Source organism: the organism of the source record quoted next, unplaced genomic scaffold (assembly GCF_019419815.1).
Source record: "Pyrus x bretschneideri cultivar Hongxiangsu unplaced genomic scaffold, Pyrus_bretschneideri_v1 Contig31, whole genome shotgun sequence".
Lineage (NCBI taxonomy): Eukaryota > Viridiplantae > Streptophyta > Magnoliopsida > Rosales > Rosaceae > Pyrus > Pyrus x bretschneideri.
In genome coordinates this window covers 5,268,056-5,335,176 of record NW_025999624.1, presented here as the reverse complement: position 1 = coordinate 5,335,176, position 67,121 = coordinate 5,268,056, and the positions used below count along the sequence as shown (strand labels likewise).

At 36.3% G+C, this 67,121-nt stretch overlaps 8 protein-coding genes across 13 annotated transcripts; 3 read left to right on the top strand and 5 right to left on the bottom strand.

The window, feature by feature from the left end:
- Positions 1 to 7,831: 7,831 nt before the first annotated feature.
- Positions 7,832 to 10,036, top strand: LOC103965435. The gene is made up of 3 exons (XM_009378495.3): positions 7,832 to 8,144; positions 9,371 to 9,471; positions 9,602 to 10,036. The coding sequence occupies exons 1-3, from the start codon at positions 8,090 to 8,092 to the stop codon at positions 9,881 to 9,883; spliced, it is 438 nt and encodes a 145-aa protein (XP_009376770.1). The 5' UTR covers positions 7,832 to 8,089; the 3' UTR covers positions 9,884 to 10,036.
- Positions 10,037 to 10,075: 39 nt separating this feature from the next.
- LOC103965436 (cysteine synthase 2) lies at positions 10,076 to 12,968 on the bottom strand. Of its 2 annotated transcripts, none has more exons than XM_048590299.1 (6): positions 12,713 to 12,968; positions 12,540 to 12,614; positions 11,781 to 11,924; positions 11,176 to 11,559; positions 10,850 to 11,085; positions 10,076 to 10,550 (listed from the first exon to the last, which is right to left on the bottom strand). In XM_048590299.1, exons 1-6 carry the CDS (start codon positions 12,923 to 12,925, stop codon positions 10,409 to 10,411), a joined length of 1,194 nt encoding a protein of 397 aa, XP_048446256.1. In that variant the 5' UTR covers positions 12,926 to 12,968; the 3' UTR covers positions 10,076 to 10,408. The 2 variants fall into 2 exon arrangements, with proteins under 2 accessions (XP_048446256.1, XP_009376771.1); XM_009378496.3 differs by having other exon boundaries at positions 10,076 to 10,531.
- A 744-nt stretch (positions 12,969 to 13,712) lies between these two features.
- Positions 13,713 to 23,240, bottom strand: LOC103965457 (flagellar attachment zone protein 1-like). Its single transcript, XM_048590267.1, is given in 6 exon segments — positions 13,713 to 13,910; positions 13,912 to 15,393; positions 15,395 to 16,655; positions 17,860 to 18,051; positions 22,393 to 22,466; positions 23,100 to 23,240. Coding segments are annotated over 6 exon segments (3,207 nt in total). The 3' UTR covers positions 13,713 to 13,853.
- A 7,587-nt stretch (positions 23,241 to 30,827) lies between these two features.
- On the bottom strand, positions 30,828 to 32,905 carry LOC103965433 (two-pore potassium channel 1). Of its 3 annotated transcripts, XM_048590351.1 has the most exons (4): positions 32,750 to 32,905; positions 31,365 to 32,141; positions 31,217 to 31,256; positions 30,828 to 31,128 (listed from the first exon to the last, which is right to left on the bottom strand). In XM_048590351.1, exons 2-4 carry the CDS (start codon positions 32,113 to 32,115, stop codon positions 30,966 to 30,968), a joined length of 954 nt encoding a protein of 317 aa, XP_048446308.1. In that variant the 5' UTR covers positions 32,116 to 32,141; positions 32,750 to 32,905; the 3' UTR covers positions 30,828 to 30,965. The 3 variants fall into 3 exon arrangements, with proteins under 3 accessions (XP_048446308.1, XP_009376765.2, XP_009376766.2); XM_009378490.3 differs by having other exon boundaries at positions 31,217 to 32,141; XM_009378491.3 differs by having other exon boundaries at positions 31,217 to 32,141; positions 32,636 to 32,788.
- Positions 32,906 to 36,121: 3,216 nt separating this feature from the next.
- Positions 36,122 to 38,810, bottom strand: LOC103965434 (two-pore potassium channel 1). Of its 3 annotated transcripts, XM_048590209.1 has the most exons (4): positions 38,602 to 38,810; positions 37,078 to 37,999; positions 36,775 to 36,961; positions 36,122 to 36,330 (listed from the first exon to the last, which is right to left on the bottom strand). In XM_048590209.1, exons 2-3 carry the CDS (start codon positions 37,971 to 37,973, stop codon positions 36,799 to 36,801), a joined length of 1,059 nt encoding a protein of 352 aa, XP_048446166.1. In that variant the 5' UTR covers positions 37,974 to 37,999; positions 38,602 to 38,810; the 3' UTR covers positions 36,122 to 36,330; positions 36,775 to 36,798. The 3 variants fall into 3 exon arrangements, with proteins under 3 accessions (XP_048446166.1, XP_009376768.2, XP_048446167.1); XM_009378493.3 differs by lacking the exon at positions 36,122 to 36,330 and having other exon boundaries at positions 36,661 to 36,961; XM_048590210.1 differs by lacking the exons at positions 36,122 to 36,330; positions 38,602 to 38,810 and adding an exon at positions 38,456 to 38,580 and having other exon boundaries at positions 36,661 to 36,961.
- Positions 38,811 to 44,133: 5,323 nt separating this feature from the next.
- LOC103965432 (DEK domain-containing chromatin-associated protein 4) lies at positions 44,134 to 51,087 on the top strand. Its single transcript, XM_009378488.3, is given in 13 exon segments — positions 44,134 to 44,283; positions 44,934 to 45,773; positions 45,871 to 45,904; positions 47,224 to 47,303; positions 47,618 to 47,677; positions 47,780 to 47,890; positions 48,320 to 48,400; positions 48,489 to 48,572; positions 49,216 to 49,318; positions 49,321 to 49,686; positions 49,976 to 50,088; positions 50,311 to 50,341; positions 50,650 to 51,087. Coding segments are annotated over 12 exon segments (2,016 nt in total). The 5' UTR covers positions 44,134 to 44,283; positions 44,934 to 44,987; the 3' UTR covers positions 50,817 to 51,087.
- Positions 51,088 to 57,754: 6,667 nt separating this feature from the next.
- Positions 57,755 to 58,764, top strand: LOC103965431 (nuclear transcription factor Y subunit B-3-like). Its single transcript, XM_009378487.3, has one exon. The coding sequence runs from the start codon at positions 58,025 to 58,027 to the stop codon at positions 58,586 to 58,588; it is 564 nt and encodes a 187-aa protein (XP_009376762.2). The 5' UTR covers positions 57,755 to 58,024; the 3' UTR covers positions 58,589 to 58,764.
- A 1,992-nt stretch (positions 58,765 to 60,756) lies between these two features.
- Positions 60,757 to 65,318, bottom strand: LOC103965429 (uncharacterized PE-PGRS family protein PE_PGRS54). Its single transcript, XM_048590272.1, has 3 exons — positions 65,105 to 65,318; positions 62,611 to 64,993; positions 60,757 to 61,227 (listed from the first exon to the last, which is right to left on the bottom strand). Exon 2 carries the CDS (start codon positions 64,963 to 64,965, stop codon positions 62,830 to 62,832), a length of 2,136 nt encoding a protein of 711 aa, XP_048446229.1. The 5' UTR covers positions 64,966 to 64,993; positions 65,105 to 65,318; the 3' UTR covers positions 60,757 to 61,227; positions 62,611 to 62,829.
- Positions 65,319 to 67,121: the final 1,803 nt, after the last annotated feature.

Genomic DNA, 67,121 nt, shown 5'->3' with positions numbered 1-67,121 from the left:
ATTAGATATTAAACCTTTTATTTTTGAACAAAAATAATAATTGTTAAAAAATTCAAAATATCTTATATACTGAATCACTATAAGAAATTTCTATATACTACTGCTGCTAAAATTTGACAGGACTCCAAAATTAAAGGAAAGATACATGAGTGTCAGTATGTAATTATAATGCCCCATTTTATATTGTCTGATATGAATGATGAGTCTCACAGATAAATAATGTTATTAAAACCTTGGTCCATTTGGTTAGCTTCCATGTTCATGTTGTAATGGAAACCCATTTCCTGTCTCGGGACCATTTTCTGGCTGCACTGCACTTGTCAGGTATCCATTACCTTCACGTTCACACCAGGAATACATGCATGTATATAGATTTAATACAAGTACCTACATGCAGTTGGTTTCATCCAAAGAAAGAAAAAAAAAAAAAAAAAACAAACAAACAGTTCCATGCTTTTTGGTTGCCATTTTAATCGTATATTTTACTTGTTTCTTTGTTTTCTTTTTTCCTTTCAACAATTCTTTTTTTTAATCTAATGATTGTTCGATAAATTTGAAGTAATATATCTTTTAGAGAAAATGAAATTAGAGTCCATGATCACGAAATTATTTTGAACTTTGTTTTAGAGATAGATTGGTTCAAAATTCAATCTTTAGACAGTCGTTAGAATATTTACAAACATAGGTTTAAGTGTCATTTAGTGTTACGGTTTAGTGGCATTCTTCTTCACTTTATTATGAGAGGTCTTAAGTTCGATTTTTGTCAAAAACGAATTTGAACCTACATTATTGTTAGCTCAATATGAAGTTAAGCCCACCCCCTTAGTGTAAATAATATCATTTGTTCAAAAAAAAAAAAAAAAAAAAAACATAGGTTTAAGGATGTGTAGATCTGCATAGAGACTCCGGACCCTCCTAAAGCCAAGTAAATGCATGTGAATGTCATTTGGCGACCCTTTGAATGTTTGATAAGAGACTTTCTAGTGCCTATTAAGTGTTTGATAAAATGCCTTCTATGAATATTTCGACAACATTTGGCAAGATGTGTTGCAACACATAGCACAAAGTCTCGACATCACTCGGTAGATTGCTTTGGCATTTTTTTCAACACGAACATAGATGACAATAGACTCAACCTAGTGCTCGACAAATTTTCTCACTAAAAAAATTTGCACGCTGCGTGCACAGTTTTCATTTAGATAAAACTTGGATGTTTTATACTAGCCCTTTCCTCTCCTTTTTTTGGATTTAGAGCAGCCCAAACAAGTGAAATTTTTCAAGATTAGAATTCTAGATCCGCCACTGTATTTAAATTGACCACATGTAAAATAACACACCAACAAGATCTCATCCACACTAATGGAGTTAGACACTATGGCTAAAATATGTAGTTATTATATTCAATTGAGTTGAAGTGGAAATCTCATTCAACAAAAAAGAAACAGTTACCGGTAATCAATTGCTAGTTGATTTTGGACCCAAAATAAATAAACCATTGCTAGTTGATAAATTCAGAATTTGATTGATTAGTTTAGATTATGCAGCAAGATAAGATCGTGATTCCGAATTTCAAATGGGATAACAAAATATTATCACAATTCACATCAAGTTTATTGAAATTATGAGAAGACAATTCAAACTTTCTTTTATATATAACCGTTGATTACATCTCTATGGTAATTAGGTAAATACACAAATGCTTTATAAAAAGTTTATTGCAATTAGCAATCATCCCTACTATTTCCCCCACTTTGAGTGCACTTTAATAATTTCCTCGTGCACGAATGTAATCATGTACAAAGACATTTGACATGTCTTGAATTCAAAGTGTTGTGTCGTTTTCTTATTACTTTTGATTCTGCGAATAATGAAAATAGTATAGGTGGTTGATTTTTATTAATTTAAGGTTTATTTTTTATAAAATCCTTTGAACTTGATTTTAGTTTCAACTTTTTCTCTAGAATTCAATTCGTTTCTCTTTAACGCTCTAAAACTCAACTAAATATCCCGCATTACTTGAATTTTGTTAACATGCTTATGTGGAGTCCATGTGGCAGAGAAAGGATGGGAATTATGGAAAATTTTGTCTTATTTAAGATAATTTGAGTATAACATATGATTTATTAACAATTAAAAGCGGAAGCTTGCTTACATAAACTAGAAAATCAAATCTTTAACTGCAAGCACTCCACACTTACTGCCTTCTGCAACCTTCTGAACACACTGCGTACAACTCGCATCCTAGCTTGCCTGAACACATATATATGTCTTGACGAAGTGTCGCAACTTGCCAATGAATCCAACATAGCTTGCCCTGCACCTTTCGACTGATGCTAGCATTGCTCTTTGAAGTCAACATCGCATTGTCTTCCTTCCATGTTGGCATGGTGCAAGGTCAAGCCATGCCATGATCCATGTCCAATGTCAAGACTTATGGAGTCGGTCAATCTAATGGAGAGACTAAAGACAACGTATTGACCACAATTTTGTACTTCGCTTCAAGGAGTATTGCTACAATCAGTCGTACACAATTTGGCCACTCCTAGTATTTTTCTCTTGGCTTCAATACCATTTAACAAACGTGCCATGTGTCCATATTCTAGCCAACATTATTTCTCAACAAACCTCCGCTGCTTAGGGCGCATTTTTTCTCACAACCCTCAAGAGGTGGTAATGCTTAATACCTTATTTATTACTGTTAGATAAGTTTAATTTTGAGATTTGTGTCTATCCACTATATAGATCTCGAAATTTAAACTCATCTAACGGTATTAAAGGCTTTTTAACCAAAATGATCTCTGAGATTGACATAACTCCTCACTTTGGTCCATGAGATTTAAAATCGATAAAACGGGTTGCTGAGTTTGTCCACCATCAATCATTTTGGTCATTTCGTGAAAAATCTCCGTTAAATAAGGTAAAGTGACAAAAATACCCTCATTTTTTTGTAAAATCATTTTGGCCCATTGTTTATTAAAGTGAGAGCATTTTTGTCATTTGGTTATTATTTAACAAAGATTTTTCACATAATGATCAAAATGATTGATGGTGGACAAACTAAGAGACTAGTTTTATCGATTTCAAATCTCATAAACCAAAATTATGCTAATATTAGAGATAATTTTAATTAAAAAATTGATGATAAATAGAACAATAAGTATCACTATCACTTGTAGGCCTGCCAAACGGGTCGTGTCTGTCGTGTTCGTGTCGTTTTCGTGTAACACCCGTTATCTTAACATGTCGTGTCGTGTCACACCCGTTATCTTAACGGGTCCTTAACATGTCACTTTACCCGTTTTTTTTTTTTTCTTTAAATTTGCATATACCACACATTGCCACATAAATATTACTTCAAAACATTAAAACACATTTGTCGTTTAAGTACTACATCTACACTTGAAAATAAAAGCCTAATAAACAAACATCCATACACTACTAATCTATTACAAAATATTAAATGTGCAATGATATGCAAAATGAAAGAGTTTTTGTTTTAAAGGTTGTGAAGCCTTTCTCAAAAGTTTAAACCTTGCCAATGGAACTCAAAGCTTGCATGTTATTCCTTTTACAAAATCCTCAATTTTCTTCGATCATCATGACATAAGATTTTGTGGTATCCATTAGTGTAAATATTTTAAGTTGAATATCAAATTCATCTCTGAATGTTTGTTTTTTGCGATTTTTGGCGTATGCGATCTTGAAGCATATACAAACAAGTTTGACGGTTGGATCATTGAAATTATTTTCGTAGAATGCGTATCCCATCAAAACGATAGATTCACTAACACTTGGAGTTTATTTATACTTTCATTAAGTATAACATAAGATTTGTGGTATCTACTAGGGTAAATATTTTAAATTGAAGATCGAATTCATTCATTGTATTCATATAGGGTCAATGACTGTAGCTGTAAAAAATCATCAAAATCAGAGTTAAAATAACCGTTAAATCGTGATTTTTCGTTGACAACCGTCGAAAAGTTTTGTCCATTACTTGATCTTTGAATGTTTGTTTTTTGAAATTTTTGGTGTATGCAATCTCGAAGTATATACAAACATGTTTGACGGTTGGATCGTTGAAACTAATTTCATAGAATGCGTATTCCATCAAAACAATAGATTCACTAACACTTAAGAGTTTATTCATATTTTCATTAAGTATAACATAAGATTTTGTGGTATCCACTTGTACAAATATTTTAAATTGAAGATCGAGTTCAATCATTGTATTGGTATAGGGTCAAGGAGTGTAGCTGTAAAAAAATCATCAAAATCAGAGTTAAAATAACCGTTAAATTGTGATTTTTCATTGATAACCGTTGAAAGGTTTTGTCCCTTTACTTGGTCTCTAAATGTTTCTTTTTTGCGATTTTTACCATATACGATCTTGAAGCATATACAAACGAGTTTGACGGTTGGATCGTTGAAATTAATTTCGTAGAATGCGTATCCCATCAAAATGATAGATTTACTAACACTTAAAGAGTTTATTCATACTTTCATTAAGTATAACATAAGATTTTGTAGTATCCACTAGTGTAAATATTTTAAATTGAAGATCGAGTTCATTCATTGTATTCACATAGGGTCAAGGAGTGTGGATGCAAAAAATCATCAAAATCAGAGTTAAAATAACCATTAAATCGTGATTTTTCAATGATAACCGTCGAAAACTTTTATCCCGTTACTTAGTCTCTGAATGTTTATTTTTTGCAATTTTTGGTGTATATGATCTCGAAGTATATACAATCATGTTTGACGGTTGGATCGTTGAAATTAGTTTCGTAGACTGCATATCCCATCAAAATGATAAATTCACTAACACTTAAAAGTTTATTCATACTTTTATTAAGTATAACATAAGATTTTGTGGTATCCACTAGTGCAAATATTTTAAATTGAAGATCAACTTCATTCATGATATTCATATAGGGTTAAGGAGTGTAGATGTAAAACATCATCAAAATCGGAGTTAAAATAACCGTTAAATCGTGATTTTTCGTTGATAACCGTCAAAAACTTTTGACCCGTTGCTTGATCTCTGAATGTTTTTTTTTGAAATATTTGGCGTATGCAATCTCGAAGCATATACAAATATATTTGACGGTTGGATCGTCGAAACTATTTTCGTAGAATGCGTATCCTATCCAAATAATATATTCACTAACACTTAGAGTTTATTTATACTTTCATTAAATATAACATAAAATTTTGTGGTATCCAGTTGTGTAAATATTTTAAATTGAAGATCAAATTCATTTATTGTATTCATTTAGGGTCAAGGAGTGTAGTTGTAAAAAATCATCAAAATTGGAGTTAAAATAACCGTTAAATCGTGAATTTTCTTTGATAACCGTCGAAAAGTTTTGTCCTATTACTTGATCTCTGAATGTTTGTTTTTCGAAATTTTTGACGTATGCGATCTCGAAGTATATACAAACATGTTTGACGGTTAGATCGTTGAAACTAGTTTCATAGAATGCATATCCTATCAAAACAATAGATTCACTAACACTTAGAGTTTATTTATACTTTCATTAAGTATAACATAAGATTTTGTGGTATCCACCAGTGTAAATATTTTAAATTGAAGATCAAGTTTATTCATGATATTCATATGGGGTCAAGGAGTGTAGCTGTAAAAATCATCAAAATCGAAGTTAAAATAACTGTTAAATCGTGATTTTTCGTTTATAACCGTGGAAAAGTTTTGTGTTGTTACTTGATCTCTGAATGTTTGTCTTTTGCGATTTTTTGCTGATGTGATCTCGAATCATATACAAACAAGTTTAATGGTTAGGATCGTTGAAATTAGTTCGGAGAATTTGTATCCCATCAAAACGATAGATTGACTAACACTTAGAGTTTATTTATACTTTCATTAAGTATAATATAAGATTTTGTGGTATACACTTGTGTAAATATTTTAAATTGAAGATCGAATTCATTCATTGTATTCATATAGGGTCAATGAGTGTAGTTGTAAAAAATCATCAAAATTCGAGTTAAAATAATCGTTAAATCGTGATTCTTCATTTATAACCGTCGAAAAGCTTTGTCCCGTTACTTGATCTCTGAATGTTTGTTTTTTGTGATTTTTTGCTGATGTGATCTCGAAGCATATAAAAACAAGTTTGACGGTTGGGATCATTGAAATTAGTTTCAGATAATTTCTATCCCATCAAAACGATAAATTGACTAACACTTGGAGTTTATTTATATTCATTAAGTATAATATAAGATTTTCTGGTATCCACTTGTGTAAATATTTTAAATTGAAGATCGAATTCATTCATTGTATTTATATAGGGTCAAGGAGTGTAGTTGTAAAAATCATCAAAATCGAAGTTAAAATAACCGTTAAATTGTGATTTTTCATTTATAACCGTCGAAAAGCTTTGTCCCGTTACTTGATCTCTGAATGTTTGTTTTTTGTAATTTTTTGTCGATGTGATCTCAAAGCATATACAAACAAGTTTGATGGTTGGGATCGTTGAAATTAGTTTCAGATAATTCGTATCCCATCAAAACGATAGATTGACTAACACTTAGAGTTTATTTATACTTTCATTAAGTATAACATAAGATTTTGTGGTATTCACTTGTGTAAATATTTTAAATTGAAGATCGAATTCATTCATTGTATTCATATAGGGTCAAAGAGTGTAGCTGTAAAAAATCATCAAAATCGGAGTTAAAATAACCGTTAAATCGTGATTTTTTGTTTATAACCGTCGAAAAGTTTTGTCCCGTTACTTGATCTCTGAATGTTTGTTTTTTGTGATTTTTTGCTGATGTGATCTCAAAGCATATACAAACAAATTTGACGGTTGGGATCGTTGAAATTAGTTTCGGAGAATTCGTATCCCATCAAGTTCAATGGGGTGTGTGTGTGTGTGTGTATATATATGTGTATATATATTTATTAAGTAGATTTAAATCTATTTATTTTGTACGTATAATTGATTGGTACGCAGAGTAGAACATCACGTGAGTCATTATAAAAATAATGAGATATGTTATATGTGTGATAAAAAGTTAATAACTTCAAAAAAAAAAAAAAAATTCTCACCACTTCTATTAATTTTCATTTTTCCCTCTCTTTTTTGTTTCATTTTCAAATTTTTTTATAATTTTCACTTTTCCCTCCGGCAGCTTATGGTGCCTACCCATCTTTCCCTAATTTCCTCTCTTTTTTGTTTCCTTTTTAACTTTTCTTATCATTTTCATTTTCCCTTCCTTTTTCTTCAAGAAGGGCCGCATTGCAGGGAATGGAATGAAATTATCAATTATGGAATCAAATCAATGGATGCGTATTAATTAATATTTATTATAGTTTTTATAAAATTTAATTCAAAATTTAATATATATATATATATATAATTATTATAGATAGTTGATATTTTGGGGGTATAATTATTATAGTTAATTTAATATATATATATATTATAGTTTTTAGAGGTATAAAATTGTTAAATTAATATATATAATTATTACATTATTTTTTTAGGGTTATAAAATTATAAAAATAATATTCTGCTTATCGTGTATCGTGTTATTCACGTGTACATCCGAATCAACCCGTTATCTTAACAGGTGCTTATCGGGTTACCCGATAACGACCCGATTAGTTATCGTGTCGACCCAAACACATATTAATTTCGTGTCATGTCGTGTCGAGTTATCGAGTCGTGTCAGGAATTGCCAGACTAATCACTTGAGAGATGGACAAAAATATACTCGTTGCTGAAGCCTAAGGAATAATAAAAGTCAACCAAGAATCAATTTCCCATCAAGGGACGAAAATATCATTTAGCCCAAAGCTGCCAACCAACCAAAGAAAACAATTTTACTTTTAATTTTTTTTTAAAGAATTTTGGCAAAAGAGGGTTAGGGTTTTAAAACGTTTGGGCATTGCGGATGTTTTTCTGAAAACAATAAGCTGGTTTTGCGTTTCATCAGATTTGCGGAAGGTTCTCATTTGGGTGCTGTGTTGCCGTTGGTGGTTGGATTTGAGCCGTTGGATTGATCTTGATCTGGGCTTTTGCGCCCTGTGGCTTGTCAAATCCATGATCATCAGCGTCCCATGGACCCCTCTCCATTGCGAACCACTCCACCTCTCGAAGAAGAAGATGAGTGGGGTATGTTATGTATCACTTTTCCCATCTGTAGTTTCATCTTCTTTTCATATAATCTCCTTGTTTGGTTACTGAGAAAATTTGGTGGAAAGTTTAATAGAAAGGTTGTGATATTTTTGCGTAATCTCTATGGGTTTCGTTCATATTTGGAAAAATCAGTTTATCCTCAGCCACTTATTGTGTTATGCACATTGTGCTGCATCTGGGAATTGGTTGCTTCTATTGAAATTGGGTTTTGCTTACACATTTTGGTTTCTAATTATTTGGTGTTAGATGTTGTTTCGGCATTGCAACGTCATCTTTTAGCCACATTCTTGGCTACAGGATCAGTAACTTTTGGTGTTTAGTACGTGGATTCTGCGTTGTGCGCGAGTTTTAGTGTAAATGGGCAACAAAGTTCTGAATGTGGATTCGAAACTTAGGGTCCGTCTGATAATCATTTTGTTTTTAGTTTTTGGTTGTCAGTTTTTGTTCTTGAGATATGAGGAAAACATATGAGGGTAAGGAGAGATGATGAAGAAGGGGGATCGGAGAGAGGGGAAGAAATAAAAGGTGAATGAATGAAAACAAAATCTTAGAAGTATAAACAATTTACAGTAGTTTTTGGTTTTTATTTTGTGTGCCTTTCTTTATGCATTTCTTCTACGTTACTGCGTCCATCCTTCATCCACTCTTCATCCCCTCATTTCCCTTGTATTTCCCGTCTAACACTAACACAAGGGTGAACCAAAAATGAAAAACGAAATGGTTATCGAATTGGCCCCTATACACATGTACTTTTAGGATTTTAAATCTTTTTGACTCAATTATTGTTGATTTGTATAATCAATGTATACTATTTGTACATCTGGAGAGTGTGAGCCATAAACTGATCATAGTTTCTATTATCCAGAGGCATATAGGTTAGGGAAAGTCTTTGTGGCGCAAGTTTCTCTCCCTTGTGTGTGGCACATTATGGTTGATTGGTTCAGATTTATTGATGGCAAATGATTTCCGCACACTCTTTTCTTCCCCTGCACACCTTCATTTTTTTATCTGCCCTTTATTTTGAATAGATCAATGGAGTCAACGGCACATAGAAATAAACAGAGGATTGTAGAAGGAGAAACGGGGTGTGCAGAAATCCCCTTCCTTCATTTAGTGGTTTCAGCAATATAACATATCTTCTGAATTCGTTTGATGTGCATTTAACTGGTTTGAGATTAATGTTTGACTGCTTTTTGCATTAGACACTGATGGGTTCGTGATTCCGAGCTTGGTGGTTGAAGAGCAAGATAAACAAAATCAAGATGCTCCAACAGTAGAAGCTTCAAAACCTCCATCTCCGAAGGTCAGTTGCAAGTGCTCTAGTTCCTTGTATGGAGTAAAGGGAAATATATATTTGTATCCGATGGCCCTAAAGTCTTGAATTCGGTGACCATGGAAATGGTTATTTGCTGAAAATATATGCTTTTGTGCAGGTGGAAAAAGAAGAGAAGATCTACTTAGGACCGCACGGGGCTCCTCCTTTGCAATCAAAGCAGCAAGAGGTAAACCCTGGTGGCCGTAAGCAAAAGTTCAAGCAGAAACTGAAGGAAGCGGATAGGAAAAGTACCGGGGCAGGCCGAGAGAATAAGTTGGAGAATCTGAGAGAGCTTGTGGGCGATGGGAAAGGAGGCAGCAGCATGGCAAAGGGTTCTAACAGGGATTGGTTAGACCCCCACTGTCATGAGTCTGAGTTCGAGAAGTGGAACACCCGGTGATTCGAGTATCGCATGTTATAAATTGCTCGAGACATTTGAATTTTGCATCCCGTGTAAGATTTTGATCTTTTGTATCTCCGAGACATTGGAGGCCATGTATCTTGACAATATCATTCCAGAATTTATCGCAATAGAATTTGGTCATTTAAACAAGTGATTTGTGTCGTATTAACTTACTTGGATTCCCGGAGAAACATTCAAAGAGAAGCATTCATTTCAATACAGAACTCGACGCCCTAAAATCGACAATGTAGATGAAAAACAAAGAGATGCAAACTTTTTGCCAGTACAAAATTATGTAATCTTCGGGAATTTAATCGAACAGAATTGTCATGTTAATCTCTTGAGTGTGACTGCTAAAGTGTTACTGCTCTTTGGATGGAACTGCAGAGAGAGAAATGGATCCTCTTGGCCGATGCAGAACCTCATCCAACACCCAGGAACTCTAATCCGCTAGCTGAGGGTGTCAAACCATACTGAGACAGATACTCAGCGCTGAAAAATTTGCTCAAATGTCTCATCCCACTATCGCATAAAATGGTCACAATTGTGTGACCGGGACCAAGTGCCTGTGCCGCTCGGACTGCTCCAACACAATTCATGGCTGAAGAACTCCCCAAAAAGAGCCCATCGTTCCTCATAAGAAACCTGAAAAAGTTTTAAAAACCTGAAAGAGTTTTAACCGATAAAAGCTCAAGGCCAAGAAAAACAACTAAATATTCTTGGTTTAACGTTGCCAAGTGAATGGAAGAAATTGGGAGTTTTTATCTTACATGAATGGGAATATGATTGAACATACTAAGAATACCGTTTGACCAATTTCGAAATGGCAAATATAATAGACAGCACAGGAATCATAGAGGACGTTGAGAAAAATTCAATCCCAACTGCTTCCATTTTCTCAACTTCTCAGCATATTAGAAAGCACTACGAAAAAGTGGTGACTAAGAATAACTAAACACTGACCTGGACATTTCAACAGCTTCCTTATCTGTGCCTCGGAAAGCCCCGTCAAGTTTTGCCATCATAAAGTTCTTTGTTATTCTATTGATTCCAATTCCTTCAGTTATCGTGTCAAATGGATTTTTTAGCCTTCGTCCTTCAGCCTCCTCTCTAGTGTACATCACTCCCCTTGTAACTTTATTGTATAAACCGGAACCAGGGGGATCTATCAGGAAGCACTTGACATTAGACTTCTTTTCCTGTTGAACAAATGGAAATGCGATTAACACAACTACATTTCCGCATAAGTTGAGTAAAATAAAACAATTTAAGTGGTTTCAGTAGTGGACCTGGAGAAACCTGGACACACCAGCCAGGGTACCACCTGTTCCTGCTGCCGCCACAAATGCATCTACATTTCCTCCAGTCTGTTCCCAAATTTCAGGCCCGGTACCCTCATAGTGGGCCCGGAAGTTTGCCATATTTTCAAACTGATCAGCAAAGTAACCACCTGTGTAACTTGAGACCACACTTTGTTTCTCTCCATCACATTGGAAACCATTAGTCTGCTCAAGGGCTTGGCCATTTATTTGTTCATCTTTCCTATGCTTCATTGCTAATTCATTTGCTTCCGTTGCCCGTCGCCTAGCAATATTCACAAAGTGGTCTCTGTGCGTAATTGACACTGGTCTTACCCTTTCAACAGTCGCTCCCAGAGCTTCAAGTATTTGAGACTAGAAAAAAGGGTTGGCACCACAGAAGCAAATTTCAGCACATCGCAGAACCTAATTTTTTTATTTTGAAGGAAAAATGAAACTGGGGAGAGGGAGATCATAGTTTCTGGTACCGCGGGGTTTCTGTTGTTTGCTCATATCAGATACACCCCAACAGTACCTGCAACTTGTAAACAATTCATGAATCAATGTTGCTAATCCGAAATGCATTCTCTAAATACCTTCTCAATAGCAGCGTCATCAGGTATAACCACGTGGCATTTGCAACCATAAGCAGGAGCGACCGTAGCAAGGCTTATAGCTGTGCTTCCTGCACTCCCCTCAGTGACTACTCCACCTGGAGCAAGGTCTCCAGATTCCAAAGCCTGTATAGAACCAAAAATCAGAACATTTGCGTGACTCAGTAAGCCGATCAATTACAGTCAGCCGACAACTCATTACAACTGCTTATAGTATAAATAAATTTACAAATTTCATTTAACCGAAAGAAAATTCAGAAGCTATACTCTTTAAGTCGACTTAAGCTAAACAACAATGTTCCAGTATCACTAACAACGATAAAAAGAGTAATACCGAACTTATGAGCCATTGAATATATTTAGGGGCGGTTTGATAACCACTTCATTTTCAGTTTTCTTCGTTTTCACGTTGTTTGAAAACTGATTTTGTTATCAAACCGGCGCTTAATTTTTGAACAAGTCGACAACAAAAGTAGCAGGGCAAATCCAACATACATTTCTTCAATTTCATTAGAGTAAAAATCTTCCACAATCATGGACTATTTAAGATCATAACAGCAGATTAGAGTTTGTCAAAACTTACTTTCGAGTTTCGAAAAACTCTACTTTCCAGAAAAATTACTCTAATGATCAGTGGTGCCAATTATGTTTTCCACGAGTTTTAACTTACAAATACAAGAAATGCATAATTTTAATTTCTTTTCAATCAAAATTTTCAGCCAAATAAAAGAAGCTTTTTACCTCTTCAATAATTTTGACAGCAACTCTGTCTTTCACACTCCCTCCCGGGTTCAAAAACTCGCACTTTCCAAGAATCTGAAAATACAAAAAAAACCAAAAATTCAAAACAAAAATTATTGAAGAAACAAATGAAAACCCAGAAAAAATAATTGGAGAAAACCCCAATTGCTCACTTCACAGCCGGTGGCGTCAGAGAGGCTGTTGATGCGGATCAGAGGGGTGTTGCCGATGGCACCAACGAGGCCATTCGTGTGATTTTTCTTCGAGGGCAGGGTTAGTTTGGTCTTTTTGGAGGAGAGTTTGGACTTGTAGAGGAAGAGAGAGAGCAACGCCATTGACACTGAGACTGCAGCCACAATAGCGCCTGTGCTTCTCACAGGCGCCATTTTTGGCGGTTCGAACCGTGACAGCTTTTGTTACCGAAAAAGAAGGAAAAAGAAGGAAGGTTATGGAAGGTCCCTACCACCCACGTGGGCCGGGTTGTGGTATTTCACGTTCCGGGCTAAGGCCTGCCTCATCCAATACTTAAATAGAGAACAATTTACATGACACGAGTACACCGTCACATAACATCTTATTTTAATTAAAGAAGAACATGTGGACAAAAACTTTACGTATATCTTTATTTCTTTGGTAGGAAACGTCACCATGGCGATGTATTGTTTTACGTAAGTCCTTAAGGGACCAAAGTATTTGAGTAACTTATGTGAAGATATTGGTTTAAAATATGGCTTAATTTGGGCACGAAGAATGGGACTGTAACTACATGTATATTTTTTCGAATACAGGTTGCAGATTAATCGCTCTCTCCATGCAGTATCAGAAAAGGCGACGACGTGTTGGTGTCCTTTGAGTGAAACAGTATATGCTAAAACAAAGTCAGGTAACCTCAAAGAATGTATCTGTGCAATTTCAAACTTGAGTTGAGGATTCCAAACCTTTACTCGCTTTTCACTAGACCAACCCAAGGGTTCCTAGCTAGACATTTAGGAAGAAATCAATATGTATGAGAAGGAAAGATGTGTGGAATTAGTAAATTAATTAATGAATTGGATCATTGGTATAATATTGTGAAATAATACTTGGTGCAATTCCTATAGGAAACAACAATGACTTGTATGTATAATCGCACAATGCTCATCAAGTTTTAATATTGTGTGAGAAAGAGAAAATTATGTTATATATTTTGTGTGAACAAAAACTAAATACATACGTTATAACTACAACAAAGTACATACAAATCATACAAAGTAGATGAATATGTACAGAAAATCTAACTGAAAACTAGAAGAACAATGCAAAAATACAGCTGTACTACTCTGGTGAAGGCTCCGTTTTGGTTGGTGATGTTTCTTCTTTGGTATCCGGTGACTGGTTCCTTTTTCGGATCCGGCGATGGTTCCTTTTTGGTACTGTAAGTAGTGCTTCTCTTTATAAGATCTCCGAATCTTCGTAGCAATGCTTTCTTTTTCCTTGAATTTTCACCTGGAGTTCCATCTAGATGATCATAATCATCAGATTGGAACCCTTCTCCATCGTCTGTGAACGTAGAAGAAGAATTTCTTCGGTGATCAGCTGACCCTGGAGAGTCTACCTCAAATATCGAGTCTTTCAAAGCCTCGTCTAGTTCAATCTCGTCATCGTCATGATCAACAACTTCTTCATGCGTGTTTGAAACTTTGAGCTCCTTAAGATTGAAACTGAAAACTTTGCCAAATATGCTTCCATTTTGAGATGATGTGGTATCCTTCTCATCCTTTGACGATGTTTTCTCTTTATCTTCCTTCTTTGCATCCCCTGATAATGGCGGTTTCTCTTTACCTGTATCCTCCTTTTTCACATCCTTTGGCGGTTTTTTCTCCTTAACCTCCTTCTTCAATTCCTTTGATTGTGTTTTCTCTTTAGCCTCCTTCTTCGAATCCTTTTCTTTTGATGGCGTTTTCTCTTTCTCGTCTTTCTTGCAATCATTTTCCTTTGTTGGTGTTTTCTCTTTTTCCTCATTCTTTGACGATTCAATAAGCAACCGTTTTAACTCCTTAATATTTTCATGAGCTGCTATTTCATTTACCCTATAATTTTCGTTTTCTCGAGTAAGGAAATTCAAGGCCTCTTCCTTTCCAGCCAGGGTATCTTTGAGTTGAGAATTTTCGGCTTGAGCAATGGCGGTAGCTTCTTTTGCAACATTTGCTTCATTTAAGGCCTGCTTAAGTATATCGCGCAACTTGCTATTTTCTTCCTTTGATAACATGGCTCTATTATCCGTCTCTAGAAGCAACTCGTGCAATCTAAAGTTCTCTTGTTGTGCAGCATGTCTATCCTCCTCGGCTGCTCTAATACAATTGACAAAGCCGGTTTCTTTCCCACTCCATGCCAAAACCGACTCTTCATGTTCTATTTTCAACCTGGCAGCAATGTTTTTGTGTCTTTCGGCTTCTCTTCTTGCTTCATCCAGTAGCGTTTTGTAACTTTCCTCGTTGCTCTTTAAGATTGCATTCAGACGCTCTTCTTGTGCTCTTGAGTGCTCTAACTCTGCTTGGCTCACGCAAAGTTTATCTTTCAACTGGTTGGCTTCTGTTGCAACTTCTTTCAATGCAAAAGCCAGATCATCCATTGCCCTTTCTCTATTTTCTTCAGCTTCGGTTGCCAACTTCAGTTCATGTTTAAGTACTCTAATCTCCTCAAGTAATTTCTCAACCACCGATGTAGCAAGTTGCTCCTTTTTTTGGACATCAACCAGATTCTCCTTTGTCAATTGAAGCTCAGACTTGAGACTCTCTAATTCCTCCTTCATGGAAATATTACTTTCGGGTTGATCATGATCATGAGATGCACTACTATCTTGACTACTTTCAGCAGGATTCATCTTCGTTCTCCAATTTCTTGTGAAAAGAGGCACTCTCAAACTTTGCCTCTTCAAGTAAAACCTTGGTCTGTTCAAGTTGGTTGGTTTGGGTGATCAATGAATCCAGAATTCTTGCTTCTGATTGCTTCCTTTTCTCTATTTCCATTTGCAATTCTCGAATTCTTTTGTCACTTTCAGACAATAAAGCCTTCGTTTCAGCCTCAGAGGATTCCACCTTCTCTGCCAGTTTGACCTTCAATTCCTGAATCCTTCCTTCACTTTCAAACAATAAAGACTTTGCGCGAGCCTCAGAGGTGTTAACATTCTCTGCTAGTTTAAGCTCCAAGTCTCGAATTTTTCCTTCACGTTCTGACAATAAAGCTTTTGTACGAGCCTCAGAGGTTTCCACATTCTCTGCCAGTTTGAGCTCCAATTCCTGAATTTTTTCGTCACTTTTGAGCAATAAAGTCTTCGTTTGAGCCTCGGAGGTTTCTGTGTTCTCTGCCATTTTGACCTCAAGTTCCCTAACCTTTTTTTCACTTTCGGACAGTAAAGCCTTTGTGTCTGCCTCTACGTTAGTGGACTTCATATACTCTGCCAGTTTGAACTCCAATTCCCGAATTCTTTCCTCACTTTTGAGTAATAAAGCCTTCATGTGAGGCTCGGAGATTTCCGCTTTTTCTGCCAGTTTGAGCTCCAAATCCCGAATTGTTTTTTCCTTTGTGAATAATAAAGCCTTTGTGTGAGCCTCTGCCTCAGTGGACTTCATATTCTCTGCCAGTTTCATCTCCAGTTCTCGAATTCTTCTTTTACTTTCCGACAATAAGGCCTTCGTATGAGCATCCGAGGTTTTTGCATTGTCCGCTTTGATCTCCAATTCCCGAATTCTTTCTTCGTTTTGAGACGATAAAGTCTTTGTTTGAGCTTCAAAGGTTTTTACGTTCTCAGTCAACTTGAGCTCCAAACCTTTGGCCTTTCCCAACTCAAGTTTCAAAGACTCAATATTCTCCACTTTACTCTTCAGTTCTTGCCTTGCATTCGACAACAACTCCTTCGTGAAACTTAATTCTGAGTGCATCCCGACATCATTCTGCGTTGCCAATTCTTCACTAAGCCTCACGTTGGCCTCTTCTGCCACTTTTTTCGTCTCTTGATGCTCATCGACAGCTCGATCTCTCTCTACCTCCACTGCTTGCAATTGCTCCTCCACCTTCTTCAACTCCTCTTCAGGTTGCTCCATTTTTTGTTGCTGCGTCTCTGAAAGCTCCAACGGTCTGTTTCACAAAAACATCCTTCACCAATTAAAATTAATTTCAACGAAACCAAGCAAATAAAAGTACAGAAAAATTTGCATAGGTCGACCCCTTAGAATCCTTCAAAACAGTTATCTATATGAATGTGATGTTAAAAATTTCTACTCTAAAATAGTACTTTTGATAAAAATTCAACAAAACTTTGTTCACCCTTTTTAACTACTGCACTAACGTTTTCGTTACGGTTTATTGCTGTGATGTTAAACATATTAATCCTAAAACTACTAATTAAAAGTAAAATGGATAAACAGCAGCCAATTGGCTTTGTTTTTGCAGTATAAATTATGACGCACTAGTATTGCCGTAATTGTTTTTGCAGTATTTTGACACTCCATTAACGTTGTATCTAATACCAAATAAGGCACGCCTTGAAGAGCATTGAAGAGCATTTACGGCGTATTTTGCTTAAATTATTCACGACTACTAGAATACGTCGCATTTGACAAAACATCTCTTACGACATGGGCTTTTGCCGCATGGGGGTTCACGCCATGAATAACCATTTACGGTGCTCTTTGTGCGCCGTAAAAGACCAGTTCTGTTGTAGTGCAAAAGATAACAATTCTATTTTGTTAATCAAGCTTATGTTGCTGTACTGTAAACCGGCTATCTAATGCTCTTGGACTCCTCTTTTCTGGTAAGTAGCTAGTAATCATTTTTAATCTTTGTTTCTCAATTCTTCCTTACCATTGCCCACTTTTCTTGTACAATTGAATGTATATTTGTTTGATAAATTGATCCAATATTATGGAAATATAGAATGATACATATCGTGTAAATTATGTTCCTTGTACTTTTGCATATCATACTTATCGTATTAAGTTGAATATATAATCTTTCAAATCATCTTTGTAATAGGGAAAACCAAAGTTCATAATCCATCGAAAAATTCATGCACGTGAGAGCCTCAATCTTTAAAATATCAGGGCCGGCTTTGGAGACGGTCTTAGGTATGAACAAAGACGACCAAGTTATATCTCATAGATTCAACGTCGAGAGCCATGAATTAACACACATTTTTTTTTTATAAAAAGAACTAGCAATGAAATAGTGGAGAAAAAACATAACCCAAAAACCGTAAAAGCCTAATGAATCATGAGATGAACAGAAAAGAAAACATTGAAAATGTGGAGGAGAATTCAAGAAAATTAATTAAACAAAGTACCTCAGCCTCGAATTGCCATGGTTGATGCTGGTGATGGAGGTTGTTGGAGCTATGGATTTCGATATATTCTGGAAGCTACTAAAATGCAAGTATAAAATGCTGAGAGAGAGAGAGAGAGAGAGAGAGAGAGAGAGAGAGAGAGAGATTTTTGGTGAAGAAGAAGTTGGGAGGTTGGCGGGTTTTCCAGAGAAGCTATTTGGCGGGTTTTGGAAGTGTTTTCTTAAATATAACTAATCTCATTGTAATCCTCTTCACAAGGCCGTTTTATCTCCAACATCAAACACTTGTGCGTGGCATGGCAGCCATCACTAACCCTCTCACTATTTATTCACACCGAAAAATAAGAAATACCTCTCACTGCTTCACAACTTCTGCCCCTCCCTATACCATTCGATATATCAATATCAATATGTCTCTAGCTCTAAGACTTTCGGTATATAATTATGAAAATTTTACAATGTTCCAATGTATTTCTTATATGACAGAAGTTTTAGCCGTTAAATCTTGGTGTTTATACCTTAGAACATGAATCTAACGGCTAAACTAAAATCTCAGTGTATAATATACAACTTGACTACTGATGGTAATTGATTGGACGTACAAATAATTGATTGCTAGACAAAGTGTTTTTGGTGTTTTAACTTGGGCTTTTATCACAAATAATTTTTAAAGTTTAGCTAACTCATCATTTTGATTCATTACATTTCAAATCGAAAGACGGTGTTTATGCTTATCTCCATATATACGGTTCAATTCTATCAAGTTTTCCATTATTATACATGTGTTTATACGACAAATGGTCTGTAAATTTAAGTAGCTAACTCATCATTTTTGTTTTTTGTTTTCTAGGTCAAGTTGCGTAAACAATGCAGAACGACTATGCATGCACATTAATTCTTGCCGCCCCTTCTTTTGGTGGCTATATGGCCTAGGTACGTAGTTCATGTTAAAGTTTATTGTGACAAATGACAATCGTCGTCTGTGATCCACTGTGTGTCATTAACATCGCTAATATACTTGTGAAGTATACTAATTGGCGACAACAACAAAAAAAAAAAGAGTGGATAAATTAGTGAGAATCTTGTGGTGTAAGATTGTTATTAGCATTTAGCTGATGAAATAAGACCTTAAAAAGATTGTTATTAGCATTTAGCTGATGAAATAAGACCTTAAAAATTTTCACAGAAGTCTCAAACTTTGTTACGTAAGAAGCTTAATTTGCTATCTAGGTTGTCTCCTCTCATATTTTGTCATGATCGATTGGCCACAGATAGGTTTGTCTACAAGACTCGATGCATAATACATTTGGATCTAGAATGGTATATCCACAAATCCCCTCGCACGTCTCCTTTAGAATCAAATCACCTTCTTCAGGGTCTACACATCTAATTTGTACTCGATGCATAATGCATTTTGCATCCTTCACATTTATTGAATGGCTTATCCATTTTCTGCACTCTCCTTCTCCTAGATCTACATCATGGTTGAAGAAAATTACAGTCCCTATTGTTCGATCTTAATTCAAAACATTTATTTTTATCAACTATGGATTAATATCATTAAATGGTCAGTGATCACAAATTTCTTAGATCGTGGGATCTAGAAAAACAAGAATGACATTTTCTTCTCACAACATACACTAATCCTTTTTTGTAACAAAAAATTATAATAAGAGAGAGAAGTTATGTGTAGGCTTTGAAAATGTTACCCTACACACTTGTGGAGACATAAATTAACCATATCTAAGAAGAGACGAACACATAAACTTTAAGCTCTCTATGATAATTTTACCCTTATCTTCTTGAGCAGACCACAACATACCTCAAGGGATGTGGCATTTGCCTGCCCTGGTACAAGGCCTTCGAGTCACCGTGGTGCTTATTCGGCCCATGGTGTCCATCCACCTAGGCATACCCAGCCGAAAGTGGTAGGAAGTCGACCCTTTGGAGTCTCCTATTGAGTGTGCAACGCTCCTGCGCTCCTAGAAACATGGTCTCTGGGACTACTCGTGAGCGGCATGCGAACACTAGTCTACACCATCACTAGCAGAACATAATGGTCCATCTAGTGTAGCCCGCAACCTCCCACCTCAGCTGCCTGTGAGGGCTTGGGTCTATAAATAACCAAGTCACACAAGAAAATCGGTAATCGTCACTTACTACTCAAAATTCTCTTTGTTTAGTATCTCTCAAACTACTTTTTTTTTTTTTTACTTAGGCATTGGAGGTCCTTTTCTTTTCTTTTTTTTTTCTTTTTGTTTTGATGTTCATCAACTAGGCTAATGGTATTTTTTTATAGGTAGAATTTCGCCAATTCAGCCTTAGACAAAATTTATATCCACAACAACACACATACATATTTCATGGAATGAAAAAAAAAAAAAAAAGGTTTCTTTTTTGTAAAGCATGACAAAAATAAAAAAACTAACTTTCCTTTAGCCTTTTTTGTTTGAAGCAATAAGCATGATAAGAAAGAAAAGAATGTTGTGTTGCCTTGAATTTCCTAATATTTAATCCATGCTATTAGTTAACACTATACCGGAACTACTTATATTAAGAAACAAAAATATTATTCTTACCGTATTTTTTATATTAAATGTGTTTAACCCTGTACAACTACTATTTATATTAAGAAACAAAATATTATTTTTATCATATTTTTTATACCAAATGTGTATTATCTCGCGGGTTTTTATCGTATTTTTTATACCAAATGTATATTAAGAAACAAAAATATTATTTTTATACCAAATGTTTAACCCTGTACAACACTATAACTCATATCTTTATTGTCCTACTTCTTTTAAAAATGGTACAATAACGTATAAAAAATATGGTAAAGATATCATTACTCATTACCTATTTCAAAAAGGTAACGAATAATTATCGTCTCTATGAAAAACTTTTCTGCCTCGAAGGACCGACTCATGTGTTAGATCTTAACTTCCACAAAAACAAACAAAACTTTGGTCCAAAAGACGCTGCTCAACAATTTGTCTACTTCAGTAAAAAACACACCAACACCCACACGCGTCCATTTAAGTTTTCGATGCAATGACCATAACACCCTTTGTTTTTTGTTTATTTTTTTCATAAGATCTCAAACAGCAATTATAAAAGAAGATGAATCCCAAACTAAGATAATCATAACCCATTTTCTCTAGAATCGTTTTCAGTTATTTTAAAAGAGTAAAGTTATTCATAGCATGTTTTTGTATCACATTTTCATACCACCTTAGATGGTATTTGATATGGACAGCCACATCATTTAAATTAATCAGATTTTTAAATTTAGTTTATTATTTAATAAACTAATAATTAAGAAAAACTAGTTAATTAAATGATGATTATGGTATACGAGGAGTTTTTCTCTTTCCTTTTCTTGGGGTTTGCAAATTTTTCAAATGATGTGGCTATCCACATCAGATGCCACCTAAGGTGATATAGAAATGTGGTATAAAAACATGGTATGAATAGCATTACACATTTTTAAAACACTTCCAAACGAGCCTTGATTGAGCTTTAGAGGAAGAGTATCCAAACTTACCGATTACAAGGTGAATGACCCTAACACCCTTTTATTTATTGCAAACAAAACAATCTCATTGTTTTAGGACTTACAAAGCTAGGTGAAGCAACATATTCTCGCTCTGTTACTTTGCATTCAAGTCCAAAAGTCCTTCTTTATTCTAACTTCTTGCTGACGTGACCGTGACGAGGTTTATTTTTGCAAGTGAGGATACTTATCGGATTCTTTTTGTGAGGATTTTGGAGATTTTCAAATCATATATGTTCATCGTACATCGTGGGGCTAATTTTCGTCAGATACTGTTTATATTCAATTTTAAATAAAAAAATTTACAATAATTTCTGATCTCATAATGTACGATAAACGGATGTAATTTAAGGATTTTTTGATCCTCACAAAAAAGATTCCGCTTTGGATTGATGTCACATGTGGCGTTTTTCATCACTTGATATATTTATATATAGGAATTTCCTTTTTTGTGTCTCGAGGGCATTCATGAGTCCACATGACACCAATACAGTGTTCATACGAAATGAGTTCACCCTTTGCCACATCTGAAAATAATAGTTAACTTGATAATCAGGGTAGATATTTTGCTAATTTTTTAAAAGATAGAAGCCAAACTCTTAATGATCCCAAACCACCTAGTGCAAAATGTAATTAAGGGTTTTAACCTAAAGAAAAAATGTGAGCACTTTTTGGTCAAATTCAAAGATTTTTTTTTTTTTTTCCAAAAGAAAGAAATTTTATTATATTCGAATAGAAATGTTTACATCTGAAGTCAAAGTATTAAATAGCCACTCTGAATCAAGACCATCCCAATTATGAAAGCTCCCTTCTCGGGTAACAGAAGAAGCTACTAGATGCGTTGTCTTGTTGCAAACACGAGAAGCAAAGATAAATTCTACTGACCTCAACTGCTGTTTCAACCACTAAACATCAAAGAGGATGCCTTCAATCACAACATCAAGTTGAGTTTTCCCGTTAAGCATATCCACTAGACACTTGGAGTCCGACTCTATCTGAACCACCTCAAAGCCCTTATCATTACAAAAACTTGGTAAAAATTTTATGGTGCTCTACAGTACACAATATTTTAAAATTTTAAACTGTTAAATCTTAATTTTGTATTTCTAACTTAATCTAGCGGTTGAAAAACACCAAGTATCAAATACTTCGAGTGGCGTAGCAAATCCCTTGACACTTGATGGACATTTTGGTAAACAAGGTGCAAGGTAAGTGTCATAAAAAGATGGGATGTGCTATCTGCCCCCTCATTTTTTTTTTCACATAACTCTATAAATTTTTTACGACCGAATAAATTGAAAAAAATTAATGCACAAAAATTAATAAAAATGTGTAAAATATAAAATGGATGTGTGAATACTATTACCATAAAAAGATGAAAGGATTATTACCCCTAGTGGAAAAATAAACCTTTTTACTCACTCCAAAACAAAGCTCAGGAGACAAAGCCTTTCTCCTTCAGAGAATCTCTGCAATCAGTGAGCGCGATAACCTCCCCACAATCTCTCTCTCTCTCTCTACAAAATCGAACTCAAAACTTCAATCCCCTCTTCAAAACTCAACTCATGGAGATCCCAGAAAAGCTTGTCAAGTTCAAGTTCCACTTCCTCTTTGCCCTCCTTTTCTGCCTTGCCCTCTACTCCCTAACCCTAATTGCTCCCAGATTTCTGACCCTTTTGGCCTACTTCTGGCCCCTCTTTCTCTCCACCGCGCTCTTCCTCTTCGCCGTCGTCGTCTTCGGGAAGACCACGTTGCCGGGTTCCGACGCTTCCGGTGACAAACCCGGCGAAGGCCTCCTGGACTATGTAGCCGGGCAACCGGACCATGTCGTAGAAAGTTACAAATCCGAGTTGCAGCAGTAGCAGTAAAGTAGTTGAGGAAAAAGAACCAGAAATGTAATTTTTTTTTTCTTTTTTTTTGGTATTTTGTCATCTCTGTAATTTCTAACTCTTCCCTTTGGTTTGTGGATGACAAAAATATCGACTGTCAAATTCTGGCGAGAATAATGCCGTCAATGACGTATGTGTCCCTTTTAATTTTGTTTTCTTTTAATATTGTTAGCTTGATATATTTTTCAGATCCAACTATAAATCTTATGAGTTCATGATTTTTCACTAGGGAATTGGGTTTAATGTAGATAATATCAAGCAATTTCAAAAGGTTTAATCATTTAATATTGGGTATAGTTGACAAGAAGATATTCTAAAATAGTTCAATTTGTTGTAAGAATGATTAGAATTTAAGTGCAACAATGTCCACGCCAATTGGTTTAAGAACACACAGAAAATAATTTTTGTACACTCATTTTCTTCTTAAGCACAGTTTTTATTATTTTATAGCCTTTTAATTAAATAAATTAAAGAATAATCACTAAATATAAATAAATTGAAAAGTGCATAATGAGGAAAAAGTAGCAGACCAATGGTTGGGGACAAATTTTAATTTCGTATTTTACATAGCACGTCTCTCGAATCATAGTGCTGGTAAATTGCACGGTAATACTAAGAGAGGCAAACATGCTTCTGTGATTTTTTCTGACCCTCAAATGTGTGGACTACTAGAGCAAAGTCATCAACTGATATTTTAAAAAAAGCAGAAGAGGAAATACTGGTAGATGGCTAGCAGATTAGCAGCAAAGTAAGCTTGGTAACAGGGTAAGTGGTCAACTCTACGTTGTTATTCAAAAGAGAGAAGGCTTGGAATGTTTGGTCTGGTGGCAGTGTGGCATTGGTGGAGATTGAATTGGATCTGAGGAGTGCGGAGCTACTCCAAAGTCACGCAGGACAGTGGTTTACGTGTAAAGGCTTTATTGGAAAATCAATTTATATGTCACAGACACTTCATCTTCTATTGAAAAAACTTTGAAATTTAGATTAAAATCGACATATATTGTTGATATTTTAAACATATTTGTTAAATATTAGAGAAATTTAATATTTCTTTCAAACCAATGCTTAACAATCCCTAAAATTTCATTATAAATTTTCATTGTTTATATCGAAAGCAACTGATACTGATATCAATATTTGGTATATCCACGGATATTTCCACAAATTTGCATATCAATATTTTTTCCGATATTAATATTTTAATGATCACGGGTACACAACTATATTGACGTTTTTTGCCAATAAATAAGAATCATGAAATGAAAAAAAAAAACATTAATATACCATTGACGTAGTAGGTCACTTTAGTCTTCCATTTGTGTCATACAAGATTTTTTCTTCTAGTCATTTCATTATTTTTAGTTTTGTTTTTTATCTGGTGTGAGCATAATTTGAACTTTTATTTTGCAGTTACAGATAAGCCCTAAAGTGTACTATGCATAGATTCCTGAATAGTTCCAAACACATAAACACCGACAACACGTTTTTGTTGTATTAATCTATTAGTGAGTACTCATAATGTAGTACCATAGAGTTTCAATTCCAAGTTACAATATATTCATGTATAAGATTTCGAGTTTTTGAAACTCGGAAGTTGTATTAAACACAACGACTTCACTCTTTTCAATGGTGCTACTTCACTCTAGTCTAAACTCTCGAGTATAAGTATTATTTGTTAAAATCAGTTATTCACGTGTTATGACAATTTTTTTTTTTTAAAAATTAGGAGTAAATGCAAAATTATTTAAGGACACATGTCATTTTTTCTTAGTTCGTTCATTGTTGTGCATCGGCCTCTTTGAGGTATTTTGTCAGACATCTTGCTTCCATGATAGCCATGCTTGAGAAGAATACCAATGAAGATTAAACATTTCATGTGTAATAATAATGGGGTTTGGGCAATCAGATACACTCACTCAAGTTTGGAACCACCACTGTAAACGTGTTTGGTGTGTAATAACCGTTGATGTAAAGTAAAACTTACATGTTCTGGAATGTCAAAGAATTATTCTTACAACAGTCATCGCATAAACATTTGTCAAATTACTTAATTGTAAATAAGTTTCTCTAGTTAACGCGGATCTCTTTGGTAACTTTCACATCCATCAATAGTTCGTGAAAATTCCACACCAAGCAATGGCTTATAGCATAGGATGACCGAAAGGAGAAAAAGGAATGGTTGACAGAACAAGTTTCATACTAATCAATGACATACTTTAATTTCATACCAGAAAACAAAAATATGTGCTCACATTTTTCTCTTTCTATAGACTTTTTTATTTTTATTTTTCAACTTTTTTGCTTTACTTTGTTCAGAGTCAAAAAACAAACAAGCGTGTGCAATAAGGAAAAAAAAAATAAGTGCCTAAAAATCATTTTCCTTATGAAACTCTATATTCTATCAAGTGTAACGTTGGGACATGTCAAACATTTTTAAGTGGGCATTAGATGCCTATGATGTGATGGTATCTAATTGTGGATCCATCCTTTGAATTATCTCCCCATCTGGCTGAACTGCAAGATTTCAAGAGTAGTGATATTCATACATTTTTTTTTAATTTCTTACACATTTTTATTAGTTTTTTTTATTCATTTGATTCGACAGTTAAAAATTAATAAAATATAAAAAATAAAAATAAATGTGCAGATAATATTTTTTTTTTCAAAAAATTGAATGATCATTCAAAAGAGTGTAGGGATTACATGGTGGTGGCCCCACAATCATTTCAGTGTTTGACATTAGAAGCATTGCTTTTGCTGGGCTCAGGTCTAATCCACATACTCACAATCCAAATCTGGATTGCTTTCTTTCTGGGCCATGATCAATCAATGACTTGAAAGGTCAGATCACAGAAAGGCTACTGCCTGGCACAACTCAAGAACCCTAAAAATGGAGGACGGACTTACACTCCCGATACACCACCACCGTGATATTCTAAACGAATAACGAGATATCATATGTTTATTTGTTTGAGATTCCACATTGGCATACGATTAAGTCTCTCTCTAATAGTGTACACAAAAGAAGCATCTTACTAAAGTAAAACAAAGATAAATATGTCTACATGCTAACTAGGAATGCGCAAATACTCATTGGTTATGGGTAATGACGGTTATCTGCCTATTTAAATTGCACGGTTACGGTTATGGGTAACCGTTTAAATAATTAAATGGTTATGGGTATAATCGTTTACCTGTAAAATTTAAATGAACGGTTATGAGTATTAACTGTGGTTATAACGGTTACCCGTTTACCCGTTTATTTTAATAGATATATAAAATTAAAAAACAAAAAAAACCTAATCTGTAACCTTTTCGTTTTCTCCACCAGGAGGCCAAGACTAGTGACACACCCCGACCCGGAATACCCACTAGGATTCTGAATCGAGCTGTGCTGGCCGACACCCGGAAGGTGACGAAGCCAAAAAGTGTGATGATGATAAAAAAAATGAATTAATTTGAAACTAAGAGTGTCTAAATATCAGAGTGCGCTGTTAGCGGGAATGAACCCATTACACACACGATACAGAGCATAAGTAAAGTACAATAAGGTAAGGTAATGATTATACCATCATAAGAAGACACCTGAACTGAAAAGTGCCAAGAATCCTCGTCAATACGGATACTCTGCTGTTAGAACCTAAAGGGGTGCAAAAATAGAAAATGTGAGTGAGTGAAACAAAACTTTTCAAACCAATTTCAATTCCAAAGGCAGTAACCCGTCGTCGTAATACCTGTATAATTTCCTAGAAAATAACAGGCGTGACTATAACTTTAAAGTTTAACCAAAGTAACAGTCTCATGGTTATGCCGTGTCAAATATCTCAACAAGAATAAGTAACCCAGGTGAAATAAATCAATATGAAATGGTATTTCAGTTGGATCCACCTATTGAGGCCTGTACGGCTGAACCAATAGCTCATCAGCATGCTAGCCGGAGTCACCTCACGTGACCTGTACAACTTATCCATATCTCATCAATCAATGCTAGCACATAAGTCGGGAGTCACCTATGGTGACCTATACGACTTATCCATATCTCATCAATCAATGCTAGCATATAAGTCGGGAGTCACCTATAGTGACCTGTACGACTTATCCATATCTTATCAATCAATACTAGCATATAAGTCAGGAGTCACCTATAGTAACCTATACGACTTATTCACATCTCATCACATATCCAAGTAATATGTCAGTCGAATCCACCTCTTGTGGCCTATATGGCTAAACCCATATCTCATCACATATCCTTGCACACGAGTCGGAACTACCTATAGTGGTCTATACGACAGGACTGGGTGTAAATAAGTACGCTTAAGTGCTACGATCATGTGAAGACTATGCGAATAATCGCGGGTCACCTACAAGTCGAAACCACCTATAATGGTCTGTACAACAGGACTGTGCACCTACCTTGGATCCAAGGTAAGAGTAAGGTGCGGGAGGTGAACATCACGTGAAGGATTGTGCCCTGGCCATGGGCGGGAGCACTAACACCGGGGTGCAGGGTTATGAGCTATAACTACGTCTATTGTAACATATACAACTCATGGGCAACCTGTACGATTATGTCGGAGTTGCCTATTATTGCAACATGTATGACAAGGTCGGAGTTGCCTAAAACTTACATATAGTCATGCCATAACTCCATCATTTCAACTAATACTATAAACTCACCTGAACTTACATGTGCGTCCTGTGTTCACCTTTACACTTCAGAGCGTTCACTTTAATTATGTGCAAGTAATATACATATGGATATACCAGAATATAAATATGAAATTCAACCATATCATAATATTTCCAAATATATAAACATATATACATATGGCATAATCTGTAACACCCCACTCCCAAACTATTTACCTTCAAAATAATTATCGGTGATAAGCCCAACTAAACACTAGTTAAATTAACCTATCATTCCTAACTATTTTCCACTTCAATATTACGATTCTTCACACATTAATTTATAACCAACATTTAACCACCAATAAATAAGGTTAAATCTCACATTTTCCATCAATCTCCTTCACATTGCTCAATTCCCCAAACAAGGCTATTGTCTCAATTATTTAGTCTTATTTATTATATGGCTGCATCTAACGTCTCGTTAGACTGCCTACGTACCATAAACAGGGATCAAGTCATTCGTAGTTCACAGTATCAACAATAACATAAGCAATCACTAGATGCATATTTTAAAACATAAAGCATATATACTTGTATAGAAAACCAAAAGCCCACTCACCTGGAGTCCTTGCTAAAATTCGTAAATCCTTAGCACGAAGGTTGAGGCGTCACGAACAATTGGCGCCTGTGGCCAAGTCCAATTTGGCCTAGAAATGCTCCAATTTTGCTAAAACCTGTACGAACCCTAGAATTGGGTGTGATTCGATTCGACCTCCAAACTTGCTTCGACAACTCCACCACTGCTTGGGCTTTGTTCCTAGGTTCTAGGGGAGTATTTTGGTAGTGGTAATTGAAGGAAAACGTTTCACAAATGGGTGGATTTCGAGTAAGTTTCCGTGGCACCCATGGGTGTTCTTCGTGAAATTTCTACCATTTCATGCAAATTTTGGTTAGAATTGAATGTTGGGATATGGTGATAAGGTTTGATGGTGGTGAATGGGTGAAAATCACCTGAAAAACGGGTGAGAATCGCCCAGAACCACCCCGAGTCAAAACCGGGTTTTTGGGTGTTCGAAGGCCACAGGAAGAAAAATGGGAGGAAGGCTGAGAGCTTCCCTCTCTCCTCCTAATTGGTTGCTTCTAATCTCCAAATTTTCTGATTGGTTTCCCTTCCCACAAAGTGGGAGTTAACACTTATAATCTAAAATATAATTAACTAGTTTCAAACGTCCGTAACTATACCGTTATAATTCGAACTCGAAAACAGCTTTCGCCTACGCGTTCGTAAAAACGAGTACTACAAGGACATACTAAAAGAATAAGTCCCACGTGTCTCTAATCGATGGTCAACTAAGGTCAACACCCTCGCCTCTAAGGGCATTTTTCGTAAAATCACGCTTTTATAAAATTGTAAAATTAAGGACGGGTTGTCACAACTAGGGAAGACTGAAGACTGAATATTCTGGTTGAAAATATTGTGTCTAATTTTTAGAGATTTTTTTTTTTATTCAGTGATTTTTTTTGTTGCATAAACTGAATAATCATTAATTTTGATTTTCAATTAAAATTAGGGAAGTCGTGGAAGAAGAGGTCTGAATTCATATTTTTAGATGTTCTAACTATTTCTAACTAATGGGTTTCTTCTCTTTCTCCTGAATTCATACTATCAAGAGTCCTCATGGTATTGTCCTGTGTTTTTACATGTTTTGTATACACTTATTTAGTCGTGGAAGTTAGTCCTTTATATCTCAGAAAAGTTTGAATTCATGTTCTGCTTGTAAAACAAGGTTGATATTTGTAAAACTAGTTTGAATTCACAATGGATACAAATGTTCTGATTGATATTTTGGAATTAAGCATCACATATATCTATATTTTTACATTTTTACAACTTATATATGATGATAAGTAACTAATTATATGTGATTGAAGAAGTACCTAGGTATTTCTGGACTAGGAAATTGGTCCACAATATATCAAGCTGGCATGCATTCAGACTTAGTAACATTCCTTGGAATCTTTCAGGAAAGCTGAAGATTTTAAATTTCTGTTTCTCCTAACGTTGCACTGAGGATTGCTGAAAATTTTGGATGTAGACTATACTTCTGAGTCCTTGTCTTGCCAAATTTGCATACTTTATGACGTGATTGGATGTAGATTATAGTTCTGAGTCATCCCGACTCCGAATGATATATCAAGGGTTCTTGTAATCTTTTCTCAAAGTTTTGATGGAGATTAGTAATTTCATTGTAAATTCTCATGTTGTTTTTTGTGATTTTTGTTTCATTTCAACTAGTTCCAATATGGAGACTCAAAGCGAGAGCCAAGATAATGAACCAATTAATCTTGACCAAGATTTGGACCAAGCTGAATCAAGCTTTGGTGATAACACTGGTAAGCTGAATCAAGCTGAATCAATTCATTGCAACCCTTATTCAGGGTTCTTTCTAGAAGTACTATTAAGAGGGATATTATAAATGGTTATGGGTAAATAACCGCGGTTATCCGCCCGCCATAACCATTGCCCATCCCTAATGCTAACACACAAATGATGTACACAGTCCTAATATGATCATTATACAGTGCCTCAGTACATCAAACCTTCTGTGCTCTCACTAGCCCTCACCACACTGCACCCTCGTCGCATATATTATGCAAAACCTTCAAATCTGTCGTAATACAAAACAGATTGAACCACATCTGGCGAAATTCTTGAAGGAACTAAAGATTTTAGGAGTCATGAACCGTGATTTTCTTCCAAAATTCTTTTTGTCAGTGACTGTCATCGTACAATTTGATTACACAAACTATATTAGCCCAGTAAATGAGACTGACATCGGGGTAGGACGATACTGAACAATGATCTCTAAAATACATAGAAGCAGTCCAAGCGTTTTAACCAAGTCTTTATAGGAAGAGATATATGGGAGTGTTTGTGATATGGCCTAGTTAAGAAATTTATACCACAGCAAGAACAAGTAAGCATACATATCACGAACTTACAAAGCCACCAGCATAGTGCCAGAGTTACTTCTCGATTTGAGGTTGTTGCGCAAGCATTATATCTGATGTTGACAACGTTCCTGACTGATCAACATCAAGATCTTCAAACTCCTCCATTACAAGTCTAACATCTTCCTGGCTAATCTTCCCCATCTCCTTGAGCTTGTATATGACAAATTCAGCAGCCCTATGTAAAAGCAAGGAGGAAGAGTGTCGAAAATTGTTAGTTAACCATCAGCAGATAAGAATTCAGAGTGAAGAAAAGTTTAACATACCCAACAACGCCATCGTCATCCAGATCAGCTGCCTCTAAATCTACATTGGTTATCCTACGAGTGAGAATCAACTTTACTAAAGCCCGTTGTCTGCTCTGGGCATTTAGCTCGGCAACGTAGAGGAAAAACTGAGCTAAACAAATGGTACCTGTCAATATCCAGAATACTGCAAAAGCACGCCCTGCTTGAGTTGAAAAGCTCTTATCTCCATAACCCATGGTTGTGATGGTACAACAAACGCAATAGAATGAATCCACAAGGCTCAATTTCTCAACAGTAGCTAGGAAGATTGTGCCACCAATTATGAGTAGCAAAAGAAGGATAAAGACCACAATACATTTGTACCTCAGACTGTTTGTCTCGATATCTTTAAGAATTTCAATATGCCCGACTTTTTTACTCGTATGTAGGGCTTTAACGAGCAATAATTCCTGCTTCTCTACCAAATAGTCAGCTGCTTTGCTCAAGATCATCCCAACGAGAGCCATTCCTGAGAAGACGAAAGCACAAGCCAGTAGTTTTGAAAGAACGCTGTTTGGCACAAGGTCTCCATATCCGACAGTGGTCATTGTCACAATACAGAAATAAACAGCATCAACAACTCCATTTGTCTTCTCTCCCTTGAGCTGGTTCCTGACTAGGTAGAAACATACAGTTCCTAAGCCTAAGTAGACAGTCAAGAATGCAGCTACAATGCGAAAACTCGGGTGTATATTTCCAAAAAATGACTGATCGGTACGTGGACCCGAGGGTAAGCCTGTCTCTAAGGCTACATAATCTGAAACAGGAGCACTTCTACAACGACGAATTCTCCTACCCTTTGGAGCATTGTTTTTATTTGTTCGAGACAAAGGATCCATTAGCCCTGAAAGCAAGGATCCACTCTCATTCGATCCCATGAGGATGCTTCAGCAAACTAGATGACCTGCATAGGCATAAGCAGCTAGACACTTCAGCCAATTTGTTACAGATGTACCTCGATTCAACAACATTTTTTCGAGCTTCTAAGTTTCAATCTTCAAGCAATTAGCTTACACAATTAAGATTGGAATCATCAAGTGCCAGTAAACTTCATTTCTCATCTTCATAAAAGTTCTATAAATACCCAAATATAGATTCATCAAGATATCGAGATAATGTTTTCCAAACTCCATGGAAAGATCAAATCAAGAAATTTTGACAGAGTAACTTGATTGATTTCAATAACTAAATTTTAAATAACTACCAAGAAAAAGAAAAATGAAACCGATAAACCCAAATTCACCTCTAATTTTCTTTGATTAATTATTCAAATTAGATTTGAATGCACAATGAAGGATCAAGCTTTCAAACTGAGTGTATACTCCACTGATGTAAAGTTATAAACAAACATACAAACAAACAAATTCAGACATTAAAGTGCAGTGAAATGAAAATAACCTTAATCAAAGCTAAGGATTGCTTCCAATTAACTGAAATAACTAACTTTACAGAAAGATCTCTCTCCAGATTCAGAACATGGAAATAAAACAACCAACTTAATGGAAAACTCACCAGTCACCAACATAATATGTCAGTTGCGTGAGTTCGGAGTTCTTGGAAAAGTCTGGAATATCTCAGTCGGTGGACTCCCATTAATAATTTTGTCATTGGCCGCGTAATCTTTCAAACACCGGTCGAAGTAGATGGACCGTTGGATCATGCAAGATCCAAAAGTCCAAAGTGAAAAAACCTTCCTATGTTTGATGACGTTATTTTTTATTATTATTTTTGTTTTGTTCAGATTGAGTAATGAATGACCCCCTCACAAGGACTTACATGGAACAATATACACGGCACGCAGTGTTCGGCTCTAATAATATCATGTTATTTAGAAAATATTTCCAAATAACATAATATTATTAAATGATATTATTGAAGTAAGACGTTATATGACTGTAAACCACACAAAAAACAAGGGACGCTTCTTTCATTGAGAGGAAACAAACTTCTTTCCAACTTTCTCATTATACTTTTTCTAACTTTCTAAGACTTTTTTAGCATTCTTAGACCATCTCCAACTCATAAGATAAATCTTAAAATATAAGCTTTAAAACTCCCCCAAACCATCTCCAACCATTTGGCTAAAATAAGCAACATGGAGAAAATGTATATTTGGGTTAGATTCCCCTAGTTTAAGTCTGGCTTGAGTTGTTCTAGACCAACCAAATTGTTATATTTCAAACATTTTTTTTTTTTTTACTTATAATGTAACGGTTGTTATGACATCCCACATCGCTCAGGGGAGTGATCCTTATATGTATATTCTCATCCCTACCTAGCACGAGGCCTTTTGGGAGCTCATTGGCTTGGGGTTCCATGGGAACTTCGAAGTTAAACGAGTAGCGCACGAGAGCACTTTCAGGATGGGTGACCCATCGGGGAAGTTATCGTGTGAATTCCCAGAAACAAAACCGTGAGGGTGTGCTGGGGGCCCAAAGTGGACAATATCGTGTTACGGTGGAGTCGGGCCCGGGAAGTGGTCCCGCCCGGGCCGGGATGTGACAGTTGTGATCAAATGAGATCAAATCTAATGGTAAAATAAAAAAAAGAAGATTTGACTGTCCAAAATTAAATTTAACATCTAAATAATTTAAGAAAATTATTTAAATCAAATTTTACTTAAAAATTTATAAATACTTATGTATTTGTATGATTTTTAATTAGTTATCGGGATTTAAATATTTTTAGATTAAAATTTTCATAAAAATAAATTAGGATAATCTACATAAATTTTATTTTAAAAAAAATTACCGAAAAAAATTAGGTTAAAATCATTATTTAATAATTTTAGGCTAAAATTTTAATCTATAAAAATTGGAGGAGAAAAACAATTTTTGAGTCATGGGAAACAAAAACAAGATGCGAGCAGAGAAACCAGTGAACGAAAAACTGAACCAAATCGAGTGCCATAAAACCGGAAAAATAAAAAAAAAACTAAGTTGACCAATACTAGTCAAACCCAAACCAAAAATGGGACTGTACAAATCGAGTGCAATCTGACGATGTTATCTCTATATAGCCATAATAATTGGGATTAGATCAATTTTATATATTTAGGTGGTTAATACTTAATAGAGGTATAGCTAAAAGTATTATTTTTTGACTTGGACATCCTTAATGAAAATTATAGGATACAAAGAACAACTATTGGAGCTAGCACGTCAATTTCTAAAATGTAACAGTGGAAAAATAAAGACACCCAATCTTAAAATTTAGTGTATTTATTTGTGGTGTTCTCTTTAACGCTACTAAACATGATTGAGAAGTTATAGACATAATGGCTTCACCAAGAGTTTGTTCATGTTTATGAAGTATTACATACCCACAAGCTCAAACGGGTTGTATCAACTCTAAAAATAAAAAATGGTCCCAATTATAGAGAAATATTTTACTTTATCTTCTTCTTTTATTTGTAACATTGCACATCAGCCCGACCTTTGGTCTCACATTTCGGGATTGATTCAAGGGTGAGAGCCTCTCTTCACGGGAAAATCCATGTGAATAGGGAATGAGATCACAATTATTATGTGGAAGCGAGTTTCTTTAATACGGGACCTAAAAAAGTTATAACATACTATAATGCGGAGTTTATTTTATACATAACTAGCTCAAGTTGGGACCGAAAAATTTTAGAACTATAACGAGGTTATTCCTATATAGAGTATTACCATAGAGAGCTTGAACTGTATATTTGTATTAAAAATATTTTTATTCAATCTCTGATATATTGAATAATATTTAACATTGTGTGATTGTGTAAATCTTTGATATATTTGGTTTAGATTCTTATGTAATACAGTGATTATTTCCAATTAGGTTTTCTATTACTTAGATAGTAAGTTTCTCTCTTCTCATTGTTTACTATAAATAAAGCAGTGGCATAGGCGAAATACATCTACAATTTCCCTAAGCTCTATTCTTTCAATCCCTCTTGCCACACCTCCCCTTCTCCCTTTAAATTGGCCACAAAACAATATCAAGCACGTTTCTGATCATAACATGTTTGTTTTATACACGTTATCTGTAGAGTAGTACACTCACTTAAAAAGTAAATTATTTACACTTAGGTATTACAACTGAATATGATAGTTAAGTAGTAAAAAAATAAAAAATAAAAAAAAATAAAAAAAATAAAAAAAATAAAAAAGGTAACTACGCATTATTTATTACTATTGAATCAGGACACTATCTAAAAAACACCATACAACTTCAACAAGATTTACACACGATCACATTTCTAATCTAATTAAAGACTGCAACTAGTAGAAGTAACTTCCGAAATTATAATCCCTTGAATTTATGTATCGTATTCATATCGTATGAACAAAATCATTAAATTCTTTACTGTCATTGACACGTCCCCTTTGATTGATTTTGATCCTATCTCTTTTCCCCAGTTATCTCAACCAAGCCATTCATCAATTCCTAAAGCTCTAATCGACCCCGTTAGCCCGTTAGGGTTTGGTATGCTTTATTTTTGTCAAAATTTTCAACCTACAACGTTTTACTTAAATTATTTTTGTCAAAATAAAGGGTAAAGTGAATAGTACCATGATTGACTTTTTAATGTAAAAATATGATTTTTCGTTAAAGTAAACAGTACCGGAAGTTTTTTGTTAAAATTCCCTAACTTATGAGTAAGATAATTTCACGTGGTTGGATCAGTGCAAATGCCCGGTTGGTTTGTTAGACATATGGAACGTGGGAGTCAAGAAGGAGGTAATAGCTTCACCGAATCAGTTATGGGTTTACTTCCTAATGGGGGGCCTTCGGAATAGGGGTCCTTGTACGGTGATACCTTTTGCATACCTTCAGGGCCGACTCTACTTCCTATGCATTCGGATCAGTGGATACACTCTGTTCTAATTTGGGTCTTAATTCATTTTAAGTAAAAATCAATGCAGAAGCAGTTCTATTTGTATAAGTACCCAATAATTTAACCAGTAGATTTCATAATCTGTGCTTAATAAACTATTTAACAAATAGATTTCTTAGGCAGTGTATAATATGATCATTATACAGTAACTCAGTACGTCAAACCTTTTGTTCTCTCACCACACTGCATCCTCGTCGCGTATGCACAACCTCCAAATCTATCGTAACACAAACAGATTGAACCACATCAGGCGAAATTCTTGAATTCAGGAACTAAGCAGTCCCGTTTGTCAATCTAACGAAGGACCAAAATTTGTTTGTACGCTATATCTCCATTTAAGTAAAGATTTTAGGAGTCATGAACCGTGATTTTCTTCCAAAATTCTTTTTGTCAGCGACTGTCATCGTACAATTTAATTACACAAACTGTATTAGCCCAGTAAACCACGGTTGATGGGTTAAAAAGAACATAAATTTTGACGGATGAGACTGACATCGAGGTAGGACGATACTGACCAATGATCTCTAAAATACATAGAAGCAATCCAAGCGTTTTAACCAAGTCTTTATAGGAAGTGATATATGGGAGTGTTTGTGATATGGCCTAGTTAAGAAATTCATACCACAGCAAGAGCAAGTAATCATACATATCACGAACTTACAAAGCCACCAGCATAGTGGCACAGTTACTTCTCGGTTTGAGGTTGTTGCGCAAGCATTATATCTGATGTTGACAACGTTCCTGACTGATCAACATCAAGAGCTTCAAACTCCTCCATTACAAGTCTAACATCTTCCTGGCTAATCTTCCCCATCTCTTTGAGCTTGTATATGACAAATTCAGCAGCCCTATGCAAAGGAAGGAGGAAGAGTGTCGAAATTTGTTAGTTAACCATCAGCAGATAAGAATTCAGAAATAATAAGCTCATACTACAGAAGCAATTGTGAAGAAAAGTTTAACATACCCAACAACGCCATCGCCATCCAGATCAGCTGCCTCTAAATCTACATTGGTCATCCTACGAGTGAGAATCAACTTTACTAAAGCCCGTTGTCTGCTCTGGGCGTTTAGCTCGGCAACGTAGAGGAAAAACTGAGCTAAACAAATGGTACCTGTCAATATCCAGAATACTGCAAAAACACGCCCTGCTTGAGTCGAAAAGCTCTTATCTCCATAACCCAGGGTTGTGATTGTACAACAAACGCAATAGAATGCATCCACAAGGCTCAATTTCTCAACAGTAGCTAGGAAGACTGTGCCACCAATCATGAGTAGCAAAAGAAGGATAAAGACCACAATACATTTGTACCTCAGATTGTTAGTCTCCATATCTTTAAGAATTTCAATAGGCCCAGCTTTTTGATTCATATGTAAGGCTTTAACGAGCAATAATTCCTGCTTCTCTATCAAATAGTCAGCTGCTTTGCTCAAGGTCATCCCGACGAAAGCCATTCCTGAGAAGACGAAAGCACAAGCCAGTAGTTTTGAAATAACACTGTTTGGCACAAGGTCTCCATATCCGACAGTGGTCATTGTAACAACACAGAAATAAACAGCATCAAGAACTCCATTTGTCTTCTTTCCCTTGAGCTGGTGGCCAACGAGGTAGAAACATACAGTTCCTAAGCCTAAGTAGACAGTCAAGAATGCAGCTACCATACGAAAACTCGGGTGTATATTTCTGAAAAAGGATTTGGTACTTGGACCTGAGGCAAAGCCTGTCTCGAAGCCTACATAATCTGAAAGAGGAGCACTTTTACAAAGGCGAATTCTTCTACCCTTTGGAGCATTGTTTATATTCTTCTGAGACAAAGGATCTTTTGGTTCTGAAACCAAGGATCCACTCTCATTCGAGCCCATTACGATGCTTCAGCAAACAAGACGACCTGCATAAGCATAAGCAGCTAGACACTTGAGCCAATTTGTTACACATGTACCTCGATATAAGTTTCGATCTTCAATCAATTAGCTTACACAACTGTTTACCAACACAGTTAAGGTTGGAATCATCAGTTGCCAGTAAACTTCATTCCTCATCAATTTGTTACACATGTACCTCGATATAAATACCGAAATGCGGATTCATCAAGATAACGAAAACTCCATGGAAGATCAAACCAAGAAACAGACAAACAAACAACCAAACAAACAAGAAAAAGAGAAGAAAAATGGAACCCATAAACCAAAATTCACCATTAGTTTCCTTTGATTATATATTGTTCATATCAGATTTGAATGCACAATCAAGGACCAAGCTTTTTAAGTGAGTGTACTACTCTACTGATATAAACAAACAAACATACATACAAATTCAGACAATGCAGTGCAGTAATAAAAATAACCTTAATCAAAGCTAAGGATTGCTTCCAGATGAACTGAAATAACTAACTTAACAGAAAGATCTCTCTCTCTCTCTCTCTCTCTCTCTCTCTCGTCTGGAATCAGAACTTGGAAATAAACCAACCAACCAACTTAACAGAAAACTCACCAGTCACCAGAATTGCATGTCGGGATTTTGCTTTCCTGACTAACTCAGTTGAATGAGTTCAGAGTTCTTGGAAAAGTCTGGAATATCTCAGTCGCTGCCTCCCATTAATAAGTGTATCATTGGCCGCGCAATCTGTTATTCTTTTCTTTAATTTCTTTTTATTATTCTTTTTCTTTTGTTTGTTCTCTGCGCGTTCTCTTTTTGGCAAAGAGGAGGTTCATCATATATGCGTTCTCACATACCATAAAATTTTCATTGTAATCGAAATATCCGTAGTACATTATATGTTTTTATATAAGTAATGAAATATTTTATTTTTTAAGTTATTAATTTTTTAATAAATACATTTATTATATAAATAATAACATGTAATGTACTATAACGTGTTTCGGTCACGTTCAAAAATCTTTTCTTCACAGACAGCATAATTTAATTCTGATTTGGTCGGAGTTTGATCGAAGTAGATGGATCGTTGGATCATGCAAGATCCAAATGTCCAAAGTCAAAATTCCTTGCTGTGTGAGATCCGTGTGCCACGTGTACGATGCTGCGACACAAATGTGTGGTGTGGCACATAATTTTTGTGTGGTTTTCCTTCTCTTTTAAATTCGATTTCACCACCATTGCGTAATCGGAAAATAAAAGCACAAAGTTTGAGCAATTACTGCCACTGTCGGCAAGGCAGTTTAGCACCATGTAGGTAATTTGATTCTTTTTTGTTAACTTGTAATTAATTTTTTTTCCATGTTTATTCGGATAATAATTAGGTACTCATTACACAATTTCAGATTTTGTTCAATAATAAAGTAACATATGTTTTATTGTTTTTAATATTGTAACATTTTATGTTGATACGGGCTTGTTAGGTTGCAATAATGTAACATTTTATGTCGATAAGTCCTTGGACACTAAGATTGAAACACAGTTGTAATTTTTTGAACACTAAATTATAATAAAAAATATTTTTTGAACACTATTTATGCTACCATTTGTATATTTCTCCAATAGAGATGAGATCTACACAGATCATACCTCAATTAAAAAAATGGTACAAGTGAGAGTATAAATAGATGGTAAGTGTAGCATTACTGCCAGACTTTAGAGTTCTGATAGAGAGAAGATTTGGCATTGGAAGGTAGGAGAGTTTTGAACAAAACTTTATTCAGAAAATTATTTCGATTTGTTATGATAGGAAACTTGTTTTAATCAAGGCATCGATGTTGGTACTCGGTAAAGAAGAGGCTGTCCTTCAAAGAGGGGAGGAGACGATGAGGAAAGGAACCTTGTCTTCGATCTGGCCAAGACCAAGTGCCGACGCGATAAAGGTGAGAGACAGCTCGTAGGTACTTGTGACCCGTGTATAATGATCGGTTATGTATGTCCCCCCTCTATATTCTACTTGGATCCAAAGTCCATGTCCAGATCATAATTAAATCGCATCAAACAGCGGATTAGACTCGTATCCATTTTAATTGATTATAACCTATAGGCTGTGAGGTAATGGTCCTAACTCCTGATCAAATGATGACTTTACATGCCCTAATAGAACCATCTCTGAACCGTGATCAAACAATCAAAATCGAATTAAACTTATAGGAACTGGTAACATTTACCAGTCCCAGATAATTGAGGGTCTTTTAGAAGACTTCTTTCACATGATGCACAAAATATGGGAGTTGCTGACACTCAAACTGTCTAGATTTGATACGTAGGTCATGAAGGCCGGCCTAAATTCGCAACTCAACAGAACTCCGAAGAGCGTTGTAACTACGATAGCCATTTTTCAGATTCTATTTTATCTCAAACACCTGAATTCATACCACTCCAGGTTCCAGCATCCCAGTTTGGTGGTGAATTGTTGAATCTTTGAATATGATCACTGCTAGAATTGCAAGACAATTAATTATGTAAAAGAGACGACATTGGAATTGAAAAGATAAAAATCAGCGAATGCCAATACGCGGTAGGAAGAAAAAAACCGAAAGAGACTTCATAAGTGTTCATATCTTTCAGCCCACATATTTAGCTCAAAATTTGATCAGTAGTCAGTACGCTGTTTCCCAAAGTAATAGAATTTGAGTGTTTCTTTGAACTCATAACTGTCAACTATCTTCGACGTTATTGGGATTAGGTTCATGAACAAACTCCTCAAGTGCAGCATCATCTAAGAACAAGTAGTAAAAAGTGCAAGTAAATATGATGGTGAGGTTGTTCAAACTAGTCTGCTTGTGATGATTGTTCTACAAAGACCCAAACGCATGCTAAACCTTTATCTCTTATCATCTTAAAGACCAATGTATTATCTTATGTAATTTGAAACGGAGTACAAGTCTCTTATATATTATTGTACCCTTGTAGTTTAGGTTTTCTTGACTGGTATTGCTGTAACGGAAAATGATTGTTCCGTTTTCATCTATGCCTTTGAAACAAGTTAAGAAGTCCGTCAAAAAAGAGAGGGAAAAGACCCAGGTTGGATCGGTGCAAATGGCCAGTTGGTTTGTTGGACATGTGGAATGTCGGAGTCAAGGAGGAGGTAATCATTTCACCGAGTAAATTATGTTTACTTGCTATGAATTCAGTGGATATACTCTGTTCGAGTTTGAGTCTTAATTCATGTTATTGTGAAGGAGGTTTCAAGGAGTCAAATCCCTTCCATGACCAAGATGAAGTTAGTAGCCATGTATCTTGTGCTTTGATTTTCTTGGCTTGTATTGCTACTATGGAATACAATTGTTTCTCTTTCGCTTATGCTTTTGATACATGTTCAGGTGGCTTTGGAGGTGAGAACAATGTCGACATCGTCTTCGTTTAGATGTTTGTCATTTGAGGAACACAAGGCCAGATTGGATACCAGTGAGAATTTCACTGCACCAAATAGGTTTACTTCCTAGGCACTCGGTGTATATACTCTGTTATAATTTCAGCCCCATGCAGGTGACTGTGGAGAAGGCTGCAGGGAGTGACATGCCTGACATTGACATGAAGAAGTTAGTTGCGAAATCCCTTTTGCTTTAATTATCTCAGTTTTTATTGCTACCATGGAATAATGTTGTTCTCTTTTCGGTTTTCAGCTTTTTGTTTTGATATTGTGGGAAGTCCTTTAGGGAGAAAAAAGAAGACAGATGTTCTTATGTAAAAGAAAAAAAACATTTACGGAAACTCCAACGCTGTTACGCTTTTATGTTATAGTGTGCATTTTAAATTATAGATGCAATTTAGCGCATACGAAGAGGATGTAGCATAGTTTAACGTTAGAACTTTTATCAAAACCGTTGGGGGGAGAACTATGAGTACATTCTAGGAGTGGTTATGAATGATCGTGATTTTCAGGGTTTGCTTGAATTAGTAACCCGCACAACAAAGGCTTCCTATAAATTAATATTCATGGACCATGTCAGTATATGAGATTTGCATACAGAAAGGAAAACAGACTTACTACTGCAAAGGCAAACTCCATTTTGATTTTGGTTCATAGCTTATCTCAGACGAAGGAGTTCTCGCATAGTTACATTGGCTACCCAGTTTCTCTGATTGCAGATACTTGGTTCTTGCTGGTATGCCTCTTGGAGAATTCGTTCTTTTTGTTCGACAGCAGGATTAAGCTCAGCCGAAAAAAGCATGTATTTCTCATTGTCAAGAACGCTAAACCTCCCACAGATGAGCTGCGACTCATTTTGGTTTTAGGCATAATAATCTCTTCCTCTCAAAGCAGCGGCTGTAATATTTCTTCAAATTTTAACAGGTGCCTTGATGCCTGCAATCAACAACAGCAACAACAACAAAGCCTTTTCCCACTGAGTGGGAAAATAAGGATGCAGATGGATTTCTTCACATCAGTACAGTGAGAAAGAGAATGTATGTGGATTATTTGAAGAGCAAGAATGCTCGTAATTAAGCCGTGGGAGCTTTGAGCCCGATTTTCTGACCTGTTTAGTCATTACAGTTTGTCCGGATCCTTGACATCAACGGCCTTATATTATGGCGCTGTAAGTATTTAGTTTTGCGACATGGTGGGGACTTTGAAGCGAGCAATGCATGGAGTCGGAAACATTGTGTTGATTTGCTTGATCGAGGCGAATTTGGTTATGTCTCAGTTTTATGTTATTACTTGATCGAAAGGAAGATGAGATCGTATGACTGAACATTTTGGTTGCAAATCGATGACTAGCATGAAAAATTGTAATGGCAGAAATAGCTATGGACGGACATAACTATTTCTGCCATTACGTTAATAGACGCGTCCTTTGACATCGCTCGCAACGATCAAATATTAATCAAAGAATTTTAGAAAATAAAAAATTAACGAGAAACCCAAAGAAGAGATTCAATTTGAGCAAAACTTTATTCAAAAAATTATTTCGATTTATTTTGATACGAAACTTGTTTTGATTGGGGCATCGACGTTGATACTCGGAAGAGAAGATGCTCTCATGTATCATTATGGAGTAGCTTAGTGGTTGGAGATAAATCCAAGCTTGTATTTCACTTGGGTTCGATTTTTGTCGTTAGTGAATCATACGATTGTAATCAAGAGATGTTGAAATCTCTCTATGAGTCTTTTCGACTATCGTGACAAAGTAACCACCTAATTTATTTTTTTTTTAAATTAAAAATTGAAATCTCTCTGAAAGTCTTCTTAATTGTAATGACAAAGTAATCAGCTAATTTATTTTTTTTAAATTAAAAATTGACAAAAAAAACTGAGGGGGCGGAAGTTAGTGTTGACGTCATACCAAACCACGTTTATCAATAAAATACTGTTCCTTTTATTCAAAGATAAAAAATAAAAAAAGAACGAATGTCAACCAGTGGCCGTCGATTCGCTAGGTGCCATGCTAAACAAGATCTGGACCGTGGGAGCTCGATCTGCAACTCAAAACTGACGTGGCATTTAACTGCATTTTGAATCCGGCTTTGAAGTCCGGACTATATATATATACAGAGGAAGGGAGTTAGATTTAACTTTAATAGTTGAGATTCTGTGGTATGTGATTTAATTTTAACCACAAAATTTCATTAAAACCAAATCTAATGGTTAAGATGATGTCTCTATTTTTTTTTAAAAAAAAAGAGAAACCAAGGCCAACTTTAATGATGAGCTAAAAGCCAAATTACTTTCTAAAATTTCCCTCCAAACCCACTCCAACCAAGGCGAAAATTTGGGCTAAATGCTAAACCAATGTCAAATTCCCTCCAAAATTTAGCCCAGAAATCTGGACTCCATCCAATATTTATCACAATTTAAATTTTTTTAAATTAAAATATTCATAAAATTAATTTACGATAATCTACATATTTATTTTTTAAAAAAAAAATTTAATTTAACCAAAAAATATAGTCTAAGTTCATTATTTAATAATCTCGAACTAAAATTTTAGGCTAGAACGGTTAGAGCAGAAAAACTATTTATAAGCAAAAAGCTAAATTTTTCGGGATAAAATATTTAGCTTTTAACTCAACCATTGAGATGACTTAAGACCTGAGATATATCCATCATAATAATAAGATGACTTAAGACATGAGATATATATATCCACATCCTAAATAAAATTAAGAAAACAAAAATAAAAATAGAAATTCGAAGCATAATAATAACGACAATGTGTAAGAGAGAGAAGCACTGAGAGTGGGACTCGAAGACTTTTCTGAGCTCCAAATCAACCAACACGAACTCAAATCTCTGTAAGTTTCATACCCTAATCAATTTTATTATTACCAAATATTGTTTGTTCTTCTGCTTTTTTTTTTTTTCTGTAAATTTTGTTCTCTTTGGCGGTGTAGTTAGGGATAATTGAGGTGCAAGCTTAGGGTTTCCAACTGGTTGTTGCAGCCCTCAAACGTTGTGAATTTTGCTTTATTTTTACTGGTTACCGTGCATAATTGGATTTTTTTTCTTGGTTCTGTTTGGTTGCCGAGAAAGCTGAAAAAAAAAGAAGATAATTTCTTTGATTATTTTTTTGTTCTATTAACGCCGTTTCGTGAAAAGCTGAGGTTTTTGAGTTAGTTAAAGCAGTGTAGAAGCTAAAGATTTAAAATTTGCCTGTTGGGCTACTTGGTCCAGATTTAGTTAGGGATTACAGTTTTCTGGGGACTGTAATTTTTGTAATTGCCATTGCATGTTTCTCCTAGATTCTATTGTTGTTCTTTGGATTATTATTTGTTAGAGCGAAAGCTGTAGTTGCCGCATTTTCAAACTTGATGAATTTTGTTTGAAATTTCCAAACTGTTGACATTATATTTGTTTGAAACTGTTGTGGTAACCGTTAAATTTCTATCAGCGTTCTTTTGCATGATACGTTATGCATCCCTAAATGGATATACATTTGTTTCAGGAGTTTCCTTAGTCAACTTTGCAACGAAGGTAATCTGTTTTTGGTTAATTGATCATGGGTGAGGAAGACATGGTGGCCAATGACACTGAAATAGTGGCAAATGGGACTAGCCAGTTAGAGAAGACCAGCAGAGATGCGACTGAGAAAAAAGGGGATGGAAAGGTTGAGGTAAAAGAAATGGACGTAGATAAGAAAGGTGATGAGATCGATGAAGTGGAGAAAATGGATGGAGACCAAGAGACCAATGGAAGCAAAGATGAAAAAGTAAAAGACAAAGCTGAGGTACCCAAACTTGAGGAATTGAAAGAGGAAACTGATCCAGATGAAGTTAAAAAAGATGACGAGAATGCACAAGTTGAGAAAATGGACAAAGACCTAGAGGCTGATGGAGGCAAAGGTGAAAAGGTGAAAGAAGGAATAGAGGAACTCAAAGTTGAGGAAAAGGAAGAAGAAACTGCTCCAAATGAAAAAGAGGAGACTGAAGAAAAGAAGGAAATTGAAGTGGAAGAAGAGAAGGTTGATGGGCTTTCGGTGGAGGAAGAGAAGGAAAAAGTGAAGGTTGAAGAGAAGGAAGAAGAGAAAGAAGAGATAGTAGAAGATAAGGAAGAAGAGATGGAAGAAGAGAAGGAAGAAGAAGCTAAGGTGGAGAAAGGGCCAAGGAAGCGTGCAAAAGGAAAGAGTACAGAGAAAACCATAGAGAAGAAAAAGAAAGTTGCTGAAAAGAAGGAGCCTGAGCCAAGAACTCCAGCTACAGATCGGCCTGTTCGTGAGCGGAAATCAGTTGAAAGGCTGGTGGAAGCTATTGAAAAAGATAATGCCAAGGAATTCCATATAGAGAAGGTCTTCTTTTTATTTGCTTTCTGTTCTATAGATATCAATTTCAGGTTATGTATTACCGAGTATTATTTTGTTTATAGTTTTACCTTAAATATTGTAGGGACGCGGTACACCATTGAAAGACATACCTAATGGTACTGTTCCTGCCCTATTATTCTCTTATTTTTTATATGAACCTCACTTTGGTTCTCTCTGTTATAGTTTTGTACATTTTAATTTCTTTTAAATGAACGTCGTATCAATCCAGTAATCCACTTGCATATTCTTTTCTAATTTTAAACTCCTATCAGTAGTAACTACATCAACATATTTTTAGCTTCATAGGGCTGTGTAGGGGTCAAAGCTTTCAGTGGTCACTTTTGTTTTGGAAGATATTTTCACATTCTGTATGTTGTCCGAGGGATCTGGTAGTAATGTAGCTGGAAGGATATAAGTGGTTGCCCTTTAAAAGTTTACCTAAAGCGTGACAAGGAGCGCTCAAATGCACAAACCCTTATTTTGGAACATCATGATGTTATTCCTACCTGGGGTCTTGTGTGGTTGGTTTGGTCAAGTCGGTGAATATGAGCTACTGTTTTAGGGTTTTTATTGCAACAGGGAAGAGTCTTTTACATCTGTACCTCACATATTGGGTAATATGAAGTCCTATTGTAACTAATGTTGGTTCAGAGTTAGTGTGGTGTCTTGGATTCATACATATAGTAATTGATATTGGTTTACATATCATGGGTTCAACATGAATTATGTGTAGTATCCAACTTAGTAGAACTGTATAAAAGGCTTGGGAGAGCTTTTTCTTTCAATGAAACTAATGAATTTAGAGACCTTTCCAGTGAGTGAGCGGCATATGTTTCTCTTTAGATTGTGTGATGTAACCTACCTCTAGGTGTGATTCCTAAGGTGGCTCCTAGAACCCTATCACTGTGATGGGAGTTTCTGTCTTGAGTTTCATTTTCATGAGTCCAGCTTTTTCTTATCCACCAACAATTTACATGAACCAAAAAGCACAAAACAGTACTTCCACTTTTTGCTTCTTGTTGTGTATCTGGTTGTCCGTATCATGTATATGAAAAGTTAGGCTAAGTGTAGAGTACGAAGACTTGACGAGCATTCAACTGCACTTAATACTTTCATTTATAAATTATGGAGATTGTTTGTTCAATTTTGGCAATTAATACTTTTTGTCATGTTTTTCCTGTTTACCAATTGCGTACAGAAATCTATATCGAACTCTCTATGTGATGTATTGTATATTTTCAAATAGATTATTTACTGAGAATTTAGGTATTCTCCTCCCCATCCTTTCAATTTTTTACATTACGAGACTAATATTGTCCAAATTATTGTCCCTTTGATTCGTAACAACCTGATCTTGCAACTAGGGAGTTGTTTAAGGACTATATTCATCATGGCAATGCAAATGGTTGATGTTTGTATTGTTCAAATTGTTCAGTGGCTTTCAAGTTGTCAAGAAGGAAAATCGATGATAACATAAAATTACTTCATACTATTCTTTTTGGAAGGAGAGGAAAGGTAATTCATTTACTGCTTACTCCTTATTTTTTAGGGATCTGTTATTAGCACTCCAAAAATCTCGTTCTGCAATCGTCTCAAGTGTATTTTTCTTTCTAATTATTTTTTGGAGTGCAAAATAAGATTTTGGTAGTGCCAATAACAATTCCCATTTTTAATTTTCGATCATTTTTTCCTCACCCAACTTGGTGACAAGAATGTACGTGCTGCAAAATTAAACTACATGCATAAAATCTCTTGGGAGATTCTAAAGCTAGTATTCTTCATATGTAGTCTGAAATGTTGTGTCTACGTGGCTTTCCTTAATTTTGCAGGCACTTGAGGTCAAGAGTAATATATCCAGATTTTCTGGTTTTGTGTGGCGTGGAAATGAGGTAAAAGATGCATAATGAATAAATAAATTATCTTTGCTGCATGCGTTTGACATGTTCTAGTGCTTTGAGGGTGGTTATCACTAAAATTTGACATTGTTGCAGGACAAGCAAAACGCTAAAGTAAAAGAAAAATTTGACAAGTGTAATAAAGAGAAGTTACTGGACTTCTGTGATCTGCTCAACGTATCAGTTTCCAAAGCTACTACTAGGAAGGTTTGCTAACTTTCTATTGCTGCTGCTACCTTTTTGGTTTGGAAATTTGTTCCTAAATCTTTATATTTGTTGTGTTGAATCTATTACTTGTTCACTAACTGACTAAAGTAACTTTCTCCCCAGTGGGGATGTTTCTTGATGGTTGATTACCTTACATTACACACGTTGTTCAATTCAGACATAATTGTCTGCTCTCGTAATCCACAAAAATTGATAATTTAACAGTGAGTAGGACCTTTAGATGCAAGAGTTTATCCGATTTTGCTTTCTCTAGTAAAAAGAAAGGGTTGATACATCATGGCATTATCTGAAACACTGGTTTTGTTGGCATCTCAGAAATGAACTTTTGGCCTAATTTGAAAAACTAATGTTGTTATTGACAAAGTTGGGAGGACAGTTGCTTAAATGAGCTGGAAAATGCAAATGCAGGAGGATATAGTTGCAAGGCTCATTGAATTTTTGGTGGCTCCTCATGCTACAACTGATGTGCTCCTCGCAGAAAAAGAGACGGTTTGTTTACTTGCAATTTTTCTCCCTCGGAGAGAATTGTTTTCTAGAGCAGTATGTTAATACTTTTCATTTCCTGTTTCAATGTCAGCCAACTAAGGGCAACAAGCGCAAGAGGGCAACTAAAGGAAGTCCTTCAACATCTGGGGGCACAAGCTCAAAGCGCTCAGCAAAGGTGTTATTTTCGCATCCTGTGTATATAAAGTTCTGACTTGTGCATTAGTATAATAGCCCAATTGGCGAATAAATTTTTTTTTTCATCTTGCTGTAACTGTAAAAGGTTCTACTTCAGCAGAAGTTGGTATTCTTTTTATTTGTATATATTTCTTTAAATTTGGTCATGTTCTTATATTCATTAAGTGTGTATAAATTTTGCACTTTGGACAATACTTTGTCTTGCCATTTTAGTTAAACTTGTGTCTTCTAATGAATGTTATATGTTCCCTTGTCAAACTTACTAGAGTGTCTGACGGGTGCACTATTCCATGGGCCTGTGTGTATGGAATGTGGCTTCTTAATTCTTTTCAGTGTGTATAGTATGGGGCACTATTCCATGGACCATCTCTTTACGTAGCATTGGTGGATCTTAAGATAAGAGCACTTATATGCACTGTTGCCGAAGTTTGTACTGATTGTGAATTTTACTGCAATTCCATGAAAAATAAAATGTTCTATAAGAATTTATCTAGAGAAGAAATATGCATGCAACCTGCATTGGATTTTTGCTGTTCATTCTGTTTAGAGGGCTTTGTGCCACTTAATGTTTTTTTATCTTATTTATTTTTAAAAAAAATAATTTTTGTCCTGTAATTTTCCAGAATCATAGAAAGAATGATGATGATTCAAAAATGGAGGACAAGAGTACACCAGATACAGAAGATGAGTCAGAGGAAGATGTGAAAGCCGAAGAAGAAGAAGAAGAAATGCTGAGGACGAAAATGAAAATGGTGTACCAGAGAAGTCAGAGGATGTGATGCCTGAGCGTTCAGAAAGTGAGGAGAAACATAATTCTTCCGATGATTCTGAGGCAGAAGCGATAAAAAAGAAGCCACGATCAAAATCATCATCCAGAAAGAAGGAATCTTCTGAAAAAGTTAAAACCAAAAAATCCAGAGTTTCTGTTAAATCTACTCCGCCACCTAGTAAAAGACTAAAGAAATCATCAACAAAACGCACTCCAGTTGATGATGACAGTGATACAAGTCCAAAGGCATCGTCAAGGAAGAAGAAAAATGAGAAGGTGTCCAAAGAATCTACTCCAAAAAAATCTGCCTCAACGGAAAAAACTGGTATAAACTGAGATCTCTTCTTCCATTACCATCATCACCATCTTGATTATAGACATTTTTCTTTAATAACTATTTTGGAAGTACTTGTAAATCTTTGTTGTCTCCTCGTTTTGTTTAAGTATTGAGGGACAGTGATTTATCTGGTCAATTTTTTTGCATGATTTGATAATGTTGTCTAATACATATTGTTCATAAACAACCGACTCTTTTGGATTTTTTTGGCAAGAATTGGAGCTTGTCGATCGTTTCATCCTAGTCAATAGTACTAAATACTATTGCTTATTTGAAGGGAAAAAAGTTGCTAAAGGGAAGGACAAGACCAAGGAGGGAAAATTGAGGCCAACTGATGACAATTTGAGAGATGCAATATGTCAAATTCTCAAAGAAGTTGACTTCAATACGGTAAGCTTATAGTACCAGTTGTAGAATGAACTGGTAAATATGGTTGTAAAGGGTGTTTGCATACGATATGCTGAGAACAGTGAGAAGTGAGAACATTATACAGATCAGCAATCAAAACGAGAAGTATCTGAGACCATTATATTCCTTTGTTTATGCTTACCCCACTATGTGGTAAGTGACGGTTCTCACACACTTACAAGTTGTGTTTTCTTTATTCTTCAGGCTACTTTCACCGACATTCTGAAGCTACTTGGTAGGCACTCTCGTTTCTATTGTTTTCTTTAAATTTTAAAGGCCTTCATTTCCTTTTGAATATTCGTGATATCCGAATGTCCTAATTTGGTCTCAACTTTTAAAAGGTCTCCTTTCAGAGAAATTTCTCTATATTTATTCATGATTGATGCATCCAGTAAATTGGTTAGAAAAATTGTGAATGTTCATCTGCTGTATGATTGAAGAAATCATTAGTTTTCGTTTTGAAACTTAATGCTTGATCAAATCAACACTCATCTTCTTGAATTCTTAGTTGGTTGCCTTCTTACCTGCCGATTTTCTTTTCAGCCGGGCAATTCCATGCAGATCTCAGCTTAAGAAAGTCAGCCATAAAGCTCATGATCCAGGAAGAGCTTACTAAATTAGCTGATGAGGCAGATGAAGAAGACGAAGAAGAAGGGGATCCAGAGAAAGACGAAACCCGGACTGCTAAGGAAGAGGAGGTCGAAGTCTGACCAATGAGAGGGAATGCGACTGCATGGACATAGTAATAGCTATTTATGTCCCTTTGTTTTTTGCTTTTTTGACTTAATGTTAATGCTGCATGTACTACTTAGTCTGTCATCGTTAGTGCTCTGCTTGCTGGCAAGTAAACTAGTAAATTTAAATGTTAAACCAGCGGATGTTAAATTAAGTTGTGCTGCAGGATTGCAGCTTGTTATGTACACGTTCACATAATCCATAGGAGTTTTACTGTCTAATATAACCGAACTTTTTGCTTGATAATTTGAGTTTCTCCGATTTTCTGCATTTATGACTGTGGCCCCAATTTTTGGATGTTAATGCTCGATATTTGTTCTATGTTGGACTGATTACATCTATGCAGGAGTGAGAGCCAAACTGATTAAAGTCCTTCAGTGCCGAATCTGCAGGTATGTCCGGTCATTTTTTGGTTGAGCTCATGACTGTTTCTCAATGTCTTGGATCAACTGGCTGACCAGTGACCACTAATCATATATGATATCCACCTGACAGGTGACTTCTGTGATTTCTTTTTCTTTTCCTGGGGTTTAATTTAGACTTCTATTCTGGCTCTATTTACTGTCGTGGCGCCTTTCCTTAATTATTTATCACTTTGGTCATTCCGCCAAGCACGTTTGTTTTTCTGCCAAACTCATGTTCTTATGCTTCCCTAGTCTCGTACCTCTAGTTTTCTTCTCGTGTCATCCCAAATTGAAGTTGAAACAAGATTACAAGTTTGAGAGCGATTTAGCGCCAATTTACTGTTGTTTGCAATTGGTAAGTTGAGTATTTATTTACTCGAACAATGATTAATAGCGTGAAATAAAATGTGTCACGGAAGTAGGATAACGTGGGCTAGAATTGGCCGTGGATTCACAACTCATTATGTTCAGGCTCGCCAACTCGTTATTGCTCTATTGGAAGAGGTCTCTCGTTCGAACTCCCTAAATGCGTTCGACATTGATGGCCCCTTATGCATCCTCCTCCCCATCTATTTGGGACAGAAAGCTGACCCTTGGTACTGCATCACTTTAAGTGGACATCCTCACATGCATATGAATAATTGCCAAGTAGAGCTGCGACTAAATAAAAAACCATTTAACTATTTGATTATCATCGACGTGGAATTTGTTTCGATGAAATGTATTTACTGCGAAAAACATTTTGTTCCGACGGTTGTTACTGAAAATATTTTGCGACTTCAAACAAATTACCGCCAATAATACGATGTTTCCTAGTGACTTCGGAGTTCCATTTGCAAATGCATTTGTTTGTAGAGACCCTCTAGACAAAGATAAATTGCTCCACTTGTGAAGTGGACCACATGATTTACTAATCGGGTTTAGAGACGGTTAATGATATTTTAAGCGTATTTAAGCTTTAATGATTGTGTTAGGGGGTTTAATATCACCGTCCCATGATATTAAAATACAAAGTGTTATTTTCTCCACTACGTTGGAATTGTATTTTGTCGTAAATTGGGCTTTTTTTTATTTGTATAGAAAACGACTTTTGCTAAGGAATCAACTCGAGCTTACATCCTCAAAAAGTATTTTAAATAATTACAGCCTGCGTCATTAAGCATTTGTTGATTAGTTAATAGGGATCTGCTATTTTTAAATTTGTGTCTCTGTTCATGATTTCTTCTAATTATTCGACATGTGTTTATTAATTTAACTCATAATTTAACGGGTTAAAAACATTAAATTTTTAAGGGGTTTCAATTCAAGTCTCAAGTAGTTAAAAATATTTCCTTCGAGATTTAAGATTCGAATATGTAAACTATAAACAGATAGATACACACACTCATATACAAAAAGAAGGATTGAGTGCAAAATTTTTTTAGACTAATTACATGTTAAGGATGGAGATAAATTTTATAGTGTGAATAACCTTGTTAAGGTGACCTTGGTTTTTTGTGGGCCAACAATATAGGACAGTCAATAATTTGGCATGAACTTGTCATTTATGGCAATAGAACTTAAACCTATCACCTAAAAAATTGAGAGAAATATTGAAATCGTTTCGGGTTTCCTAATGAATAAAACTCATTGCAACTTGTTTCTTAGACTGTAATACATTTTATTTTGCGACATTTGGAAATCGTGGATTCAAATTCCAAACCCCTTTATATGGAAGTACAACAACATGTCGAATATAAGGCATTCCTCCGGCCACCATAGAAAGGGCCAAATGCCTCTTTGTTGAAAATATGCGAGCAGACTTGGTTAAACCAAACACTATCAACAAAAACCAAAATTAAGTATATTCCAAGTCATATGAGGGTCGTGAAGTCGGCAAAAGTCGGCAGGTTGTATAGAAGAGTTTTTAATGTGGAGATTTTGGAACTACGTTCAGTTGCCTTAATAGTAGGTCACTGTGTGTGACCAACACCCCCTCTAGAAAGTAGAAAGTAGAAGTAGAAGCTCATTTCAACAGTACCATTCAAGGAGAACTTGTATGAAATGAGTTTATCACTATGTGACATTCTAGTTTAATAATGCATGCTATGTGAAGAAACAATTACCCCGTTACATTATCTTATCAAAGCAGAATGTCATGATAGCGATGAACACGTTTCATATGAAGTTCGGTCTATGACCTATGGACTTGATCCTTAGCTTTGTCTTAGCTTGTTATCAAGGGGCGCTTGGTGATCATGTTGATGGCTTCCATTTGCCAAGTAGCCTAAGGATCAATTGGAGAGGCAAAACATAAGTTGATACTGAACTTAGAGCAAAAGGCCTTGGACATCTTATCGTCAAATTGGTGCTCGTTGTCCTTGACAATGGCAATAGGAATGCCAAATCTGTTGAGGATGTTCATTCACGAAGTCCTCTATCCTTGCCTCAGTGATGGTTGCCAAGGATTCTACTTCAGCCCACTTTATGAAGTAGTACATTGCCACAGTCACATACCAGACCTTGCTTTGCCTGAAGGCATTGGGACGGTCAAATCAAGACCCTACTAGGCCAAGGGCTAACCATGGGAGTGAGAGGCTTAGGAGGGGCATGATGAATAGTCGCATAGCGCTAACACTTGTCACAAGAGTGAGAGATTTTAATGGCATTTTGGTGAAGTGTTGGCCAATAGTATTTGTGGCAAAATGCTTTGTGTGCGAAGGGCCTAGATCCAGCACGGTCTACACAAACTCCCTCATGTATCTCCCTAAAGACGGCTTCTCCTTTAGTAGGCATAAGTCACCTTAAGTATTGAAGGGTCGTACAACTTCTCATATTGTTCTTGGAGGACCTCATTCTTGGTTGCTATTTTGTTATTTTGAGCATCAAGCTCTTTGACTCTAGCTTGAAGGTCAACTTGGGTTTTTTATTTCCTCTACTTCGCACTACACATGAGAGGTATATTTTGCTATGTACTTTGGCCTTCTTCGCTCCCTATTTTGGAGAGAGGTACTTGGTCAAAGGAAAGGGTGTGAATTGAGACTTAGCTTGGTCAAGTTGGTGAGAGTAGGAATCAGTCGTTTCTCACAAACAACGCCAAATGTTGATGCACAAAATTGGGTGGACTCCAAGTCAATGTAAAGTGCGGTGTAAGGACTTCCGCGAGAGTGCTCCGGTCAAAGGTAGACTAGACGAAGTAGCTTGCGAGGAAGATGAGCACGTATCAAAAGGCACTGGTGTTATACCGGCCTAAGAGTCTCTAATGTTTAAGTTAACAAAGTATATTTAGGGTGCCACGTGGGCACGGTGTTTATGGTAATATAGTGTTGAATAGTAAATGTAATTAATCTTTTGAATAGAGTAGAAGTTACCCTTTTATAGAGGCAAAGTTGGTGGAAAGCTCTTGATTTTGGCCAATGGGGGATTGAATGCATTAATATGATGGTGCCACTTGTCGTGATGTGATTGCCTCTAAATTGGAAGGAAGTTTCTCATTAGTCATGGGGGTAGTCACATGTCATGGTGGCCACGTGTTATGGCTCTCACTTCTTGTGAGGTTGATTTGTTCGTTTCGGCGAGTGTATCAAAGCAGGAATCCCTCTAAAAATTATCGATGCTTCCTAGTTGATCGATACTCAATAACTTCGAAGTCGATATAATATGGTACAAACATAAGTTATTGTTGCATTTCAGAGGAGATTTGATGCTTTTCTCAGTAAAATATGAATAATTAAGCATTAGTTTATTCATAATGTGCACTAGAGTTATATAAATTCAGTTTTGTTTTGAGTTTGGGACCATAAACTAAGTTTAATTTCAAAATTATCATAAGTGGCATGATCGAAAATGACAAATTCTAAAAGGAAAAGGATCCTCGCCGGATTCTTTTCCTAGGTATTTCGTAATCTCATCCGTTCGTCGTACATCGTATGGTCAGAAATCATTTCAAAATTTAAATTTTAAAATTAAATATGAATAGTACTTAACAAAAACTGACCGCACGATATACGATGAAGGATGAGATCACGGGATCCCTAGGAAAAGGATCCGGCGATGGTCCTTTTCCTTTCTCAAAGCTTCTTAGACTTGGACGTGTCAATGGGGATTTGCTGTGCCAAGTTGGAAGCAATTCAAGTCATAAATATAAATAATTAACGATATTGAGACAAAAATAAACGCAACAAATCATGTTTTATAAATAAATTAGTTGAAAATCACACGCTTTAGTAAGGGGTTTGTAGTTTATTTGATTAAAAAAAATTTATTCTTGCACCAAAAATTTTGAGTTTGGATCCTTTCTCATTTAATATCGCTGCAACAAAAAAAAAAAAAATCCTATAATTTAATTTCTTTGTTGTGTTAATTAACTATTTTCTTGCCAACAATCCTTGGTATCGCTAGCCAGGCTATCTTCTTGTTGCGTTGCCCCATTAACTAAAGCAAAACAATAAACATTCCGCTCAAAGACAAAAATTGGATTGGTTCACTTCCACGCGTAGCAGCACCCAGGGCGGCCCTGAGAATTTGGGAGCCCTAGGCGAGCCTTCAAAGTGGGGCTCTAAAGTTCTTTGATCTTTGGTTCTTTGTACATTGATGTATAAAAAGAATTCGCTAAATACATAAAAAATTGTATTTCCACATCAAATATCATTGAAAATCAATATCAAAAGAAACTAAATATACAAAAATTACTTAAATATTACACGTCTCATGTTTTTAGCGCAAATGTACTAAATGTTTGCAGTCAAAAGTCTAAAATTGAGAGTGAAGAACAATGAAACTTGATGATCAAGAGAGTAAATAACAATAAAACTTGATTGACGAGTATAATAAATTCAAAAACACCAATTTTGATTCTTGCGTTTTTTTATTTTTATTTTTTTTTTTAAATCAACATCACACTAACGAATCAAATATTAATATAATCCATTGAATAAAGAATTATTGAAAAGAAAAATATAAATTTGAAGTTTTGATTACCCTAAAGTACAATCTTCAAGATCATGTGATAGTTAATTTAAACATTCGATATGAATGGAAAGATTGGGAAGTTGAAAGAAAAAAAAATTGCAAAGGACTTGAGTTTTGTAACTTTATATACATTTGGACAGATGGATTGAGAGTTGGACATATGGATTGGGAGTAAATTTGAAAAACAAGAAAAATTAGTCACTAAAAAGGCAACTCCATGTTTTGAATTGAACACCCCAAAGAAAAAGGAAGCTGAACATTTCTACTGCACCAACAAGTAAATTATGATATTTCTTACTTTTTTTGTATTTATATGTTCATTACAGGAAATAAAATTTTTTGGGTCCCCTCTGAAGTGGGGTCCCTAAACGAGCGCCTACTTGTGCTACCTTAGGGCCGCCCTTGGCAGCACCCTAGCTCAAAGCTCCCCAGAAGGAAGTTTAATGGCTTGACACCAAATCCTTGCATCGAGACCATAGGCTACGACAAGCGGTACTGCTCCATATAAGGTAGGGCTGAGTTTGTTTTGCTCAAAACGGCCGTGCCCTAATTTCAAATATGGTTAAATAAATTGGTGACAATATCTTGACAATGTAACAACATATCATCAATATTTCGGTAAGTGTAATGTTCTAAATTTTTTATTTGTACAAAAAGAGTTTAGCGTTTGGTATTTCTATACAAAATATCATCAAATTTCGCTATGTTATGTGACTTATTGCCAAATTCTTGAAATTGTGCTTAATGGGAAAATTTGTTAAGTGACTGCCGTAATGTGCTATGAAAGAGTGTAGACACAAAGGAAACATCCACAAACAATGTGGAGAACATCCACATCGTTTTTTTCATCCACGTCATTTAATATTACGGTCTAGTGGTATTTCTCTTCACTTGTAAGTGAGAAGTTTTAAGTTCGATTATCGTCAAAAACGAAGTTGAATTATATTATTGTTAGTCTATCGTGAGACTTAGTTCACTTTCGTATCCTTTAATGTAGATAATATCGTTCTTCAAAAAAAGAAATGTATGCATGTCCACACATGACTTTCCATGTTTATGGAAATATAAAAAACTTCGGAAGACAGTGAATCTAAATAAAAAAGAAAATAAGGATTTTAATATTAAAACATTTAATAAATAGCTATCTATTACAAGATGCTGACCAAAGCTTGCTGTAAGAAAATAAATAAATAATTATTGGTTGAAATAAAAATTACAAGATGCTGACCAAAGCTTGTTGTAAGAAAATAAATAAATAATTATTGGTTGAAATAAAAATTAAAATAGAAGTTTCCACAAAAGGTTGAATATCTTTTGAAAAAGGAAAATCCAGGTCAGACCAACCACGTGCCGGATACCAAATCAACGGTCCCGATGAACCACCTCAACTCATCCGACGCCCCTAACGCCGTCGGGGTACACTCAACACTTATCGGCAGACAACGGTCCACATTCGTGCAGGTGACCACCGGATAGGCGTTATTAACTCCATGATCCAACGGACCCAACGCATTCGCTCCCAAACGCATCCCCTCTCTCTCTCTCTCTCTCTCTCTCTCTCTCTCTCATCCCAATTTCTCATAATCCAAAGCTCCGATTTTACTGGAATCTCCGTCTTTTTTCTCGCTGAATTCAATTTCTCGAAGGCAAGATAAATCCAATTTTTTTAAAAAATTCGAAGCGTCAATTGCAATTCCTGGAGATTTTAGCTCGATTCGGAGCTCGAAATTTCCATTTTTTAGCGATTTTGATCGGCGACTACAGTATGTGAAGTCAACTTGTAGTATTTTGTACCAAAATTACTGCAAAAAGCTTGAGAAGTTTCATCAATGGCGGACTCGGACAACGACTCGGGAGGAGCGCACACGAAGAGCGAGCTCTCGCCACGGGAACAGGACCGATTGTTGCCTATAGCGAACGTGAGCCGGATCATGAAGAAGGCGCTGCCGGCGAACGCGAAGATCTCGAAAGACGCGAAGGAGACGGTGCAGGAGTGCGTGTCGGAGTTCATAAGCTTCATCACGGGCGAGGCCTCTGACAAGTGTCAGAGGGAGAAGAGGAAGACGATCAACGGCGACGATTTGTTGTGGGCGATGACGACGTTAGGGTTCGAGGAGTACGTGGAGCCTCTGAAGGTTTATTTGCAGAGGTTTAGGGAGATGGAAGGGGAGAAGAGCAGCGTGTCGGCGCGTGACAAGGACGGGAGCGGTGGGGTTGGGTACGAGGGCGGAGGTGGGAGCAGTGGCGGAGCTGGGGTATACTGGCAGCAGCAACAGCAGCAGCAGCAGCATCAGGGACACGTGTACGGCGGGAGTGGGTTTCATCAGATGGGTGTGAGTGGAGTTGGGATGGGGAAGAGTGGGCCCGGATCTAACATGGGTAGGCCCCGATGATTATATTAGGCTAGACTCTCTGGTCTTGGTGGCTGGCCATTTGCTTTAGGGTTGTTTTTGTAATTTGATTGCTAATTATTTTGCTTAAAAGTGTTTTTCTTAATTGAGGACAGTCACAGTGTCTGTGTATGTAAACTCCTACTTGTTATTTATATTACTTTTACTTGTCACTAAAATTATTTTGTAATTACGGATTTATTAGATTATTAATATATATAGATACGGAGAGAAGCAAACTTTGTTGCCGATGCTCCAACTAGTTATGGGCATTCTATTGATATAGGGATGTGATATCTATACATATTTTTTTATTTTTCACTCTTAATTTTAGACCGTCGGATCGAATGAGTTGATGACGATCAGAGGGCGTAAATTAACAAAGGGGTGTGTGGATAGCACACCCCCTTAATTTAGATTATGTTTGGTTTCCTTCATGTTGTGCCCTTCTTAGATCAGTGCTGATCACCTAAGATTCTTATTTTGAGGATATGAGAGGTTTTTTTTTTTTTTTTGTATGAGTCCTCAAATTAATCTTATAGTAGATTAAGGGATCACTTAATTTTTGTTACACCAAAACAAAATACTAATTAATAAAACAAAAACAAAAAAAACAAAAAAAACAAAAAAAAAGAAGAGAGAAGGTCTCACGTCATGTCAAATCTCTTTCATGTGCAAAACTTATTCTCCTCATCAAATATCTAAACTGAGCTAATCTAATTGCATAAAACCGGCCTAATAACTTCACACATCCAATTTCACCCAATCTTGTATCAATATTATTCAAACCTAGTTAGTTATAAAGCACCCCAAAAAAATTAAGATTTTGTGGTTTTGAAAATTATGATCCCCTTATTCTTGAACACGTGAGGACCTTAGGAGAGCATCTCTACTTTTTATTTATTTATTTTTATTTTAACAAATGATATTATCTACACTAAGGGAGAAGAGGTGGGGCTTAGTCTCACAATGAGCTAGCAATAATGTAATTCAAACTCGCATTTGGCTAGTATCGAATCTAAGACATCTCATTTACAAGTGAAGAAGAATATCACTAGATCGTAGTACACCAAGTGGCAGCAGCTCTGCTTGTTAGATAGGCTTTATTGTCCGACTCCTTTTGTATTGGCTGTCCTCAAGGCCTTGTTGTTTAATTTGTTTGTTTATTTATAAAATAAATATCAATACAATTGAATAGTAACGTGTATAGCAGAGTTCAAAATTCATTTTATAAATACTTGTACTCAGTCAAGTTTAACTAGAAGTTTTTGCTTCGCTATATGTACCTAAGTTTGGATTATTCTAATTTAGAAAAATTGAGTACGTGATTTCTACCCCAGGATGATTTGGTAATCCGCTTTGTCTAATTTATTTTCTTTTTGAGAAAAAAATGATGATTTGGTTGACCATGTAAGTCTTACGAGCTTTGATTGCCCACTTTGTCTAATTGGGTTGGATTTGACAATTGGGTTGAAGCTCATCTCCTCGCTTCCTCTGGATGAGAGAGAGAGAGAGAGAGAGAGAGAGAGAGAGGGAGGACTTGGATGGCTAAAGGTCAACTCTCACTTCAACTTCTTCACTAGAGTGGGGGGAGCCTGTTCTTCCAACCCCACCAAAAAACTAGTATCTGAATAGTCTCTGCTTCTTTTTGGTCGATCTCAGCTGTGTATAGAAAAGGCTTATTTTTAACCCTGTCACTTCTATTCTCCACATAATCTCACTTTATCCTCTACAATTTATTCTCTCACATTTTACCTTTTACACTCAATCTTATCTCTATCTTGTGAACTTGGTTACATAAATTGTTAACCTGCTGACGTGACATGAACTTGTTGGTCGAAAAACGAAATGGATTTGTAACACTTTCAAGTGTGTTGTGGCCCTTGTGGGGTTCATACCCATACCTATGGTTTCTATCACCTGGCCATTTCACAATATAAAGTCCAATAGTTCCTCTATGGGTTCGACATAAACTACCCATAATTTCACGACATATGCATCTAGTGCGGGTTCAATTCAGGAGAAGAGAAAGGTGAGGTACCGATAAACTTCAGAATTCAGAATTGAATCCATGCAAACAGAAGTTAAGATAAGCTTTGAAGATACGAAAATGAATTCACTATGTACAAGATAACAAACACCTGCTTTTCTCTATGTACACAATGCCGACGTGCGACAACTATACAATTCTAACTCTAAAGGGTCTAAAAACACTTGCTACAAAAGAATGGTTAGTTTTCTACATCTTCACAAAAATTGGGCACAATCAGCATTGGAGGTATACAAACCCAAAACAAAAAATGGGGGCAAAATGATACAACCAAAACAAGGCATATTACCAACATCCTCTGCCATATCCTATTACAACAGTCAATATCAGGTTCCGAAACAATCTACCACATAGACTCCAGCAATTTCATGCCGTTATAACAATATCCACAAATCTTTTCGATCAAGTGCTCTAATTTACTCAAACATAAACATAAACAAAAGCTAAAACCAAAAGCAAAGTGTTCAGGCTCTATATCCAGGTAGTGAAAGCGAAACACCGTGCATCGTCTCTTCAGTTGTAGATTATCGAGGTCGTCAAACTCCAAGTTCAACTTAACAGCTTCAATTCTCACGGTAGAGTGTCCTTCAAACTATTAGACAGTGAAACAGGTGAGAGTAAATTTCTACAATTATCAAGCCAGTAATAGGCACATCAGGAAACAGTAACATACTTACTGGGGACAGTGGTAAACTTAAATGACGCTTGTATGGAGAGTGCAGTAAACGGTAAAAATCAAAACACATATAAGTTTAGGAAAAAGCAACCATATCATCAAAAATCCAAGGACGCCCCCCGCCCCCCCCCCCCCCCCCCAAAGGCAGCTCGATCACAACAGCAAGAGAACTATTAGGTTGTGTAGATTGGTTCCCAAAGCTAATCTAGTAAATTACAAACTGCACTGACTACTAAATGATGGATTTTCAAATCACCAGGACTGGGTAACATGACTGCTGTAGCTGTCTGTCTAGAACTACCTTAGTATGTTTCCAGGTCACTGTTATCTGCACGATTGTTTTACTTTGACTTTAAATCACTAGTGTATCCGAATAAGCTAAGCAACCTTCAAATTTGTAAAGTCATTGAGAGGTCACAGTCATCAGTTAATACCATCCCGACTGATACTATAATTATTTTAGACACAGTAAGATCATTAACACGTATACTAAATATACTGAAAACTGTAGAGACATAATTAAAAAGACGGAAGTTTGAAAATGTTTTGAGCTACAAATATTTTATAGAACCTAAACTAAATAAAAACCATGGATACCTATACATCTAGAGTACTGTTCTCTAGCCAGATAACGTCATTAATCAAGTGGAATCATTCTAACCAAACCGTATATATATATACCCATATACGCAGAATTTCGAATGCGGTCATTGTGGAAAACCACATCCCACTGTTCACTTCGACTACATAGCGAATTCGACAGATAAACGGCATTTAGGGGCTTCTGTGTCATACAAATAGATGCAATGTGTATACAGGAACATGGTTTGAAAAAGCACAAATATTTATGGAACAATAGATCACAAATGCTTGAGAACTTGGTGTAAATCTGTACCATTTAAACTCTAATTGTAAAAGTATTTTAAGGCATCATGTTAAGCCCAAATGATAACATAGCAATAAACGTAACATTGAAAACGCTAAAAAATGCTCGTAAGAGACTATAATTTGTAAAAACCACAGCTCTACAAATTAGGCAAAGTCAAAAAACCGATTTAACATCAGTAAGAACTAAAAAGTATGACGATATTAGAGGACATAAAAACCTCTCAAAACAAATAAACTAAGCTCCAAATTATGACTCTACAGACAACAAACAAGAACCAAACCGGAATAAGAGTGGTCATGCATGATAAAAGCACAACACAAATATTTGTATGACACGTCCAAAACAGACAATAGAACAATTTTCAAACATACATGCACAGATGAAAATTAAATTGAATTTTAAATGCTTACCTTATCCACATGAGAATTAAACTCTGCTCCCGCTAGACAGAAGCAATAAAAAAACATTTACGCAATGACGTGAGAGCAGCCATTGGATGAATTAAGGACCCAAAAACACCACTTGAAAGAGAATCCAAATAAGCACGGCGAACCAAAAGCCAGCAGTTCTTTTTACTCTATTGCCTTTCTTTCTCAATAGAAAGTAAAGAATAGTAAGAAGTAGAGCAGTTACTCAGAAGTAAGCCGCCTTCTCTTCCCATAATCAGCATCCCTTGATCTTGACCGACGGTCAGCCTCTTGAGTTACACGTGCCTTACTATGCCTGGATGACCGTCCCCTTTCCCATTCATCATCATGTTCCTGCTCACGGTCTCTGTACTTATGATGATCAGCATATCTGTCTCTGTCTTCCCTGTGTCTGTCACGGTCTCGTTCACGATTTTTATCACGTTCACGATCACGATCTCGAGAACGTTCTCGACCCCTATCACGCTCTCTGTCCCGTTCTCGACTAACATCAACATCATCACGATACCTTCTTTCAGAGAAGTCATGGTCATGAGCCACCTCCTTCTCTCTAGGCGCGTCTCTCTCATATCCCTGATCCCTATCATCCCGATATCTTCTATCAGAAGATCCAGACCAGTCCCTCTCTGAACCTCTATCTTTCTCCTTCATGGCATTTGGCCATGCACCTCCTCTATCATGACTAACCTCACCATATTGATGGTCAGAAGCAGCTTCCTCGCCATAACTAGACTCCCCAGCTCTGCCACCACCATGCTCTTCACCAGCCCATCCGCCCATACTAGGGTCAGACCACATCCCCATATTAGGCCCATCAACACCTGATGTAGGCATCATTCCCATTCCATTCATGGGCATTCCTCTTCCAAAAAATGCAGGATTCACATGAGGGGCCACTCCAGGTAGCCCAACATTCCCCACAGGTGGAAATGAAGACAAGATTCCTGAGAAAGGAGGTGTAGGAGCACCAGGAAAGCCTCCATAACTTCCCATTCTCCCCATTGGTCCACCAAAAGCTGGATCAAAACCCTGACCCATCATTGACTGAGGGTGCATCATAGGAGGGGTTGCACCAATACCTTGCCCAAACCCATTTCCACCATTACCCATTATACCCCTTCCATTCATCGCACCCCTATTCCTTGGTCCAACCGGTCCTCTATTTCCCATACCCTGAGTATTACCTCTCCCCCAGTTACCTCTCCCATAACCTCTATTGTTATCCCCACCTTGATAATTCCCGCCAGTTGAAATGTTACTCCCACCAGTTTTATTCCCGGCTTCATTGGACCCCCTCCTCCCACCAATTTGAGGCACTGCAGTTTGGGTTACTTGCTGGTTCCTATTTACTTGAGCCTCCCCCATTCTCTTAACACTAAATGGTGATGCGAATGCAACAACGCATGGGCGCCCATTAAACACATGACCATGCATCCCTTCCTTGCAGGCCGTGGCAGAATTAGGATCATAAAACTCAACCTGACAGTACCCTTTTGACTTTCCACTTGCTTTCTCATCGAAAAACTTCACTTCCTTAACAGGTCCATACTTACATAACTCTGCCTCCAGCTCTGCATCAGTAGTCCACCAATGCAAATCACCCACAAACAATATTGTCCCCGCTCCACCACCAGCGGCACCACTAAATCCTCCTCCCGGACCACTATTCCCACCAATCCCATTCATATTACCACCTCCAACACTACCAGCTTGCCTCAACATGCCCTCATTCCCCACATTCCCACCAGCAGCAGGGCCATGTAACTGTTGCTGTTGCGGATGAGAATGTGGTTGATGTTGTTGTTGCAATTGTTGTGGCGGCTGCTGAGCAACAATCCCTTGCACCCCAACACTACTATTATTCCCACTCTGTTGCTCAAACTCATTCTTCTTACTCGATGCCTGCCCTAATTCAACCCTAATCCCACCTCCTCCCCCGCCCCCAACGGGCCCCAACCCACCACTCCCTTTCATACCCATATCGTTCCCTCTAAACCCTAGATTCTGATTATTATACCCAGAACCTCTAACCCCTCCATCACCCCCACCCCCACCGGTCTCCTCACCACTACCGGGTATCAGACCACCTTGAGATTCCGACGGAGCAACATCTGGTGACTCAACCTCAACTTTCTTCTCCTCCACCACCTCATTCCTAAACCCTACATCCTCGTTCTTTCTCATAGACTGATAAAACCCCTCGCCGACATTGACGTCGTTGTAAAGGTCCTCATAATCGTCGTCCTCCTCGGCCAAAAAACCATCGTCGGCCACCGCCGAGATCGCCTCGTTGCGGTGGAACTGATCCATTTGATCAGCCCCGTCGCCTTCATCCATTCTTTCGAAGGTATAGGGTTTTCTATATCTATTGTTTTCGAGTGGGCAGTGAAAGAGTTCGCAGAAATCAAAAAGTAGTCATTTTCCGAAATGGAAGACGGAGAAATAAAAAGGGGAAATTAGGGTTTTGAGATCTTACCAGGGAAGAGAGAGAATGAGAGCGAGTCTTGAAAGTTGGAGAAAGAAACCCTAATCTCTGCGATATTCTGGAAACTTGTAAGAGAGGAGTGAAATTTCTGGCTACCCCCTACGTGTTCCAGCTAACTTACGCCTCTGATTGGGAAATTTTCCAGTATTTTCAATTGCTTTTATTTCTCTTTTTTTATTGTCAATGTTTGTATTCATCTGTTAGGTATAAATGCAAATACATAGGAAAAAATTGGGAGGGAGGGAAATCGGGAAAGAGATAGAAAGCGCTTGATAATTTTCGACGGTTAGAGGCCTAATTTACTAAATGATATAAAAGACAAAGAGAGTGTGCGGCGGCACAATAATATATGTATAATTGTGAGGTGTATGTTATGTCATCCAATTGTGTTTTTATTTATAATAGTAGCAAAGGTAAATTCCTTACTCAATAGGATTACAACTCTAATAATATAATATCTAGTATAAGACAAATGGTATAATCACACAAGGATATCTCAGATATGATAAAATTTACACGATCACATTCCTATTTTAATAAGACTACAACACACCCCCTTGAGTGTGTAAATACTCAAATAAACATCACATCGGGTCTTTAACGGGTCTTTAACGAATGAAGTAGATTCAGTTGATGAAGTCGTTGGTACAATGAATGAGTGTGGGTCTCAAATTAACGAAAGTATGCATTGGTAGTAAAACTCACAAAACCTCTCTACGGTAAAAACTAAAGTATGTGAAAAACTCATAGACTAAGGAGAAACGTGAGAAATATGCATAATGTTAAAAACAAACGCCATACGGGACGAAAGTAGTAAACCTCATAAGTGTATGGTCATCTCATGATGGGTGGCTCATTAAAACCTCGTTAGGTAGCAAAGACCCAATGAGTAAAATGCTCATAATCATACTGAAAAATAGTACATTAAGATCAAGTTAGTATACTTCTAGACACTCCCTTGAGTTTGACATAATCTAATAAGAGAACTGCAAGCTATTCAGGTCATAAAGTTTACGCATACTGATTTCTTTGACAAGCTTCTGAAAGGTAGACTTGGGTAATGACTTCATGAAGAGATCGACCAATTTGTCTTGGGAATAGATTTGCTTGACTTTAATGTTTTGATGTTGTTGTGGCTGATGAGAATAAAAGAACTCTAGCGCAATGTGTTTGGTGTTGTCTCCCTTGATGTATCCCTTCTTCAGTTGATCCATACTTCAAATATGTTCCACGACTACTCTCAGCCAAAAGCATTCACATGAGGCTTTATGCAAGCAAGAATCTCAACATGGTTCAAAGAAATCGAAACTAACGATTGCTTGATAAAGCTCCAAGAAATTGCGATGTCTCTAATAGTAAAGACATAACCCGTTTGAGAACGTGCCATGTATGGGTCAGATGAATAACCTACATCAACATAACCAACAAGGCGAGAATCAACCTAAGGACCAAGGGGGCGAATGCTCATCTTGAGGATTCATAGGGGTATAACAAACCAAAATTCATCGTACCCTTAAGGTAGGGGAAAATGTCTTTAATACCATTACAGTGTCTGCGTGTGGGAGCATTGATGTATCTTGCGAAAAGATTCACAACAAATGAGATGTCGGGTCTAGTGCATTGAGCCAAATACAATAAAACACCAATTGCACTTAAGTATGGAACTTCATGCCCCCAAAATCTTTTCCTCATCCTCTTTGGGACGAAAATGATCTCGTTTTGCATCTAGAGTGTGAACGACCATAGGAGTACTCGAAGGCTTCGCTTTATCCTCATTAAAACATCGCAAAACTTTCTAGATGTAGTTCAATTGATGTACTAGGATTCCATCTGAACCTTGCTCAATCTCCAGCTAAGGTAAAATCGAGTTTTTTCCAAGATTTTTCATCTCGAATTTCGATTTCAAATCTCAACCTTTTCAGGAATCCCAATGAATTCATGTTGTTGACATAAACAGAAACTATTGCAAATTCAAAATTTGACTTCTTAATAAACACACATCTGCATA

Excerpts from the sequence above, each read along its gene's own strand:
- LOC103965435 (XM_009378495.3), top strand. The coding sequence starts at position 8,090 with ATGGACCCCTCTCCATTGCGAACCACTCCACCTCTCGAAGAAGAAGAT. Across the intron at positions 8,145-9,370 it reads CGAAGAAGAAGATGAGTGGG|ACACTGATGGGTTCGTGATT; the intron begins GTATGTTATGTA and ends TTTTTGCATTAG. Across the intron at positions 9,472-9,601 it reads CAAAACCTCCATCTCCGAAG|GTGGAAAAAGAAGAGAAGAT; the intron begins GTCAGTTGCAAG and ends GCTTTTGTGCAG.
- LOC103965436 (XM_009378496.3), bottom strand. The coding sequence starts at position 12,925 with ATGGCGCCTGTGAGAAGCACAGGCGCTATTGTGGCTGCAGTCTCAGTG. Across the intron at positions 11,560-11,780 it reads ATGACGCTGCTATTGAGAAG|TCTCAAATACTTGAAGCTCT; the intron begins GTATTTAGAGAA and ends CCTTTTTTCTAG. Across the intron at positions 11,086-11,175 it reads GTGTGTCCAGGTTTCTCCAG|GAAAAGAAGTCTAATGTCAA; the intron begins GTCCACTACTGA and ends TTTGTTCAACAG.
- LOC103965433 (XM_009378490.3), bottom strand. The coding sequence starts at position 32,115 with ATGGGATCGAATGAGAGTGGATCCTTGCTTTCAGGGCTAATGGATCCT. Across the intron at positions 31,129-31,216 it reads GATGACGATGGCGTTGTTGG|GGCTGCTGAATTTGTCATAT; the intron begins GTATGTTAAACT and ends GCTTTTACATAG.
- LOC103965434 (XM_048590209.1), bottom strand. The coding sequence starts at position 37,973 with ATGGGCTCGAATGAGAGTGGATCCTTGGTTTCAGAACCAAAAGATCCT. Across the intron at positions 36,962-37,077 it reads GATGGCGATGGCGTTGTTGG|GGCTGCTGAATTTGTCATAT; the intron begins GTATGTTAAACT and ends TCCTTTGCATAG.
- LOC103965431 (XM_009378487.3), top strand. The coding sequence starts at position 58,025 with ATGGCGGACTCGGACAACGACTCGGGAGGAGCGCACACGAAGAGCGAG.
- LOC103965429 (XM_048590272.1), bottom strand. The coding sequence starts at position 64,965 with ATGGATGAAGGCGACGGGGCTGATCAAATGGATCAGTTCCACCGCAAC.